The 69848-nt window shown below is 39.9% G+C and overlaps 7 protein-coding genes across 9 annotated transcripts in view; 5 read left to right on the top strand and 2 right to left on the bottom strand.

Moving 5' to 3' along the window:
• Window positions 1-7403, top strand: part of tmtc1 (transmembrane O-mannosyltransferase targeting cadherins 1) — a 43026-nt gene extending 35623 nt beyond the window's left edge. Inside the window, exons 16-20 of one of the 2 annotated variants that reach the window (XM_060889106.1) lie at window positions 1-128; window positions 419-556; window positions 4443-4565; window positions 6112-6189; window positions 6364-7403. The exon at window positions 1-128 is cut by the window's left edge and continues 17 nt beyond it. In XM_060889106.1, coding sequence (XP_060745089.1) covers window positions 1-128; window positions 419-556; window positions 4443-4565; window positions 6112-6189; window positions 6364-6486 — 590 coding nt within the window. In that variant the 3' untranslated portion in view covers window positions 6487-7403. The remainder of the gene's footprint in view (window positions 129-418; window positions 557-4442; window positions 4566-6111; window positions 6190-6363) is intronic. The other variant, XM_060889107.1, reaches the window with a different exon arrangement.
• A 2280-nt stretch (window positions 7404-9683) lies between these two features.
• ovch1 (ovochymase 1) lies at window positions 9684-16351 on the top strand. Of its 2 annotated transcripts, XM_060889111.1 has the most exons (14): window positions 9684-9810; window positions 11179-11259; window positions 11371-11554; window positions 12046-12121; window positions 12744-12933; window positions 13323-13462; window positions 13621-13774; window positions 13854-13892; window positions 13983-14015; window positions 14692-14917; window positions 15030-15184; window positions 15633-15731; window positions 15818-15954; window positions 16116-16346. In XM_060889111.1, exons 1-14 carry the CDS (start codon window positions 9762-9764, stop codon window positions 16281-16283), a joined length of 1731 nt encoding a protein of 576 aa, XP_060745094.1. In that variant the 5' UTR covers window positions 9684-9761; the 3' UTR covers window positions 16284-16346. The 2 variants fall into 2 exon arrangements, with proteins under 2 accessions (XP_060745094.1, XP_060745095.1); XM_060889112.1 differs by lacking the exons at window positions 9684-9810; window positions 11179-11259 and having other exon boundaries at window positions 11522-11656; window positions 16116-16351.
• Window positions 16352-17576: 1225 nt separating this feature from the next.
• Window positions 17577-29243, top strand: lmf2b (lipase maturation factor 2b). Its single transcript, XM_060889110.1, has 14 exons — window positions 17577-17775; window positions 19983-20230; window positions 20854-20882; window positions 21344-21531; window positions 21614-21795; window positions 21980-22118; window positions 22289-22423; window positions 22962-23067; window positions 23154-23250; window positions 24491-24670; window positions 25851-26010; window positions 27917-28028; window positions 28209-28317; window positions 28457-29243. The coding sequence occupies exons 1-14, from the start codon at window positions 17682-17684 to the stop codon at window positions 28790-28792; spliced, it is 2115 nt and encodes a 704-aa protein (XP_060745093.1). The 5' UTR covers window positions 17577-17681; the 3' UTR covers window positions 28793-29243.
• Window positions 29244-33675: 4432 nt separating this feature from the next.
• On the top strand, window positions 33676-40355 carry kitlgb (kit ligand b). Its single transcript, XM_060889228.1, has 7 exons — window positions 33676-33835; window positions 33983-34090; window positions 35044-35100; window positions 37879-38037; window positions 38461-38629; window positions 38838-38931; window positions 40259-40355. The coding sequence occupies exons 1-7, from the start codon at window positions 33752-33754 to the stop codon at window positions 40353-40355; spliced, it is 768 nt and encodes a 255-aa protein (XP_060745211.1). The 5' UTR covers window positions 33676-33751.
• Window positions 39650-48927, bottom strand: si:ch73-139j3.4 (tetraspanin-19). Its single transcript, XM_060889123.1, has 8 exons — window positions 48579-48927; window positions 48323-48401; window positions 48007-48122; window positions 46329-46403; window positions 45273-45374; window positions 44935-45102; window positions 44679-44762; window positions 39650-44578 (listed from the first exon to the last, which is right to left on the bottom strand). The coding sequence occupies exons 1-8, from the start codon at window positions 48642-48644 to the stop codon at window positions 44066-44068; spliced, it is 1203 nt and encodes a 400-aa protein (XP_060745106.1). The 5' UTR covers window positions 48645-48927; the 3' UTR covers window positions 39650-44065.
• Window positions 48928-52025: 3098 nt separating this feature from the next.
• Window positions 52026-56085, top strand: lsm8 (LSM8 homolog, U6 small nuclear RNA associated). Its single transcript, XM_060889129.1, has 4 exons — window positions 52026-52187; window positions 54189-54229; window positions 54929-55056; window positions 55845-56085. The coding sequence occupies exons 1-4, from the start codon at window positions 52157-52159 to the stop codon at window positions 55933-55935; spliced, it is 291 nt and encodes a 96-aa protein (XP_060745112.1). The 5' UTR covers window positions 52026-52156; the 3' UTR covers window positions 55936-56085.
• Window positions 56086-57674: 1589 nt separating this feature from the next.
• On the bottom strand, window positions 57675-66031 carry tymp (thymidine phosphorylase). The gene is made up of 11 exons (XM_060889122.1): window positions 65859-66031; window positions 65295-65466; window positions 64101-64297; window positions 63927-64025; window positions 63521-63650; window positions 63303-63421; window positions 63032-63194; window positions 61881-62108; window positions 61538-61678; window positions 61271-61447; window positions 57675-60181 (listed from the first exon to the last, which is right to left on the bottom strand). Exons 2-10 carry the CDS (start codon window positions 65428-65430, stop codon window positions 61305-61307), a joined length of 1356 nt encoding a protein of 451 aa, XP_060745105.1. The 5' UTR covers window positions 65431-65466; window positions 65859-66031; the 3' UTR covers window positions 57675-60181; window positions 61271-61304.
• Window positions 66032-69848: the final 3817 nt, after the last annotated feature.

Genomic DNA, 69848 nt, shown 5'->3' with positions numbered 1-69848 from the left:
GTAAGGTGGATATCCTGACTCCTCTGGGAGCGCTGTACTATAACACGGGCCGCTATGAGGAGGCTCTTCAGGTGTACCGTGAGGCCTCGTCTCTGCAGCCGAACAACCAGGACATCTGGCTCGCTCTGGTGAGAGCTCCATTTTAATCCTGTCTGTATTGTAGAACAGCAACAAACTGTACTTAGTCTGCTGTAAGCTGCTAGAGGATGTGCAGTGAAAGCCGAGTGGTTGGTGTTCAGGAAGAGGAAAGGCATTACGTGATGCCACTGCGCTGTTTGTGGTTCTGAGAGAGACGAGGCGCTCTGGCACGTAACGAAGTCTCTACAGAGCCTGTGATGTGATTTACATCAGCATCTGAGCCACACTGTGGCGTCTCGTATGCACTAGTGACATTTTCTTTCTTTTCTTGTGTCTTCAGGCTCAGGTGTTAGCGATGGCAGGCCGTGCAAAAGAAGCCGAGAAAATGACTTTGGGCATCATTTCGAAAAGTAACAGCTGTATAGAGTGTTACCGCCTGCTGTCTGCTATATACAGCAAGCAGGGAAACCACACTGAGGTAGGGCTGTGTGTGTGTATAAGTGTATGTCTGTATGTGTATAAGTCTGTGTGTCTGTGTCAGTGGGTGTGTGGATATGTCTGTGTGTCTGTGTCAGTGGGTGTGTGTATATGTCTGTGTGTATATGTCTGTGTGTATATGTCTGTGTGTCTGTGTCAGTGGGTGTGTGTATATGTCTGTGTGTATATGTCTGTGTGTATATGTCTGTGTGTATATGTCTGTGTCAGTGGGTGTGTGTATATGTCTGTGTCAGTGGGTGTGTGTATATGTCTGTGTGTATATGTCTGTGTGTATATGTCTGTGTCAGTGGGTGTGTGTATATGTCTGTGTGTATATGTCTGTGTGTCTGTGTCAGTGGGTGTGTGTATATGTCTGTGTGTGTATGTCTGTGTCAGTGGGTGTGTGTATGTGTGTATATGTCTGTGTGTCTGTGTCAGTGGGTGGGTGTCTATGTCTGTGTGTATATGTCTTTGCATATATGTCTGTGTGTGTCTGTGTGTGTGTATGTCTGTGTGTGTATATGTCTTTGTGTATGTGTCTGTGTGTATGTGTCTGTGTGTATGTGTATGTGTCTGTGTGTATGTGTCTGTGTGTATATGTCTGTGTGTATATGTCTTTGTATATATGTCTGTGTGTCTGTGTGTATATGTCTGTGTGTATATGTCTGTGTGTATATGTCTGTGTGTATATGTCTGTGTGTATATGTCTGTGTGTATATGTCTGTGTGTATATGTCTGTGTGTATATGTCTTTGTGTATATGTCTGTGTGTATATGTCTTTGTATATATGTCTGTGTGTATATGTCTGTGTGTATATGTCTGTGTGTATATGTCTGTGTGTATATGTCTTTGTGTATATGTCTGTGTGTATATGTCTGTGTGTCTGTGTGTATATGTCTGTGTGTATATGTCTGTGTGTATATGTCTGTGTGTCTGTGTCAGTGGGTGTGTGTATATGTCTGTGTGTATATGTCTGTGTGTCTGTGTCAGTGGGTGTGTGTATATGTCTGTGTGTATATGTCTGTGTGTGTATGTCTGTGTCAGTGGGTGTGTGTATACGTCTGTGTGTGTATGTCTGTGTGTCTGTGTCAGTGGGTGGGTGTCTATGTCTGTGTGTATATGTCTTTGTATATATGTCTGTGTGTGTGTCTGTGTGTGTGTCTGTGTGTGTGTATGTCTGTGTGTGTGTATGTCTGTGTGTATGTGTCTGTGTGTATGTGTCTGTGTGTATGTGTCTGTGTGTATGTGTCTGTGTGTATATGTCTTTGTGTATATGTCTGTGTGTGTGTGTGTCTGTGTGTATATGTCTGTGTGTATATGTCTGTGTGTCTGTGTCAGTGGGTGTGTGTATATGTCTGTGTGTATATGTCTGTGTGTATATGTCTGTGTCAGTGGGTGTGTGTATATGTCTGTGTCAGTGGGTGTGTGTATATGTCTGTGTGTATATGTCTGTGTGTATATGTCTGTGACAGTGGGTGTGTGTATATGTCTGTGTGTATATGTCTGTGTGTCTGTGTCAGTGGGTGGGTGTCTATGTCTGTGTGTATATGTCTTTGTATATATGTCTGTGTGTGTGTCTGTGTGTGTGTCTGTCTGTGTGTATATGTCTTTGTGTATGTGTCTGTGTGTATGTGTCTGTGTGTGTGTGTCTGTGTGTGTATGTCTGTGTGTATGTGTCTGTGTGTATGTGTCTGTGTGTATGTGTCTGTGTGTATGTGTCTGTGTGTATGTGTCTGTGTGTATATGTCTGTGTGTGTGTGTATATGTCTGTGTGTATATGTCTGTGTGTATATGTCTGTGTGTCTGTGTCAGTGGGTGTGTGTATATGTCTGTGTGTATATGTCTGTGTGTCTGTGTCAGTGGGTGTGTGTATATGTCTGTGTGTATATGTCTGTGTGTCTGTGTCAGTGGGTGTGTGTATATGTCTGTGTGTGTATGTCTGTGTGTCTGTGACAGTGGGTGTGTGTATGTGTGTATATGTCTGTGTGTCTGTGTCAGTGGGTGGGTGTCTATGTCTGTGTGTATATGTCTTTGTATATATGTCTGTGTGTGTGTCTGTCTGTGTGTATATGTCTTTGTGTATGTGTCTGTGTGTATGTGTCTGTGTGTATGTGTCTGTGTGTATGTGTCTGTGTGTATGTGTCTGTGTGTATGTGTCTGTGTGTATGTGTCTGTGTCTGTGTGTATATGTCTGTGTGTATATGTCTGTGTGTATATGTCTGTGTGTATATGTCTTTGTGTATATGTCTTTGTATATATGTCTGTGTGTATGTGTGTGTGTGTCTGTGTGTATATGTCTGTGTGTATATGTCTGTGTGTATATGTCTGTGTGTATATGTCTGTGTGTATGTGTCTGTGTGTATGTGTCTGTGTGTATGTGTCTGTGTGTATGTGTCTGTGTGTATGTGTCTGTGTGTATGTGTCTGTGTGTATATGTCTGTGTGTATATGTCTGTGTGTATATGTCTGTGTGTATATGTCTTTGTGTATGTGTCTGTGTGTGTGTCTGTGTGTATGTGTCTGTGTGTATGTGTCTTTGTGTACATGTCTGTGTGTATGTGTCTGTGTGTATGTGTCTGTGTGAATATGTCTGTGTATATGTCTGTGTGTATATGTCTGTGTGTATATGTCTTTGTGTGTGTCTGTGTGTATGTGTCAGTGGGTGTGTGTCTGTGTCAGTGGGTGTGTGTATGTGTCTGCGGGTGTGTGTATGTGACTGCGGGTGTGTGTATGTGTCTGCGGGTGTGTGTATGTGTCTGCGGGTGTGTGTGTGGCTGTGTTTGTGGTTGTTTGTGGGTGTTTGTGTGTGTGTGCATCTATTTCTGGGTTTGTGTGAGTTCATTACTGTAATATAAAATATTTACAGCAGCAAAGTTTGAGCTTCCATTTCGGAAATTATCCTCTTTTCCCTGAAGTGGAAATAAAATCTCTCTCTGTCTCTCTCTCTCTCTCTCTCTCTCTCTCTCTCTCTCTCTCTCTCGATGAGTGGAATTTAATATGACAACTCTTCATCACATTTTATCCTCCTTAACCCCAGAGATCAGGCTCTGAGTAGTTTGGGTTCATTCTGTTTTCATTTTAAAGCAGTTATTTCAGCCATCTATTAATCATCAAAAACATATCGACCTCAGTTTCTTCATCACAAGAAAACAAAAGAGAAGAATGTCTGAATGTATTTCTGCATTATGCAGGTAACAGCGAGAGATGAAATGTGCACTGTAGCTCTGTTACACAGGCACTGTGTAGACCTGTTTAAATCACTTATTTTACATCAAAAAAGTCTGTCATCATTAATGTCAGTGTAGCTAGAATGCAGGGAAACAGTAGGTTTTTTTGCTCCAACCCTCCCCTCCCTCCCTCTCTCTCTCTAACCCCCTGCCTCCCTCCCTCTCTCTCTCTCTAACCCCCTGCCTCCCTCCCTCTCTCTCTCTAACCCCCTGCCTCCCTCCCTCTCTCTCTCTAACCCCCTGCCTCCCTCCATCTCTCTCTACCCCCCCGGCCCCCCCCCCCCTCTCTAACCCCCGCCCTCTCTCTCACTAACCCCCTGCCACCTCTCTCTAACTCTATGCCCCCTCTCTCTAACCCCCGCCCTCTCTCTCACTAACCCCCTGCCACCTCTCTCTAACTCTATGCCCCCTCTCTCTAACCCCCTGCCCTCTCTCCCACTAACCCCCTGCCCCCTCCCTCTCTCTCTAACCACATGCCCCCCTTCTCTAACCCCCCCAACCCCTATTCACAGCGAGACTCCAGCCAGCTTCACATCTCAAAAGTCAAGTTTTGTGTATTGTTACACCTGGATGAAGGTTTACAGATGTTTTACAGCTGTGGTTAATTAATTACTGTGTGTGTGCCTGTGTGTGCCTGCGTGTGTATCTGTGTGTGTTACAGGCATTGGATGCTTTAGACCGAGCGCTTCAGCAGGAGCCGATGGACATGGCAGTGAAAGCGGAGCTGCATTTCTCCATTGGCAACCAGCTCAGAGAGATGAATGAGTTAGACAGAGCCTTTGAGGTACTTTGACCTCTTTCTCTGTCCCTCCCTATCTCTCTATTTTACTCTCTCTCTGTGTGTCTGTCTGTCTGTCTGTCTGTCTGTCTCTCTCTCTCTCTCTCTCTCTCTCTCTCTCTCTCTCTCTCTCTTTCTCTCTCTCAGTCAGTTCCCCTTCATCTTCCTTCTCAGATGTTCCTTTCTTTTATCTTTTTTTAACTCCTCTTTCACTTTATTGAACCATCCGTGTCTCCATGAATAACAAGAAGTTCAGTGAGGGATAGTTAGTTAGTAAGTTGGTTAGTTAGTTTGTTAGTTAGTGTGCTCTCTCTCTCTCTCTCTCTCTCTCTCTCTCTCTCTAACCTTCTCATCCTTCAGAAATAACTGCTCTCTTATCTGGAGCCACACAGAGCTCTCTTTAATAGAATTCCCATTGTCTGGGTTTTAATGGAGCTTGATGTTTACTTCCTCAGCTCTGTTCTCCTTTAGCTGGCCTGATGGGGTAATCCCACTGGTTTCCTGTAAATACAGCTCTTTTGGCTGTTCTGCTCGTGCTTGGACAGAATCCAGCACTCCTGGCCCTCTTCTGGGTCTTATTTTGGCCACAGAAGGCTGCTATCAAGTTTAGAGGTTGACAATAAAGATGTATTAAATTCAGTTAGACAGTTTTGGGTCAAGAGGAGAACAATTCTACAGTATAGAGTTACTTTGTGCTGCGATACAAGCGTTAGAGGACTGTCTCTGTTCCTGCATCTCTGTTCCTGCATCTCTGTGCGTGTGTCTCTGTGCGTGTGTCTCTGTGCGTGTGTCTCTGTGCGTGTGTCTCTGTGCGTGTGTCTCTGTGCGTGTGTCTCTGTGCGTGTGTCTCTGTGCGTGTGTCTCTGTGCGTGTGTCTCTGTGCGTGTGTCTCTGTGCGTGTGTCTCTGTGCGTGTGTCTCTGTGCGTGTGTCTCTGTGCGTGTGTCTCCGTGCGTGTGTCTCCGTGCGTGTGTCTCTGTGCGTGTGTCTCTGTTCCTGCATCTCTGTGCGTGTGTCTCTGTGCGTGTGTCTCTGTGCGTGTGTCTCTGTGCGTGTGTCTCCGTGTGTGTGTCTCCGTGTGTGTGTCTCCGTGCGTGTCTCCGTGCGTGTCTCCGTGCGTGTGTCTCCGTGCGTGTGTCTGCGTGCGTGTGTCTGCGTGCGTGTGTCTGCGTGCGTGTGTCTGCGTGCCTGTGTCTGCGTGCCTGTGTCTGCGTGCCTGTGTCTGCGTGCGTGTCTGCGTGCGTGTCTGCGTGCGTGTCTGCGTGCGTGTCTGCGTGCGTGTCTGCGTGCCTGTGTCTGATTGTGAGTGTCTGATTGTGAGTACATGTCTGTGTGTGTGTGTCTGTGTGCTCACTTATGTCTGTGTGCGAATGTCTGCTTGTGAGCATCTGGATGTGTGTTTGTGTCTGTGTCAGCACGCGTGTCTGTGTCTTCACACGTGTCTGTGTCAGCACGCCTGTCTGTGTCTGCATGTGTGAATGTGCATGCATGTCTGCATGTGTGTGCATATGTGTGTATTGTTACTGAGGGTGATGAGTATTTTTCTTCTACAGAGCTACAAGCTCGCTGTTGCACTCAAGCCTGACCAGTCCCAAGCCTGGATGAACATGGGTGGCATACAGCATATAAAGGTATTTATAAAGCATGCATTTTATTTCCTCTGACACTGGAGGCTTTCTCAGGAACAAAATAACGAGCATAGTGTGTGTAAAGCATAAATTCTGCTTTAACTCACGAGCGGAATCTGTGTTTATTCCCAATTAAAAATGAAATCATTTTTGGTTCAGATTTACCTCTTCTTGCAGGGAGACTATAAAGCAGCAAGAACATACTACCAAAGAGCTCTCCTGCTCTCTCCTGGCTCCAAGCTGCTTAAGGAGAACCTGGCCAAGCTGGACAGACTGGAGAAGAAACTACAAGGAGGATAAGAAGAGCCTTTAAAACACAGTCATGAGATTACTTTACTGAGGGATTGCAGAGTCAATCCACACACACACATACACACATATACACACACACACACACACAGATCCTGAGCTGACTTTTAAAAGCGTCTGCACTAATCAATGGTGCTGGAAAAGAAACAGGAGGTGTACCGTGTAAAAGGAGATCCAGGGTTAACGTTAAGGATCCATGCTGCAGTAGTGCGACAGAGCTCAGCATATAGTACATCAACTCGTCTTATGTTTAGCTTTATCTGATCTCTTTTCAGAAGCGAGAACATCTTAAAGATCCCCTGCAAAAACATGTATTTCATTCACCCCGGTTCAGCAACTTCAGATGGAACAGGACCGGACCGGACAGGACAGGACAGGACAGGAACGGACAGGACAGGATTGCTCTTGAAATGTGTTCTGTGAACATGACGCCGTTCTCCGTTTGACGCAGAAAGATCAGGAAGCTTTTGTTTTCCCATGTTTTGCTTTGTGTACAATTTTTATCCATGATTGTATGAGTGACATTTACGCAATTACGTGTGTAAAGTTGCAGGAATGTCACCCAAGTCAACTAGTCATTTTTTTTTTTTCTTATTCCAAAAGTTTTTGTGAATATAGAAAAGTCCAAAACGACAAACATCGCAGAACTCTGTATGATTTACGTATCAGGCTCTTTTCATTTTGCCTTTTTAAACGAAGACAAATGTTTAAGTGCTTTTTGATGCTCATGTTTTCTCCATGTTGACTTGTGATCAGAATTTCATGAACATTTCCTTCATATTCTTCAGCTGTCATGAAAAAGCTTCAGCACTTCAGTGTGTTTCATGTCATTACCAAATCCCATGTGAAATTATATTCCTTTATTTAATAAAGAAAATCCAAACCGGATCATTTCTGAAGGCTTGTAATACGACTCACTGGGATTTCACTCTCTTGCCTACGTGACCTGACACCAGAGAAAAATGTAACGTGTGCACATTTCCACAGGAAACTGCAAGAAGGTGGATTTAAACGACACTGATGAATTTGATTCATTATAAATTGTTAGAAGTAAAATGATGCCAAGGTTGTTCATTTTACATAATAATTTTCATTCCTACTTTCTCATAAAGGAGTTTACTGAAGAAATGAAGTATGAAATTAGAATTTAGAACGCACCAGGGAAATCAAGTTGAAGTTAACTCATGCAAGAAAATGCTCTAACGTACAAAAAAGTGCTCACTGAGGAAGAAAAATTGATAAGCACTAAGGTTGAGTTATTCTTAGCTTTAAAAGGAAGGAGACCTGGAGCAGGTAAGCGTATAGCTTCTTATGCTGGACAAAGTGGACGAAGGGACAAGACGTCTGTACTGTATGTCAGCTGTGTTTAAAGCAAAAGCTGCGTCATGCGTCACTGTGTGGCTGCTGGAAGGTTTCTCTGCCCCTGGCATTTATTTGTAACTGAAGTTGTTTTTCAGTTCTTAGCATTTCCTGATGTGTTATTGTTGTCAATCCATGCTTTGTTGCACTCGTTCTAGCATGGCACAATTCCTGTAAATCATTTCATGGTCAATAAAGTTAAACAATTACTATCAAATATTAACCTGTGTTTACCGAGATCAATGAGCAGCCTAAGGAGAAGTTGCTTTCCATGTAGACTGATAATCTTCCAGTATAATATAGATAAGATTAACTTTGACACTGGAGGTATGTGTACTGTAGACGTATGTGTCAGGAGCACAGAGTATCAAACCTAATGGCATTTGCAGAATATTTGATTTGTTTTTTTGTGCAATGTGAATGATCACTATATGACCTTCGTGCCCTGGCTACAGAGTTGCACTGTACTCAAAGCTCAAAACACATACAAATGACAACGGTGGTGGACTGAGCTAGATATATTAGGTCAAATCAACTGGGGTTTTCCTCTGTTTCTTTAAATAACGAACAGGAACGAGATGTAGGACATATGCGTACGTGTAACGCAAATAACTGCGTGAGATGAGTTCAATGTATTCATTCATTCATTCATCTTCTACCGCTTATCCGAACTACCTCGGGTCACGGGGAGCCTGTGCCTATCTCAGGCGTCATCGGGCATCAAGGCAGGATACACCCTGGACGGAGTGCCAACCCATCGCAGGGCACACACACACACACTCTCATTCACTCACACAATCACACACTACGGACAATTTTCCAGAGATGCCAATCAACCTACCATGCATGTCTTTGGACCGGGGGAGGAAACCGGAGTACCCGGAGGAAACCCCCGAGGCACGGGGAGAACATGCAAACTCTACACACACAAGGCGGAGGTGGGAATCGAACCCCGACCCTGGAGGCGTGAGGCGAACGTGCTAACCACTAAGCCACCGTGCCCCCTCAATGTATTTAATCAATATTAAATTCTTGACAATGAACAGAATTATTAATAAAAGGAAGAAAACAGTGAAAACTGTTTTCTGTAATGTATAGGATCTAGAATACAAAGTGTGTGTGTTGTGTGTGATTGTGGGTGTCGGGAAGTGTTTGATTAGGTCAGATGGGGTTTGGAGACTGATGGTGGTGTGTGTGACAGCTTCAGGAAAGACGTGTGTATGAAGCCTGGTGGTGGTGGTGGTGGTGTTGGTGGTGGTGGTGGTATGGTTGGTTGCTCTGTGTCTATGTGATGTAAATCTGTAAGAAGTTCACAGAAGTAAACAACCTTATCGAGATAAGATATGCCGTCAGAGTTCGGCAGGCTTTTATACAAGGTTTAATTAATGACATTTAGTCTGATAACTTTCTGACCTCCATTTGTCTCCATTTGTTTCCAGGGTCATCCATCATGACCCTGACCAGGATACAGCAGATACTGAAACTTATCAAGAAAGATTATTTAATTGATTAAAATGATTTAAAGAAATAAAACTATGAATGACAAAATTGCATACTATAGTAATTATTACAGATTTTTTTTTTTTGTCATCAGTCTTAAAAAAATTCATGTAGCTCAGTAGATACATGTTGTCCAACAAGCCCTGTTTTCTGACTGGTGAATCAAAGGAATCGAACTTATATACGATTCCTTGGAGCCAAAAGAATCGAATCTCTCTAAAGTGAGTCATATTGCCTGTACATAAGAGCTCCTGCTGCCATCGTGTGGCTAAATGATGCACTTGTTTTAATATTGCTTGCAGGTTGGGGTTTAATTAGCTGAGAACTGGGTGCAGGTGTTAAAGCTGGATGTTTCTCTGACTCACTCACCGTGTTTTTGTGGTCGTGTTGTGATGTCATTATAAGACATGTTTGCTGTTACATGCCTCATCTTCACGTTATTTAACAGTGGACTTGGTGAGTTATAGCTTACTGTTAACCTTTATAGTTAAAAGGTTTAGGGATGTTAAATTCTAAATATAAACAAATGTACAAAAACTCTCTCATACACACTCACTTCACACACACACACACACACTCGCTTCATACACTCATTCACTTCATACACGCACACACTCCATACACACTCATACACACTCACTTCACACACACACATACACACTCACTTCACACACACACACACACATACACACTCACTTCACACACACATACACACTCACTTCATATACACACACACATACACACTCACTTCATACACACACATACACACTCACTTCATACACACACACACACACTCACTTCATACACACTCACTTCACACACACACACACACACACACACACACACACACACACACACACATACACACTCACTTCACACACACACACACATACATACTCACTTCACACACACACATACACACTCACTTCATACACACTCACTTCACACACACACACACACATACACACACACATACACACTCACTTCACACACAAACACACATACATACTCACTTCACACACACACATACATACTCACTTCACACACACACATACATACTCACTTCACACACACACATACATACTCACTTCACACACACACACATACATACTCACTTCACACACACACATACACACTCACTTCACACACACACATACACACTCACTTCACACACACACATACACACTCACTTCACACACACACATACACACTCACTTCACACTCACTTCACACACACACACATACACACTCACTTCACACACACACATACACACTCACTTCACACACACACATACACACTCACTTCACACACACACACTCACTTCATACACACACACTCACTTCATACATACACACACACACTCACTTCATACATACACACACACTCACTTCATACACACACACACACACACACACTCACTTCATACACACACACACACACTCACTTCACACACACACACTCACTTCACACACACACACACACACACACACTCACTTCATACATACACACACACACACTCACTTCATACATACACACACACATACACACTCACTTCATACACACACACGCACACATACACACTCACTTCATATACACGCACACATACACACTCACTTCATATACACACTCACTTCATACATACACACACACTCACTTCATACACACACACATACACACACATACACACTCACTTCATACACACACACATACACACACACACACACACTCACTTCATACACATACATTTTATATATATATAATACATACATACATACATACATACATACATACATACATACGCACGCATACACAAACTTTTGCAGCCGGCAAGATTTCCACTCTGGATGGACCCACATCACATCAGGTTTATGAAGGAAACAGTACCAATGAGAACAGTTTAGAAGGTATGATGAATACAGACTGAACTGTAAATATGTGAATAATCACATTAACACATGCAAATGATTTTTTATGGTAAATGTGCTGTTTAGTCTAATTTTGACTTTGTGGTAAAGCAATAGCCGGTGTGAGGGCGTTCACAAAGGAGGAGGGGGCGGAGCCACGGATTGTGGGCGGTAAAGAGGCGTGGCCTCACTCCTGGCCCTGGCAGGTGGCGCTGACTTTTGCCGACATGCCAGCGTGCGGTGGTGCCATCATCAGTGAGCACTGGATCATCACAGCCTGCCACTGTTTCAGACGGTAAATATCTCAATGCAAGCCGATAAGAACTTTATTTAGCCAAAAAGCATATTGTGATGTGGATGTCCTCAAGGATCTCTGGTTTTCTCCCACCTCTAACAGGTAAATCACCTGTAGGTGTGAATGAGTGTGTGAACCTATGTGTAACTGGTATTAACACCTTGGTATTCACCCAGTGTTTGTGGGATAGACTGCAGATCCACTTTGTCTCAGGAGGGATGTGAAGATGATCTGATCAGATTCTGTAATCAGGGTCAGCGACAGATCCGCAATCCTAAGCTCTATATTAAAACTATTAGTGTTGAGCAATGAATTCTATCCCAAAATAGATGACCCAAGTGACTACATCTCTGATTCACGTGTCCTGTTAAACTTTTACCCATCGTTAAGTCAATGAGTCTGTACTTTTTGGGTATGTGTTGTATTGTGTTCAGATATCTGACTACCTAGTTGTCTGTGAGAAACTCTTGATGGTCTTCTTCCATGACCAGATATTCTAAAGAATCGTTGTGGACCGTGATGGCTGGGAAACATGATCTGGAAAATCAAACTGAGTCCTGCCAACAGGTGTGTATCTTAATCACCTTGTGTTTAGTTTTATTACAGCTTCAAAACCATTTTGTCAGAGCTGCTGTTCTGGTCTATAATGGACCAGAATCGATTAAATGACTTGGCATTTTGGACTTCAACAAATGTCCCAGTGCATCAAATGAGCTCTACTGATGTTCTCTAGAAAAGGCCTCTGTAGACCAAGACAAGAAGACATTTTTTTTGCTCTGCTTCATAAGTGTGGAATTTTATACCACTTTCCATTAAGCATTCACACGGTTTTAAAGCTTTTTTTTTTTTTTTTTAAATGTTTTTTGGTTTGTTTAAACCATACCTTAATTTGAGAGGACTTCCTCTTTTTTGTGCTTTATTTTTAGTCTGTCTGAAATGATGAAATGATGTTTAACTTGATTCAGACAAGACCAGTGTGCTTTTGCAATGAGTATTGGCTGTTTACGAAGTACATGCATAACAAGGGGGTCAAAACCTGTTGGTTCAAAGGCATCGTGGTTGATTTGGTTGTACTTTTCTACTTATATCTTCTGTTTAATCGAGCACTGCATGCGATTTAGCTACCACGTGTATAAAAAGTGTTCCATGAATGACGTTTAAGATTAATCTCTACTCGTCCTGTGTTCAGACTTCCAAAGTGGCTAAAATCATCAACCACGAGGACTACAATAGCATAACCAAACACCACGACATCGCTCTGCTGAAGCTGCAGACTCCTCTGGTGTTTAACGAGTGTGTAAGGCCCATTCCTGTCTGGAGCGGAGAGCTACCGTCACTGAAACGATGCACCGTCACAGGCTGGGGTTCCACTACTGAGAGTAGGTATCTCTGTTCCTGAAGGTCACTGCAGCAGGCAGACACAGGCCTGACGGGAACGTACAGTCATTTCGAGTGAAGGTTTATAGTCCATATATTTATGTATTGCTATTAATTCAAGTTCTTTAGCTTTAGTTTGTACTAATGGTTTGCATGGTTTGAGCTGTCATTACTGAGAAACCATGAATGTCTACAAAATCTCACCATATCAAAATTATACACGTTTTTCCCGCTAGTTTGACATGTTAACTTTTCTTTAGAAATAATAAAGTATTAGAAATCTAAACCTGTTTATTCTTTTCCTGTGGTCTAATACTCTGGATTGATACTGCGTTGCATCTGAATCTTTTGGGGGGGAACTACAGCTGCTAAACAGCTGTCCTGTGCCCAGGTGGACCGCGTGCAACCAAGCTTCAAGAGGTCAACATTACCATAGTGGAGCCTGATGCCTGTGTGCAATTTTATGGAGGGGTTATCCGTTCCTCCATGATGTGTGCTGGAGAGGCGACGGGAGGTTTGGATGCGTGTCAGGTACAGTACAGGATATTGTACATGACGTGTAGGTTTTGTTGCTGCATGCTGATGTTTATTTGACTGATTTGTTTCGATTTCTGTCCAAAGAAGGGTGTTTAGTGTGGTTTTATTTAGTTTTTTTTACCCCTTCCCTCAGTCACTGTCTTTCTGAACAGGGGGATTCTGGGAGTCCTCTGTCCTGCTTCACAGGAGAGCGGTATGAAATAGCTGGAATCGTTAGCTGGGGAGTGGGTTGTGGCCGTGCTAAGAGACCCGGGGTCTACACCAAAGTTGCGTTTTACGTCCAGTGGATTAGTTCCATCATCAATGGTACAACTTTGAAAAATGAAATCAAAAGTACAGTCACGTTCTTGGTGGAATGAACCAATGCTCTTTCTTCCATTTAAAGGTCAACTTGGTGCTGCTGGCACATGGAAGATGTTACCAGGTAATTTTTTTTTTGTGTGTGTTTTGCATCTCAATAAAGAGAATTGCATCCACTGCTTTCATGCCTTTTTCCTTTCTTTCCCGTTTATGGTGGAGGGAGACGCAGCAAGCAAAAAATTATCAGGTAAGCCCTTTATTTCTTCTGCAGAATTCTGAGTACGCATCATAGACAGTAGATTTGATGAATAAAAATGAGAACCTTTGTGTACAGCAAAAATGTTTTGATGAAAAAATTAGTAAATTTAATCACTAGTGAAGGCAAAACATTTCTCGGTCAGATGTTTCTTCAGTTCCCTGCTTAAGTTTAGTTTGTACCTTTTAAGTTACTGGGAACGAACTGCTTTTTGAGAAGAGTAAAGGATGGACGATAGTAGCATAGTAGCATTGGAGGTCAATGCTGCTTCTGGTGAATGTACATGGCTAGAACAATTAGCTTCTGCTGCCAATAAACTTCATGCACACCATGCAAATCGTAATAAAAAAAATTATTGTTTTGAACTAGTTAGATGTAGGCTATACTTGTCATTAAAAAAACATGACCACGAACTCCAACAAACAAGTAGTACAGTATAGAAATGCCACATCAAATACAAGCATCTTGTTGAGTTGCTGAATGTGGGGTAAAAGTGTAATAAACTTGTCAAGAAGGCTGAACACCTTTTGGAAAAATTGCAATATCTTTTACAAAAGCCTACCATTAATGTTCTACCACCACACAACTAGATAAACTCTGCTTTAGGTATTTTGTGAGCTCGATTCAAGGAGGAATAAGTTTCTTCCGGCTGTGTTTTCCATGCAAGTGAAAAAGTGTGGCCAGGCCGAAGTGAAAGCCTGCAAGCTCGATCAAGACTGTGTAGGCTTCGAGACCTCAGAACCCAACGGAGAGCTGAGGGTGGTAAACCTGACTGAGGCATGTCCTCACTCCTGGCCCTGGCAGGTCAGCTTGCAGAGTGAAGAAAACCACTACTGCAGCGGTACCCTCATAGACGAGCGCTGGGTGCTGACTGCGCGCCACTGTCGTGCTGAGTAAGCCAAACAAGCAGCATACATGAATTTACATGAACAAGCTATTTATCTCCATTTTACTTGTCTAAGTAACTCACTGGTTCTTTTTGGATTTTTATTTTTTAATCTGCAGAGCTGGAGATATGGCTGTGCTTGGCGCTCACGATCTCAACTCCATAGGAAGTCAGAGTGCAACGGTCAAGGCAGTCTACAGCCAGCCGTATGATGGCAGCTACCCTCCACTGCATGACCTCGCTCTCATCTACCTCAGTGTTCCAGCTCGACTAGGTACAAGACCACATCCCAGCCCACAGGTTCCCAACCCTGGAAATAGAGAGCACACGCCTGTAAATTGTGCTGCTTTCCTTGAATAAACAATTTTGTTTATTTTGTCAATTTTGATCCAGAAAGAGCTGTTAATTAGCCAATTAGATGAATCTGGTGTGTTGGGGCAGGGAAACTACCAAAATGTGCAGAACCGGAAAGTATCCTTTGCTGCAGAACTAAAAGACCAGGTGGTGGAGTTGGACATGAAATTGTTCCTTCTACCTGGGCAAAATCAAAAGTGAAATCATAAGTGTTTTAAGTGCAGTCTTTTAGGCCTGATAAAAAGCCCCCTGGAACTTTGGTTCCAAGGACTATCTTGGAACAGGATGTACTCCTGGACCATGCTGTTTGGAGCAGTTTCTCTAGTGCATATTGGTTTTTAATGATCTGATGTCTGGGTTTCCCCCAGGATCTTCAGTATTCCCAGTTTGTATATCAGATGAAAACTGGAGGTTTGATCAAGGGGAATTTTGTGTGACGACAGGATGGGGATATAGAAGGTCAACACGTAAGCATCACTATTTGTTCCAAATGTGCATACCCTCTTTATTTCTTTTCTCTTGTTGTAAAACCTCTTTCTTCTGCCCGTGTTAGCAAAAGTGAGTCCTGACGTGCTCCATCAGGCCCGAGTGATCCCACTATCTGAGCAAGCCTGTTGGACCGGTTGGGGGCAGGTTTTCAGCTCTAATGCCCTCCTGTGCACACAGTCTGCTGCCTCATCATCTTGCCTGGTACTGTAGTTCAACTGAGCTAAGAATGAATGGAAGTCAGGAGGGGCCACTTCACACTTGTATACTGTTATTAATAAATATTCATGAATTAATGACTGCATGAACAATGTAAACTCTAACATGAACATCTGCATTTTTGTTTGGGTCTTTTTTTTTCTTAGGGCGATGCAGGGGCACCACTTTTGTGCCAAAAGGATGAACGGTACTATCTGGCTGGCATGATGGCACTGGGGCTCAAGCGCTGTGATCAACAGAAACCAGCCATTTTTACTAATCTTTCCAGGTTCTGGTCCTGGATTGAGAGAACTATGACCAAAGAAGAAATCTAATTAAAAGAATGCAACTTCTGTTTTGTACGTCTTGGAGCACTACATCTGCATGAGAAAACCTGAAGGAAAATTCCAACCTGAAATGCATTAAATATTTATTCTGAAATATTTTTATGCTAGTTTGTTGATTTTATGTATTTTCAAAATTTCCCAGAGAAGTTGGTGGTTGTGCACGGCTCTGTCTCAGAGCAAGCACTTACAGACTGAACAACTAAAGCACTACACCCTTTAAAGTAGAGCAAAAGAAAGGTAAAACCCCACTGCACCATTATCTACATCTAATAAAATGGCAGTGGGGGTTATGTTGGAAAATGCTAACCAGAGTAAAGATGAAACAATCTATTGCATGCCAGTGAAGATCTCAGTAATTTAATATGCAAGCTATTCCGGGTGGATTTTGATTAATTTATCTGAATATAACACAATGAAAATAGGTTTAACCTGGCATCCTATGGTTTAATGCAGAAAACTCTAGAGTTTCTCTATCAGAAGAAGCTTCCAAGAAGGAACTCTTCAGGAAACCTTTTCAAAGTCAATATTATAGATTTTGCTCAGAGATGTTAGATTGTTGGTGGCTGATTCAAACTTGCTTTCTTTTCTTTTCTTTTTTTTTTTGTACATGGAACCATCACTGAAAGGGAAATGTGTATGGATTACTGCTGTAGGGCAAGGCATGCCCCTTTGGGTTGGAGATGTATTTTCTAGGGGGCATTTACCTTAATATAAACTAGTAGAGATTGAGTAATCAAAACCGTGTCTTCCTGAACTGACAAACTATAAAATAAATTATCCCTCAAAACTATTTTTTACTGTCAAGGCCATAGCCAGACCTTTTACAGCATGACGACTTCATGGGGTGGCAGTGCAGGCTGGGGCACAGAATTTGCCTCCACAGAAAATACAGTACAGTATCTTACCATAACTGTATACAGCCTGAGTGAGTTTACCTGTAGATATAAAAGGCAATATTACTGTCATGTACAGTAGCAAGCTCCAGAATAGTCCCATTAAGGCTCAACTTAAACTAGGTTAGTGGTATGAATTCAACATTGTTAGCTAACAGTACATACAATTTGAATGCAAGAGTGTTTGGTCACCTGTTGGTTTGTTGTGATTAGTGGGACTTGGGAATTTGAGTGCGTTTGCTCTCTGAACTCTGCTTGATGTGACACTTGATAAGACAATTCCCATTGATTCACACAAGGTGGTTAACAACGTGGTGTTTTAACTCAACGTGGCGCTCGCGCATGTGCTCTATAAGCCCCGCCCATACGCATCCACGCCACTCCAGGCGCTACTTCCCGCTCACGCGCTGAAAAAATATCCCCTTCTCTCTCTTTTGCTGTCTGTCTCCGGCTCGGAAAACTCGTCCACGTCTGTCGGAATTACATCTGGAAAATGGGGGGAGTGCGAGTCCCAAGGCAAATGTTTCTGTGGAGCATGGCGAGCATATATTTGTTTGCTTTTGCATCTCTCTATATCCAGATACCAGGTAGGACGTTAACACGCACGCGCGCGCGCACGAGGAGATTTTTTTGTTTGGGCGCGGCGCTTATGATGTTTCTGTGCGTGCGAGTTTTAACGTGGGCGCTCGTGCATTCAGCAGAGTCTCTTAGGGTTAAACATTAAAGTGAACTTTATGTGCTTTTCTACAGAGTGCGAGTGCGCGTCTGAAATTGGACGTGCTTTGGAGCACACGAAGAAAAAAACGTGCTCTTCGCGTACGCTGAAACCTCCGCTAGTGTTAAAAAGTGAACATAAACGGACTACAACACGCAGCGCGTGCGCGGTTTTAATTTTTTTGGGGAAATTGGGGGGCTTCTGTGTGGAAAATCAGCGCGCGCGCGCAGCATATTGACCCGTCATCATTCCATCTGCACGTCATCATCGAGAAGAAGTGTTTCCGCGTGGAAATAACACGTGATCAGTGTGAACCAATAGGTGTAGGGTTAATGCTCTATATTGTCTAATCGTTTAAAAAACATGTAAATATTGCTTTCGAATGAAACCGTGTAAAGAAGTGGTGTGTGTGTGTGTGTATATTGTGTGTGTGTATATTGTGTGTGTGTGTGTGTGTATATAGCTAGCTAGCCAGCCTTGCCTGAAAGATAACTCTAATATCTTTGTATCTCAATATTTGTGAGATTTGTATGTGCTTTTTGAATCTCAAAGATACAATCTGTCTCTACTAAGTGGCCCAGACCTGTTCCAGCATGGCAATGCCCCCGTGCATTAAGGCCGTTGCCCCCTGTGCATTAAGGCAGTTGCCCCCTGTGCATTAAGGCAGTTGCCCCCTGTGCATTAAGGCAGTTGCCCCCTGTGCATTAAGGCAGTTGCCCCCTGTGCATTAAGGCAGTTGGCCCACGTGCATTAAGGCAGTTGGCCCACGTGCATTAAGGCAGTTGGCCCACGTGCATTAAGCAACCTCCATGAAGACATGCTATGCCAAGGTAGTATCCTTCAGAGCCCTGATCTCAACCCCACTGAACACCTTTGTTTATTGTTAACATGAGTACGGTGGTAATTCCTGCTTAACCTGTGCACACTTCTCATCTGCAGTTTAATTATTAATAAAGAGAAAGTCCTCATATGCAAAGTAGAAGTAAGAGTAATGGGTTTGTGTGCTAAACTGGTCCTCAGTGAAACACCAGTGTTTTTGCTCTGTCCTGTGTCACAGCTCTCAGATGACTTTGCAGTCAAGAACACTAGATGGTTTTAGGGAGAGTAAAAACAGAAAGAAGCTTCTACAAAGCATGTCTGTAAGTTGGTGTGGATACGACAGTCTCACATGCTGTATATGTTAAATGTTTTTGATGGGTTTGAATACACTATTTAAGCAGACCGTGAATAATTCAGAATGTTTTCACAGTTTGAAAATCGGTCCCTAGAATTGTTTCATCTGTGTGGGTGGAGTTGCTCGAGGCCTGATCGTCAGATAAAGTGCAGGCTGAACTGAAAAATAAATAAATAAATAAAGACATTATGTATTTACTCTCTTTGTTACCAACCTTCCAAAATACACACGGAAGTACACGTCCTGCATGTTTACCGGATCGTTCATTGAGGTGCATCTTTGTGTGTAAAGCGCTGAAAGAGATGAACTTTATACAGGAAAACAATGAAAAAAAGAAAAACAGCCTTCAGTTCACTTTTGGTTGTTTTTATTCAAACAACATTTTACACTTGATGCACAAAAATTTTAAATCCAGGAGGCCTTTCGGAATACATCATTTTATTTATACTTAATTGTTTGTTTGTTTGTTTGTTTGTTTGTTTATTTATTTATTTATTTATTTATTTATTTATTTATTAACAGAACCAACAAAATGTATTTTAAAAAATCGTGGTCAAAAATAAATGTTCCGTGGACGTGACTAATGCCGCACACAGCTCTAGTGGAGCTTGCAGTTAGTGATGCGTACATGGGACACGTACATGGGATTCTACTAAGAATAGTAGAAAGTCTGTAAAGTTTAAAAAAAAACCTGGAAACGAGGAAAGGTCAAGAACTAATTTATCATAAATGTGTTTATGGAACATCTGATTTAATGCTGAACCAACAGGAACAAATCATTCTCCATTTATATGCTGTTTAAAGCTTGAGCGTTATATACCTCGTGCTGTACAAACAGTCTGATGAATCCTGTGTGTTTGTGTGTGTGTGTGTGTATGTGTGTGTGTGCGCGTGTGCGTGCGCAGGTCTGTATGGGAAAGATGGTGTAAGGCCGGTGCATATGCCCAGAGATAAGTCGCCTCTGCTGGAGAAGCTGCAGGACATCCCGTCCCTCCTGTGGCTGACTCCGTCCCTGGGCATCGGACCTCAGCAGGGTCTGGAGCTCATCTGCCTCCTGGGGGCGCTGCTGAGCCTGGGAGCCATGCTGCTGAGTGGCCTGAGAGACAGCCTGGTTTATCTCTGCCTCTGGGTGCTTTACCTTTCCGTGTATACTGTGAGTTTCTCTCTCCCCACTTTCTCTGTTTTAAGCACAAACGCTTCTGATCACCAGTCACTCAGCAGAATTTGGTATCCGTTGGTATGCAAGTGTATTTAAAAAGAACAAAAGGGGAAAATGTTCCGATCTGGTAACCTTTTTCTGCATAGCCGTGATGTCTCGGTACAGATGATAATTGCAGTACTCCTGTATTAATGCCTTGCCTTACAGTGCTTTAGAATTCTCAATTCTGATTGGTCGATTCATTTTCTGTAACAGCAGCTCTGACTTTAGTATCGTCTGCGATTTAATTCCCAGGGTTTTTAATAAAGGTTGTTCTAAAATGTTATCGTTTCAGAGGGAAAGCTGTAAGTATAAAAGTATACGAACGCAGGCGAAAGGCTGAAAGACTTTAAAAGAATAAAAAAACACAAGTGGTGATAAAAATACTGAGGCATGCCAGGTAACTGTGTGTACAGCTGCATGACCTGATACTGGTTTCTCCTGGGTTTGGTGCAGAAAAGTGTAAAGTGGCAGTGAATCATGTTTAAAACAGGACTCTGGTGCTTGGATATGGTTTTAGCTGCATGTGTTAGTGATGTCACATTGACGTTGCACTGCTTGTCTATTTTCTTTGGCAGGTTGGAGGAGATTTTCTTCACTCTGAGTGGTGAGTCCTTTACATCACCTGACTATTGCGGCGGTGGTGGTAAGGCTAGAAACATGTATCATGTGTGTTCTTGACCTTCAGTTTCACAAGGACATTTTGTCTGTTTGTTTTTGGTATATGGGTGTACGGGTGGACACACACACACACAGGTTTGTCCAGTGCGACCATGTGACAGTTTCCTGATCCAGCCATAACATTCATTTCAGTACATTCCTTTTTAGTCAACTTAAATGCTGTCTGGGGGCAACAAAGGAAACACACACGCACGCACGCACACACACACACACACACACATACACACACACAGGAAGTATGGAAAAACTGGAAGACCTTTTGAAAAGAAGTGTTAATATCCTGTATGTATAGAGACTGTGTTTGCATGCAGGTCTCTCTATAGGATACATATTTTTAGACCCTGCATGTGTGTGTGTAATTTTCTGTAATTTGTTTTCCATATTTAGGGACAATCTTCTGTTGGAGGCAGGGTTTCTGGCCTTCCTGGTTGCTCCATGTGCTTTACTGCGAAGCTCTTCTGCTCCACATGACAGCGTGACGTTCTGGTTGCCCCGCTGGCTGCTCTTCAGGGTTGTACTTTGCACTGGGGTGAGCAAGCTGGCCAGCGGTGACCCGTGCTGGTGGGACCTCACAGGTGTGTATTTGCTTTCTGGACAAATTTAGACACAACCTGCATGCTGGGATTTTTCACACAATCATCTGATTCGCTTTTGCAGCTCTGAGTCGGCATTATAGCACCCAAGAAAGCCCCACCCCCTTGGCCTGGTACGCCTATCAGCTCCCTGATTGGCTGTCGAGGCTCGGTGCAGTTTGCATATTAGCAGTTGAGATCGCTGTTCCGCTGCTGATGTTCTTCATTCCTGTTCGTGGATTAAGAATCAACGCCTTTTCCATCCTGGTAGGTTCTACATGGTAGATGTTACAGACATGTTAAAGATAAAATCTTTTTATTTAAAAGCAACTCTTACTTCTTTGTAACCGAATGCATCTTGTGATGTTTAGAAAGTCTAAAGGTCTTTTAAAGAAATCTTCATTTATCATCAATGTCATCAAATGATTTTCTTTTCCCTTTTGTATTCCAGGAGGTTCTGCAGCTCTTCAAAGTCCTCTTGGGTGGCTTCAGCCTGAATAACCTGCTGACCATCGCACTGAGCTTCTCTCTGCTGGACGATGAGGTGTTCGAATGCACGCCGGTCCCCAAGAAAAAAGCCAAGACTAAGAGTACGAGTTAACTTTCATTAGAACTTGTACTTTACTGCATTAGCTAACTGGTGAAAACATGTGGTGGATAAAATGTGTGTATTTAGTGTTAATAATTAAACAGAAATTTCAAGAATTCTAATCAGTTTTATAATCGATTTTTTTTTTTTTTTTTTTTTTTTTTCTTTCAGCTTGGGGCCAGATTTTGGTCTCCGTTCTGACATTTCTTTTTCGGCTGGCTGTCCATCTGCTAATTATTTTCAGCACTGTAAAGTTCTTCAAACTGGAAATCAATTGGGAAAAGAAGAGTGTGACGTCCAAACCGAGTGAGTCTGCGTTTAACCCCAGGTTCTGTGTATCAGTTCTCACTCTCACTCACTTCTACCGCTTATCTGAACTACCTCGGGTCACGGGGAGCCTGTGCCTATCTCAGGCGTCATCGGGCATCAAGGCAGGATACACCCTGGACGGAGTGCCAACCCATCGCAGGGCACACACACACACTCTCTCATTCACTCACGCAATCACACACTAGGGACAATTTTCCAGAGATGCCAATCAACCTACCATGCATGTGTTTGGGCCGGGGGAGGAAACCGGAGTACCCGGAGGAAACCACCGAGGCACGGGGAGAACATGCAAACTCCACACACACAAGGTGGAGGCGGGAATCGAACCCCCAACCCTGGAGGTGTGAGGCGAACGTGCTAACCACTAAGACACCGTGTCCCCTGTGTTACACCGTGTTTTATTCCTCTTACACCATAGCAATTCTCCACACATTTTTTTTATTAACACATTTATGTGATGTTGAATTCTGATTGGTTGATTTATTTTTTTTTATGCTGTATTTCTTCCTCACAGCCTTTTCCCATGAAAGCTTTAATGACTTTGTGAACCAGATCCAGGTTCCTAGCATTTGGATAGGAGTGCTCTCTCTGACTTGGGAAGTTGTCGCTGCTCTGCTTAAGTAAGACCTTTTTTCTTTTACGTAGAGAGTGATTATCAGGTTGTAAGAATTGTCCAGTCATCTGTGATGTCGTCTGATGATTCCAGGTGCCTGTATGTACGAGGCGTCCTGGGCAAGCTGTGGGCGTTCATCCAGTGCGTCGTGTTCACGGCTGCCACTGTGGGGGTTTTCACTCTCAGCCTGGTAAGCAACTATTCAGAAATATTTGTTCTACTTTGAGCTCTGTTAAGCGGTGTGCAGTCTTATCTGGAAAGAGCTGGTGTGAGTAGAGTTTCATTCCAACCAAGCAGAAGCCACACCAGAGTCTACTGAAAGCCAAGATAAACTGGTTAAACAGGTGGGACTCCTGCTGGATTGGGATGAGACCCTACTCGCAGTAGAAGATGGAACTCCGCTGCTCTACTCAGAAAGAGCAACACAAAAAGGGGTGCTCTTTGTTTTTGACCGATGGTGGGATTCTTCAATAAATGGATTGCTGGATAAATGGACAAATTGAAGTATGGATGGATAAATGGATGGATTTGAAGGGTTGATGGATGGATGGATTTGAAGGGTTAATGGATGGGTTCAGGGATGGATGGATGGATTCAGTGATGTATGGATGATGTCAGTGATCCATCGATCCGTGGGGCCATCCTTAAAAATATTTTGGTTTGCAGTAACAGTAAAAAAGAAAAAAAAAAAAAAAGGGTCGGTAGGTAGGTCTATTTTTTTATTTTTTTCCAAGTTTCAGTGTAAAAAAAAAAAAGTACAATTTTGGTGATGGTGATTACGTTGGTATGACTTTAAACAAATTTAAGCATATCGTGACGTCACTGACTGGGTCTTCAGCCCGTGCCTTCAGTCGAACACACCGTTCACATTTCTGTTGTAAAAAGAGAAACATTGTGCAGAAGTGTTATTTGCTGTGTGACGCGTTCCCAAAAAAAAAAAAAACCTGGACGTGCTCCGAGAGAAAGCCGTTAAAATCGTTTTAACGATCCGTAATTATTTTGTTTTCGAAACTTGTGTTGGTTGTCCAATCGATTCGTGCAATAGATTTTCGAACAATAGAATTTGTATTAGTTGTTTGAAGAGTTAAAAAAAAAAAAAAAAGGTCGGTCTTAACACAAATTTACAACCGGCAAGTCGGTCGGACTTAAAGCAAAAAAAAAACATTTTGAGTCTGTCCTAAATTGACAGGGTGAAGAATATTTTTAAGGATGGCCTGGGGAAATAGTTTTACATTAAACTTGACATAAAAGACAAAATACTAACATGACACATTTGTCTGTAAGAAATGAGGTAATAAATATAATAAAGACAGAACAGTACAGACGAGTGGAGACATTTTTACCAATTGAGTTTTGAGTCCATGAACATGTAATAAAACCTACTACTGTATGTTTGACGTGGCTAACTTGGACATCCTTCGTGATGTAAGGTGCCGTACACCGCTCTGGCTGGAATGTCCAGCAAAATTTTACCTGAGGTTCGAGAAGCCTACGAAGCGCTGGAGAAGTTTCAGCTCGTCAGCTCATACGGCATTCAGCACAGAATGATTCCTCCTGCAGGACGACCAGAGATCGTCATCGAAGGCAGCGTGGATAAGAAAGATTGGACGGTAAGATCCTCTTTAGATCACATGTGCTGTACGACGTCCTTTTATAGTTTCTAATTATTTGAAATCCGTAACATGGTTGTAACTGATTATGACGGTAGAAACGCCTCAGGCGAATTAAGGCATGTAAACAGACTTGACTTAAGTCTTGTTGGATCCTTCGCACGGAGAGAGCTGGACTTGCTTGTACATGTAAAGTGAAGCTTTAATGATACCTTTAAAATGTCAGCTTTACGCCTTTCTGTCAATAAGAATGACGTGAGGTTCATAAACCCACTTCCTATGAAATCAAGCTTGGAATTCTTGTTAATCTTCAATCAGTATAAACAAATGAATAATTTTATCTCCACAAGTCTAATAGAAAATGAGTCAGGACTCTGTTGGGTTTCAGTATGAGATTTTTTTTTCCCCCTCTGTTGATAACCTTACACAGAATTCTAGTGGTTGAATATAACGCCTTCAGACGAGAGACGTGGGTTTAATATCACCGTTTACTTTGACGATTGAAACATTTGTGAGTAAAATAACCCTTTGCACCTCCGCCTTGTGTGTGTGGAGTTTGCATGTTCTCCCCGTGCCTCGGGGGTTTCCTCCGGGTACTCCGGTTTCCTCCCCCGGTCCAAAGACATGCATGGTAGGTTGATTGGCATCTCTGGAAAATTGTCCGTAGTGTGTGATTGCGTGAGTGAATGAGAGTGTGTGTGTGTGTGTGTGCCCTGCGATGGGTTGGCACTCCGTCCAGTGTGTATCCTGCCTCGATGCCCAATGACGCCTGAGATAGGCACAGGCTCCCCGTGACCCGAGGTAGTTCGGATAAGCGGTAGAAGATGAGTGAGTGAGTGAATGAATAATCTTTTGCGTCTATCTGCTACTTTTCTATGACTATATTGCCCCCTAGCATGCTAGATAAAAACAAGTGCTTATGAAATACTCCAAATTCTTTACAGTCCTGAGTGTCTACTTTCATATGAGCTTTATATTAAGCACCTCTGTAGAGTGAGACATGACAAAGACATTCAGTGATCATCACAGACACAAACACACCATTTGTTGACCTCTAGTAATGCTAATAATGCTGCTTTTTCGCGCTAGAGTTCATTCTTAGCATTTGGTTTATTCCCAGGATTCGGCTCGGTCTGTTTCCCGGTGCAGACGCTTTAATCTGTCTGTGTGTATCTTACAGGAGCTGAGCTTCATGTACAAGCCCAGCAGTGTTCCTGCAGTTCTGGGGCCTCATGAGCCGCGGTTAGACCGACTGCTGTGGGAAGCAGCTCGAGGAAATCATGAGCAGAATCCCTGGTTTACGGGCCTGATGAAGCGCCTGCTGGAGGGCAAACAGGACGGTGAGTTTACACAGACTACATGCTATAACATGCTCCAGAAGACCGAGGTCATGAACAGTGATCAAAAGACAGTGATATTTCCTCAAGAGGATTAAAGCAGTACTATATAACAGGCTACACGCTACATTTCTCTATGTTTATACACGTTATACGTACAGATGATGCATTCACACGTTCAGAAGGCACAAAGGAGCTCGACACACACGTGATCTAATGATTGTAAACGGGGGAGAAACAGAATCCTGGGTTATCTTGTTTGACATTTCAACCTGTTCATACTTAATCCAGGTTCTTCATAGTCTGACGTTTCACACTGTACATTAGTAAACCCCGGTTTAACACGTGACCGCTGTAAATAACGTCTCGTCTCAGTCAGGAGAAAAATGTCGCCATGCAAATGTTTCTTCATCCTTAAATCCTCTGAGACGCACAGTTCCCATCCGGTTTGTCCTGAACAGACTTTTCTGATCCTAGCCTTAAAAGTAAAACTCTTCACTCCAATGGCGTTTTGTCACCATTTATTATTTATTTATTTATTTAAAGACAGCAGCTACTTCATGTGTTGAGTCTGAAGCACTGTTCTGCCCTTCCTTTATGTTTTACATGTCAAGTCCCTTTGACTGTTAAACATGTTCTGTTTGACTGTATGTAACCTTTGATACGTCCAGAAAACACTTTTATTCAGAACTATGTTCAGGAGGAGTGTTTTAGAACGTCCTAATTTAAGACTTTTGGACTTTTATGTCAATTCAAAATGATCTTTATAATAGTTCAAATTCTATGGAGTGAAATGTTGACTGTAAATCAATCTCTCTTTCTTTCTCTCTCTCTCTCTCTGTGTGTCCCTCTCTCTCTCTCTCTGTGTCCCTCTCTCTCTCTCTCTCTCTCTCTCTCTCTCTCTCTGTCTCTCTCTCTCTCTCTCTCTGTGTCCCTCTCTCTCTCTCTCTGTGTCCCTCTCTCTCTCTCTCTCTCTCTCTCTCTGTGTCCCTCTCTCTCTCTCTCTCTGTGTCCCTCTCTCTCTCTCTCTGTGTCCCTCTCTCTCTCTCTCTCTCTGTGTCCCTCTCTCTCTCTCTCTCTCTCTCTGTGTCCCTCTCTCTCTCTCTCTCTCTCTGTGTCCCTCTCTCTCTCTCTCTCTCTGTGTCCCTCTCTCTCTCTCTCTCTCTCTCTCTCTCTCTGTGTTCCTCTCTCTCTCTCTCTCTCTGTGTCCCTCTCTCTCTCTCTCTGTGTCCCTCTCTCTCTCTCTCTGTGTCCCCCTCTCTCTCTCTCTCTGTGTCCCCCTCTCTCTCTCTGTGTCCCTCTCTCTCTCTCTCTCTGTGTCCCTCTCTCTCTCTCTCTCTGTGTGTCCCTCTCTCTCTCTGTGTCTCTCTCTCTCTCTCTCTCTCTCTCTCTCTCTCTCTCTCTCTCTCTCTCTCTCTCTCTCTCTCTCTCTCACTCTGTGTCCCTCTCACTCTCTGTGACCCTCTCACTCTCTGTGCCCCCCACCTCTCTCTCTCTCTCTCTCTCTCTCTCTCTCTCTGTGCCACCCCCCCAACCCCACCACTCTGTGTCTGTCTCTCTCTCTCTCTCTCTGTGTCTGTCTGTCTCTCTCTCTCTCTCTCTCTCTTGGTGTCTCACTCTCTCTGTGCCCCACCACCCCCACCACTCTGTGTGTGTGTCTCTCTCTGTGTCTCACTCTCTCTGTGCCCCCACCACCACCTCTGTGTGTGTCTCTCTTTCTCTCTGTGTCTCTCTGTGTCTTTCTCTGTCTTTCTCTCTGTCTCTCTCTCTCTGTGTGTCTCTATCACTCTCTCTCTCTCTCTCTCTCTCTCTCTCTCTCTCTCTCTCTGTGTCTTTCCCCCCCACCCGGTGTGCGCTCTCTCTCCCTCTCTCTCTCTGTGTCTTTCCCTCTCCCCCTCCCCTGCTGTAGTGATAAGTCTGCTACAGGTGGATGAAGCTCTGTATCCATTCAGCTCCAAACCTCCAGCGTTCATCAGAGCTAAAGTCTATCATTACCATTTCACTCGCTCTCCTGAAGACGGGTGAGTCCAGCACAGTGTTCACGTCCTCACATTCAGGCTTCAGCATATTTATGTCCACACTGGTTACTTTTTCATGGTATGATCACAGTGTAGCACTGCTGCCTCCCAGCTGCAGGGTGTTGTGTTGTTGTGTTACATGTTGTGTTGTACTGAGACACACGTTACTGAATCATGTGGCAGGACGGAAGGTCAGACGTGGTGGAAACGGCATCTTGTGAGGGACTTCTTTCCCACAGTGCACTTGGGTGAACCTTTATTTGAGGAGCTGCTGAGCGAAGCTGGACTTAAGGTAATCCCATCTTGTGTTTCCTTAAAGTGAGAGAAAATTCACACCAACTGAACTGAGAATTGTGGTATATTTTAATAAAGTTACTGCATTATCAGTTGATTTACTATGTGTGTGTGTGTGTGTGTGTGTTTTCTTTCAGGAGGAGTTCCCAGTCCAGCCTATTTCACACACACCTCTTTCCCAGGCTCTGAATGTGCTCCAAAGCCAGTCACATGGTCTTTCTGGACACCTTCTGATGTTGAGTCTGTTCGCCACCGTGGCTTCTATTTTCCTCCTCAAAGCCCTGTTCTTTCGTACCAGGAGCACCAAAGCCACTAAAGCCAGACCCGCTGCGTCCGAACAAAGGAATAAAAAATCCAGAGACCACACCGAACCCTCTGAGAAAAGCCGTGCGGCGTCCAGCCGAGGAGGCAGGAAGGAGAACTCGGAAGAGAGGAAGCTGGACTCTGATAAAAGCCCACGCAAGAGGAAGTAATATCCAGAAGCCATGTTGGGCAAAGATGGAGGATTTATTCTCAGGTGTATGCTGACTACGCAGTTACCATCCAATTCTATACATTAAATTATTTTTCTAAACTCCCCTCTCTGATTAGCAAAGTGTTATGTGGTAATAATCATTTTCTAGCATGCGCTCTGTTACAGAACCACTCAGCAGTCAATAGTCACACATCTTCTTTGGATAAAGTGTGATTTTTTTTTTTTTTCTGTAAAAGATCAAAACTCTCGTACTTTCCCTGGTATCACTATTTGTCATAAATACACAATTAGTTTGAAATCATTGGAGTTGTTAATATTTTTATAGGATCTTTTCAAGCGCTGCCTGCACATCGGCTTGTTTAATCACGTTCATTTAAGAACTTGCGAGATGTGTATTTTTGTCCCATGGTCTAAAAGTCTAACAGTTATTAAACATGTGATGTTTTGTAGTTCAGTGTCGAGTATTTATTTTTATAAAAAAAAAATTTCTAGGTGACTTCACCTATTTAATATTTTCAGCTTTTTTGAATTTCACAACATTTCTTACTTCCGATTGGTTACATGATGGTGAGTAATTTTCCATAACAGGAGATCGGACAGTAGTTCTGGCTGTCAATCAAGTCGCAGGTTTATATTAATTGATTCGTGTTTTGATTTTAACAACGGAAATTGTTTAGAATCATCTTTACAGAAATAAAGATTACAAGGTTTGAAATTAATTCATATTTATCCCTAATGAGCAAACCTGAGGTGATGGTGGTGAGGAAGAACTGTCTGTGATGATGATGATTATGAGGAGGAAACCTTGAGAGGAGACGGACGCAAAACGGAACCCATCCTCATCTGAGTGACGCAGAGAGTGGGATTATAAATCTTCCTTTTTACAGCTGTTTTACAATGTTCTTGCTAACAATAAACTGATTTTAAGTAATTTAATTAAGAAAAATGCTGTTTTCCACCACAGGAAAGTCTTCAGCACTTTTTGTTTTTCTCTGTAACATGAACTCTCTCTCTCTCTCTCTCTCTCTCTCTCTCCCACTCTCTCTCTCCCTCTCTCTCTCTCTCTCTCTCTCTCTCTCTCCCACTCTCTCTCTCTCTCTCCCTCTCTCTCTCTCTCTCTCTCTCTCGAAAACACTTCTATACTGTTACTGGAATATAATCTGCTTCAGGCTTGCTTCTGTAACCTTATAAATCATACAGATACATAACAGTACAACCTTTTTTTCCCCCCTTAAATATTCACATGATTTATAGCTCAGTCTCAAATATTTCATTTTACAAACGTCTCACCATGGAAAAAAATGAAACCTTACTCCTAATCACCATATGATGGCGCTGTAACATTACTGGACTAGAGGTCTATGGCAGGATTTATTTATTTATTTATTTATTTCAAGAGTCTAAAATAGGCATATAAAAATATTTTTATTCACATTGTTTTTTTTGTTTGTTTTTTGTTTTAATGTCAGATCACAGATTTTATCCCACTTTACTATAGAATAGAAAAGAAACTTTTATTTTGTCACATTTACATTACAGCACAGTGCAATAAAGTCTTTCTTTGCAGATCCCAACATTGGAAGTTGGGGTCAGAACACTTATTTATGATACATTTATGATACAGTGCCCCTGGAGCAGAGAGTGTTAAGGGCCTTGATCAAGGGCCCAATAGGGGAACGGCCCAATAGTGGCATCTTGAACCCTGATTCTCCAATTAACCACCTAGAGTCTTATCCACTTGACCAACACTGCCATGAAAAGACTTTCCACTCGATTCAGCTATAAGAGCATCAGTGAGATCAGACCGATGTTGGGATGTTGAGGAGGTCTGGGGTTCAGTCAGGGTTCCAGTTCATCCCAAAGGAGTTCAATGGGGGTTGAGACAGAGTCAGGGCTCTGTGAAGGACAACACATCATGCCCTTTTATTGATGCTGTGGAACATCTGTGAGATTACACTAAAACATGTTCAGCCCTAATAAGTTATGTGAACTTCTCTTTTCTCTCCAGTTGATAAAATGAAACTTAAAGTAATCCATTGTCTTGACTACTAGTGAGTTCAAGTTTGAGTTGAGTTTACTCAGTTTATAAGGCAGAGGGTGAACTTTTCTTTCTAAGATTAACCATCATGAAATGTCTTAATGTACTTACTTCCTCTTATCACTAACTTTGTCAGCTGTCTCACCTGCCTCTCTTTTCTCTCTCTCTGAAGGTTAGACAAATAATAAACAGCTTGACGTGTTACTTACAACTCAAAAAGCACAAAATTCTGTTAGTCACTGCCATCCATAAATATTTAATGTCACCTTACAGAAAACTTTACCCTGTCAATGATTATTCATTATTAACATTATACACACACACACACACACACACACACACACACACACACACACACACACACACACACACACACACACAGACCACTCATACCTATAGACTATAGGCTTTTTTCCCCCTCACTGTTTATTTTATAATTTGTTCTCTGTTCAGATTTTATTCCTTGCCCTTTTAAATGGCATTTGAATTGAATTGAAAAAGAGAGGGAGCGAGAGAGAGAGAGAGAGAGAGAGAGCGATATGGAGGAGCTGCTGAGGGAAAGATTGTTTATCTTTGTGATAAAAGTCATGAAAGGAAACTAATCTTGTGGAGATTTCACAGTTTATTGTAGCTACTGTATTTAAAGTAACTATGGAACGTAACTCTAAATGGTTCAAATATTTATTATTTTATTAATACAAACTAAAACTTTTAGAGTGGTAAATTGATGTGTTTTAAGGAATAAAAGAGTTTCAGGTGAAAATACTTCTTTGTGGTAACACTGCAGGCTGCATTACAGCACCAGGGAACGAAGTAGATTTTCCACAAATGTTTAATTACTTACCCAGTGACAGGAGTGCTCTGACTGGTTCGGCTGTGTAGTCTGTAATTTTAGGTTCGACTCCAAATAGATAAAATGGTCAAGACAAGTCAGGTCATGCAGTAGCGTAAAAGTATACTGCAGAAGCTTGATTGGTTTCAGTGAGCTGCTTTATTTTAGTTGTCATCATTCATTCATCCTGAATAAGCACGTTATCCTGGTCGGGTGGCAACATGCAGAGTTTATCAAGGGGATACTGGGAGTCAGGTGGCAGTGGATCCAAAGTTTATCACAGGATCTCTTGGAAAGAAGTAGCAATAGATACATAATTTTTCCTGGGACAACTAAGAGTGAGGTAGAAGTAGAACCAGAGTTTATCCCAGGAACACTGAGGGATAAAGAGTTTATCATAAAAATGCTTGGAGTGAATCCAGAGTTTATACCAGGAACTCTGGAAATGAGGTGGCTATGGATAGAGATTTTATCCTGGGAACACTGGGATCGAAGTGGCAGCGGATCCAGAGTTTATCTGTGGAAAGTCTGTGGGAGTGGGGTGGATGTGGATCCAAAGTTTTTTCCCAGAAACACTTGGAGTGATGTGAAAGTAAACCCAAAGTTTATCACAGGAACACTGTGGGTGAGATGGCAGTGGATCAAGAGTGTATCACAGGAACTCTGGGAATGAAGTAGCAATGGATACAGAATTTATCCTGGGACAACTAAGAGTAATGTGTAAGTGGAACCAGAGTTTTTCCTGGGAATGCTTTGAGTGAATCCAGAGTTTATCCCAGGAACTCTGGGAACGAGGTAGCAATGGATCCTGGGAACACTGGGACTGAAGTGGCAGTGGATCCAGAGTTTATCCCAGGAACATTGCAAGTAAAGTGGATGTGGATCCAAAGTTTTTTCCCAGAAACACTTGGAGTGATGTGAAAGTAAACCCAAAGTTTATCACAGGAACGCTGGGATTGAAGTGGCAGTGGATCCAGAGTTTATCCAAGGAACGTTGGGAGTGGTGTGGATGTGGATCCAAAGTTTCTACCCCAGAAACACTTGGAGTGACATGAAAGTAAACCCAAAGTTTATCACAGGAACACTGCGGGTGAGGTGGCAGTGGATCAGGAGTGTATCACAGGAACTCTGGGAATGAAGTAGCAATGGACACCGAATTTATCCTGGGACAACTAAGAGTAATGTGTAAGTGGAACAGGAACAGAATGCGTCGAGTGAATCCAGAGTTTGTCCCAAGAACTCTGGGAACGAGGTAGCAATGGATCCTGGGAACACTGGGATCGAAGTGGCAGTGGATCCAGAGTTTATCCCAGGAACATTGCAAGTGAAGTGGATGTGGATCTAATGTTTTTTTCCCCAGAAACACTTGGAGTGACATGAAAGTAAACCCAAAGTTTATCACAGGAACGCTTGGGGAGAGATGGTAATGGATCCAGAGTTTATCCTGTAAATACTGGGAGGAATACAGCCAGGATGGGACACTAACCCCAGGGCATGTTGTCATCATTACTGGAAGATTAGGAAAGTGTCCTATTATGACCAGTTTCATGCGGAAATTTCAGCTTAGTCATTTCCATCACCTGCAGACTGACATTTCAGTGAGTCACTCAAACTTTCATTTGAAGGTTTGTTCACAGGTAAGCATCTGATCTCAGTGTTCCGAGGCTCCGCCCAAACCGTCTATTACCCACACCTATATGTCGTATTTATCATATTTCTTATGTTATCATCTGAACATTGTAAAGTCCCAGTGGGCGGACGCGATGACGCACGCGCTCGAACCTGTGCTCATCCTGTAAAGTGTGAAGAAGTGCCGTGTTTATTAACATGTAGTGTGCGGAATGTGGTTTTGGATACAGCCCAAAAACCCTCGGGGTTTCTAAGTGCGTGCATGTGTGTTAGGGGGGGAGAAATCTCTGAAGCTTCAGGACGCACGCTTCTCAATCTGCACACACACACACACACACACACACGAACGGAACGCACGCGCGCACGCACACATACACGCACGCACGGGCGCTTACGCTTCTTTTCCGGCCCGATTTCGGGTCACTGATGTTTACACGTGCAAGTGGAATCATGTCTGCATGCCGCTCTCGGAGGAAACGGAGAAAATAGAAGATCCACCGAGTTTTGTTGGAAGTCTCATGGTCCACATGAAGGAGGTTAAGGTAAGAGACGCGGACACACGCGCGTACTTTCACTTTTTGCTTAATGATCTGTGCGCGTATGAAGCCTCCTCCATGCACTGGGCTGTTCTTTTCCCTTAATGTGTTAGCAATCAGACAGTTAAACACTTACTTTTCACTTTGTCACAGATCGGAGGGTTCGCATGTGTGTTGGTGTTGTTATTTTCTGGGCTTGTCACCTGCTCTGGTGCGTTTGGAAGCCCTTTGACTGACGATGTGGCCACATTGGACACTCTGGTGAGACTCATTACATCTTTCTGGAATTGTTTTTCCTGTGTATGTAGGGCGCACTGTCAGAAAATAGGTATTAAACTGTACCCCTCTTTATTATTGCTGGTGTAATACAGTACCTCTGTGTTTAGTATAGCTTTTACCTAGAAAGCTTTTTTAACCTAGAAGAATTTTTGATACTCTAATTTTTTTTTAAAAAGAAAACCATTTGAAACAGAAAACTAGTATAAGTGAAAAAAAACCTGAAGATGTTGGATGAAAATCCCAGAAACTATATTAATACTAATATATATAGATAAATATAGATATAAACAATAATAACATTAAAAGCTATTTTATAGAAATAAACTTACAGGAGTAGCATAATGCACTTTTATACATAATAAACATCAATAACTAAAATGATATAAATACAACACATTACATCAGTCTTTATCTTTTCTCTCTCCATTCTACTTAGCAATAAGACTAAATAAGTAAATTATATTAATTTTTTTTTTTGACGTCTGTCCCAATTAACAAAATACACAGACGACTGATGATTGTAAGTTGATTTCCTGCTCATGTTGTAGCAGCTGTAAATTTTATTTTTATTCGCATCATAAAAATATATAATAAATTATTCAAGATCATTTTATAGCCTTATAAAAATCGTCATAAATCATATGGCATTTTTTCTTACATCAGATGTTTTGGGATAAACTTCCTGTTTGATGATGACGACACCCCCTTATATGATGTTACATGAATCAGATGAAGTCTTGTTGTTATATTGAGCAGTAACACAATGCAAGGGCAGTAACTAAGGTTTTGACTTTCACTGACTTACCTGGTGTCCCGTTACATATGTATTCACTTTTTTTTTAAGTCATTCATACCTTTATATTAGTCTTTCCAAATTTATATGAGCTTTTGAATTCCTAAAATGGTATTTTTTTAATAAATGCTTTGTTTTATAGAGAGAAAACATTCCCAAGGATTACAAAATTCGCGTTCGATACATTACCAAAGACGTGGTAAGTCTGAGCAACACATAGACATCTGCTCCATTGACTCAGCATCCAATTATTCAGCATGAATGAAATTCAATTATTATATGATTTTTACAATTTCTAGTCAATTTTCTAGTCAACTCCAAACTGAATTCCTTCATAAAATTTGAGCGTAAACATCTAAGGACATGACAGAGAATGGTTTTCTCAGAACAAAAGGTTTTCTTACACGTGGCAACATGTGGCTTCCACAATAAATATAGTCTTCTTTTTCACCAAACATGATTTTAGCCTTATTTCACTGTAGCACTTGATCCTGAGTGTGGTTTGTATAGGGCTTTGTGAAGTGCAGGTGGGTTTCTTTCACAAGGAGTTTCTTTTTTACAATCCTTACAAAAAGCTTCTTTTATGGAGGTCGTGCTTAATAATTTTAAGGCAAGATACCACAGGTAGAAGTTATTTTGGTCACATCAATCATTTTCCTTATTTTTGAATATCTTTAACATGCCTTTTCATGCACAGAAAAAAAAAATCATTAAAATGTTATTTATTTCAAGGTTTTTATTCAGTAATGATAAGTAAATTATCTGAAATGGAGCAACATTGTAGAGCACTGCACAATGACATCATAAATCATGATGTCATAAATCACTAAAAAGCTTCTCCCCTTCTATTTACAGTGATGTGTCTAATTATTATGTACATGTCTTTTTTTTTTAACTACACCGGTTTCTAGAGAGACTTCATTTATATTTGTGCCTATTTCCTAATTCTTTATTTACAGTATATAACGCTCTGAAAAATAATTCGAGTAATAATGTTTGTCCACATGAAGCCATCTATCCTCAGCATCTCTCTCTCTATCTATCTATCTATCTATCTATCTATCTATCTATCTATCTATCTATCTATCTATCTATCTATCTTTCTCGATCTGGTTACTTATTTATATATTTATTTTTTCCTTCCTCTCTCTCTATCTGGTTATTTATTTATTTATCCCCTCCTCTCTCTTATCGATCAGGTTACTTATTTATTTATTTATGTAATTATTTATTTATTTTTATTTTTTCCTTCCTTCCTTCCTCTCTCTCTCTCTCTCTCTCTCTCTCTCTCTCTCTCTCTCTCTCTCTCTCTCTCTCTGGTTACTTATTTATTAATTATTTTTTTCCTTCCTGTCTTACGATTTGGTTATTTGTTTATTTATTCTCTCTCTCTCTCTCTCTCTCTCTCTCTCTCGATCTGGTTATTTATTTATTTATTTATTTTTATTTATTATCTATCTATCTATCTATCTATCTATCTATCTATCTATCTATCTATCTATCTATCTATCTATCTATCTATCTATCTATCTATCTATCTATCTATCTGAATTTCCTGTAGTGTCTTGACAAGCAATTCTAAACTGATTCAACCTCCTGAAATAGCTCTAAACTACAGAGACATTTTGTTCTGGTTTTAATCAAGAAAACACTTTTTCATGGCTCTGTTTGAACTTAGTCTTTTTCAACCAGTTATCTATTTCCTGTGCACATTATTAGACCCATGGAGGTGTCAGTAGTCATCTGTTTTGGGTTTAAAGTGCTCTGGATTTTCCCATGCTGGTTTATGCCAAAGTGATTACAGTGAATTTTACATCTGCTCTGATTCATGAATGTGTCATTTCTGTGTCCTTACACACATCTATTCCTCTTTACTTCTTTTATTAGTTTATAGACAGAAGGCACAACTACCACTTATTGTGTGGTCAACACTGGAGAAGATATAGCTTATGAACACGTGTAAGGATGAATCCTGACGTGACATTGCGTCTTTTAGCTTTTAGAAATTGCTGAACAGAATTGATAATAATTACGCTGGTTATGTCAGAAGCTCATAATTACCATCATTTTGGCATGAATGTGATTTGAATGCAGTGTCATACCCCAAGGGAACAGGAAGTGAATAAATGCAATGAGTTATTTTTTCATGGCATGTGTTTATATACTGTAGATCAGTTTGCATTTATATTAAAAGTTATGTGAGGGGATGAAGTTCAAGGTTCACATGCATGGTACGTGATATAATGTAGTGAACAGGTTTTCTTAGTTTCTTGTTGCGATAATGAACAAAACCAGCAACAAGCTAACTACAGAAATACACAATAAATATAGAATATAATGAAATATAATAGACATGTAATAAAATATATTATATAATAGAGAAATAACTAGAATAAATAGAGTATTTCCAGGTTAATCTATACCATGTGCAAAAAAGAGCTTTGAAAGAAATGATGATATTATTATTATTATTATTATTATTATTATTATTATTAATGTTATTATTATTATTATTATTATTATTATAATAGTTGTAATTATTTTTAATAATTGTATTATATTTTGTATTAAGTAATAGTTAAATAATTCATTTATTTATTTAAAAAAGTATGATGATGAAGAGATGATTATTATTATTATTATTATTATTATTATTATTATTATTATTATTATCATCATCATCATTATTATTATTATTATTACAGTCTTAATTAATTAATTAATTTGTTTAAAAAGTAGGCCAATGATGATGGTTATTATTCTTATATTAATTCATTAATTACATTATTTTAAGTTCTTATAAGAATGTGTTTAGTCAGAGGAAATGTAAGTACTTTTTTTTAATTTTGCAAAAAAACACAATTTGTTTTATGCTTTGTTTTATATATTTTATATATTTCTATTATTTTATGCTCATTTTATTGAATTTTATTGAATGCCTGTTAACTGTAAATGCTCTTCTTTGCTGCTGTTTCAGGGAGGGACGTGCTGGGTTCACCTGAACCTGTATCCAGTTGAGAGCAGTTTGAAAAACTTAGCCCTGAAGTTTGGTAACCTTTCAGCCAACAGAGAAAATATTACAATCTTCATCACAATGCTGCAGGGACTTCGCTTCACCATCGATAATGAGGAGCTGGTAAATGACATTATAGCAATGCTTATGAATAATACACAAAGTCTTCGCTTATTTATATAACATTTATTTAAGCTGGCTTCATACAGTAGGATAGTTTTTACTATAGGATGAAATTTGCATATCGTAATACAGGCATAATTTTTGTACCATTATGACTAGAGACAGCTGCATGGTTCAGGCAATGTTTGCCTTTTTTGTATTAAAATGTCATCTAATAGCTGATAGTCTAATAATATTATTCCAAACCCACAGGACATGTTAATGGAAATAAAAACCTCATTAAGCAGTAACTCAAGCAGAACATTTTCTGTCATTCTTTTAAACACACAGGTCTATCGTTAGAGGATCTTTATAGTTATCACACAGTCACATGGTGTATATAACTGACTTTAGACAAAACAAATGATGTTGTGTCTGATCCAGGAGTCAACAATGCAGGCCTTCAGGTGTCATTATCGAAGTGCACGATGGTCCACCAGACGTTATTTTGACCACATCAAAGAGGTTCTTGTAACGTTTGCCTCAACACCCCGCCAGTTTCACTGTACTCCTCCTCCATGTCCCACCCCTACTGCACCTCCACTTACCGCAGGTGAGGAACACACACTTACATTTTATTGTTATGGTTAAGGGCCTTGCTCGCAACCTTCTGATCAGTCCAACACCTTAGCCACTAGCTTACCACATTCCCCAACACACACACACAATCAGCGGTTAGTGATATGATGTCACTGATAGTAGACACTAAACTTCATGCTCCTACATGACTGCAGTGTGTCTGTACTGATGTGTCTTCACAGATCGGCGTGCGATTGACAGAGCGATCCCGGGTGTTCTAGCGCTGATTATCATTCCCTGTCTTGCTGCACTTGCACTCGTTCTCAGAACAGTTAAGTCTCTCTTTTATTTTGTTTCATTAAACACAGTAGCTTTCAGAATAGACGCTGGTGTTATAAAAAATTCATTCTTGCTGTAGCTCGTAAGCAGAAAACATATTAACTAACCAAAAAAGGAACAGAAATCATTAAACGCAACAAAACAGCAAATATAGAAACACTCTTTTTTCAATGCCACCCGCTGATTGGACAAGCAACAAGAAAAAGAAATGTGTTTTTTTGTGGCAAAAATAATTAACTCCAGATTGATCTTGTATTGAGAAATAATTCGTTCTGAATGGTCTGTCATCCTTTAGGCGGCTTTTCAGAATTTACATGCTCGTATTAATGTGTGCGAATTTTTGTTCTTTTTGTTTTGTTGATTTGTGGTTTTCGGTTTCGTTATTGCGTTCCTTTTATTATTATCGTGTTTAGGTTTTTTGTTTTACTTGTGTGTTCGGTTTGATAACATGAAACATGCACGCCATGTTTCTAGAAATAATGTCATTTCTAAAAATATTATTTGTGCAAATAAACAGTACTTCTCTCACGTTACTGTTGGTTAACAGCAATCACTGGTTGCTAAGCAACGAAACAGACAAAGATTGTGGTTCTGTGGTTGTGTAAAGAACAATGGCTCTAGTGTACCAATTTGTATTGTTGTGTATCCTGGTGTATTAGTACAGAATTCACTCATGATGAGAATTCACTCATGAAATGTGGCTCAGCCAATCAGGTTTCAGTATGGAATAGATTTATTTTAGAGACATATTTTTAAAATTTGTACCACTTTGGAGGATGTTTTTTCCCCCTATTTTTCCCAGAGGCCAAAAAAAATTAATTTCATTCAGAATGTTTTGTTGTGTCCATGTTTATCATTGAGTGTCTTTGTCATGTCTCACTCCACAGTGGTGTTAGTATGGAGCGCATATAAAAGAATTTTATAGAATTTGTAGTGTTTCTGATGGATTTCTGTTTTTATCTAGCCTACTAAGAGAACTATCTCCGTAGAGAAGCTTTTTTTTTTTCAAATAAATGTTTTCGTCTGTATAATAAATGTTGATATTAAACCCATTTCTGCTCTCTGAGATGCTCCAAGTCCTTGTTCATAACCTTCAAGGTTATCAACAGAGGGAAAAAGTTCTGACTCCTTTTAGATCACACTTATGGAGATAAAATCATTCATTTCTTTATACTGAATGAAAACGTCCTACTGTATAAGTCATTCCGCTGGTAGAATGAAATTCCAGTGTACAGTTTTCACCTGGACATGACTTTGGATATTGTTTACATTAACAGTACCTGTATACATGTGCAATAGAGCTTTATATTTCTTGATCTTGTAGGTTCTTCGTCGAAGAATGTGCTGTGCACAACGGGGACAACGGGGATGTGAAGAGACGAGTGACACGGAGCCACAAAGTGACCCTGAAGCCAGTGTAGAAGTGTCACCCAACAACAGTGACTCATGTGCCTTAAATAACCAATACAGGTACGAAGGCTTCTTCTTAGACCACCACAGTATAACACTACATATGTCGCTGCTTTAAGTAACAACAAACCAAGCGTTTGTTTTTGTTTTGTAAACAAGAGATGACACAAAAAAAAAAAACGCCTCACTTTGTTCGTGTTACCTTCCCTTCAGGGCGCAGCTGGCGCTTGAGGACACGGGAGTTTAACCCGCCGCACCTAAAGTATTCGATGGCATTCTTCGGATATATGAAGTACATAAAGAAGGGCGTTGAACACAGTCCCAGGAGCGACTGCTCTTACCCAGCCTCTTTTTTGGCTGTAAAGTTGTACACTAAACAGTTAGCCATGTGTTTGATGAGTATCCAACAATGACCTCACTCGCAAGAATCCTAAACTCTTCCGCCCCCAGCGTCGGACTCTCCAGCTGCAAAATAGATAGTAAATCAATGTGCCTCTGCTGGATTGCACAAACAAGAAGGCATGCTTGAAAACAGTCGGGTGGAACGCTTTGGTGATTTAGTGGTTTGGCCGGAACAGGAAGCACAGCTCTTTTGAAGAAGTGGTCACGGCAGAGGCGCAACCGCTGCGATGCCTGCGGCAGGTCCGTTTCTTTGAGGCTGACTGCTGGTGCTGCAGGCCTTATTTTGGAGGACAAATGGCTTTTTTGTGTTGCAGTGCAGAGGCTTCATCCATGTTGCGGCACGGCACTGCAGCAGAACAGTGGGCGTACTTGTCCTGGCGGTATGCATGGTCCGGAGCACTGGATGGCGGATGAAAGATCCGTCGCAGATTACAACTCATTCATGAGCATTTTAGGATTTCTTTGCGGACAGGGCAGAGTGTCACCAAACGTGGGTGTGAGAGGTACAGTGGTGGTAACGGTTGCATTGTTTATTACAGGCATGTGTTTGTTTGTGTGGGAAGCGTGGTAAGAGGCAACACACTCTTGTTAGTAAAGTCAAGGTCATCTTGCATGCGGGTTGTAATTGTTTCTGGTGGTCATACTGAAATGCAACAATTGTATGAGCTGGCCCACTCCAAAAGTACGTCCTTTACAAAGCAAAAAAAAGCCAGCCCACTCTTACCACTTCATCTGCCGCTAAAATTCCTGAGGTATGGCGGTGATCCAAACACGTCCAAATCTCATGGCCAGAATACAGCGATACCTCCACTGTGATTATACTGTATGCTTACAGCTGGACCACTTTAAGCCCATTACATTTAAAGCATTAGCCAAATTTGAGGCATTTTGCCATTTTCCATGAACACATTTTGGCTGCTTACCATTGGTCAGGTTTTCGTCCACAATCCATTCACTCCTTAATATAAATGTGCTTAAAAATGAGCAATTCTAACACAAATAGACAAAGTGAAGTGTTAACAAAACACTTGGTTTGGTACTGTAGCTCCACAATTTGGCTTTACACTGTATGATATTTGCCTTTTTTTTTCTTTTTTTTCGTCACTGGTCATGAATTGATGATCAATGCTCACTGAATTCTGAGGCATATTTAATGCCGTCATGACATTATCCCAAATATTTTTATAAGTGCTGCTACGATACTTATAAAAAAGCCAGCAATGGGAGAACGGCACAGAATTACACTAAACTGACAAGACAAAATGTAAAGAAACCACGCTAACAGACTGAAAAAATGAATCTCCGTATTACCTCAAGCTCCTGTTGAAGAATGTTTCTGTACCTGTTTTCTGCACAAGCCCAGATCGACGATGTAAGCATCGACGTGAGCTCGTGTAGTAATTTCCTTTAGAAGGGAACTTCATTTTCGTATTTGTACGAATTTGCATTGGGATCATTTAATACCGTGTGACAAGTAATCATTTTAAAAGACGGAAAAACAATTCCCGACTCTGCTACTAATAAACACACTTATCTCTAAAGCAGGAGGAGAAAGAGCTGACTGTTTTCCTGACAATAAGCAGAGAGTCAAAGTGCATGAGAATCGGGGCCACATGATGGATCTGAGTCACATCCCATAATTCGATTCTTACTTTGTGTGTCTGTTTCGCTCGGCTTCTGAAGATGGGTTTATCCGTACAGCAGCTGTCCCGGATTACAGCGTACAGTAGGCGATGTAGCGGATAACAGAATTTTCTACTGAAAATGTATCGTAGCAAAGATTGATAAAGTGTACACAGTTGACAAAGCCATATTAAACATCCAGCATCTTTATAAATATTGTGCTGAGCAATTTTCTTCCTGACTCACAGTTTGAGTGCCAGTATTAGACAAGGCAATTTGCTGCCCATTCAGGTTTAGGTGGAGGAAGTCTGAAGCTCTTTTGTCCCCCAGAACTCATCAACTCTCTCTCGCTTAAATTAACAATGCCACTGCTGTCCAGTATTGTCATAAAGCGTGACCTCCGGCTCGCGATATATGAGGTCAGTAATGGCAGACTGGCTATCATCAACCGCGGAGGGGCTTTAACAAAGACGTCTCTCATGAGCACACAGACACACCGCTTTTTATGGTGTTATTAGTCATACTCCGGTCTAAGCCCACTCTCTGCACACCAACTCAGATCTGAACAGCACAGATACACAACAGACACACATATAGCCTGGGCACTCACAATCCAGACACCGCTGATCAACACCATATGATTCCAGCATCACTTCCTGAGTCAGACTGGAGCACCGAGTGGGGGAATATAACTCTGTGACTCACAAAAGTGTCTGTTTGATGTCACAACAAGATCCAAATATCATGCCAAAGTTGCCATTGAGCCAAAGGGTACGTGGCATGTGATGTTTTTTGGTTTTTTTTGTATAAATTATTTATTGGTTACTATGACAGAAGTGGATCGTATGAGTCATGTGTATCATTTTCCAACGTTAACTCTATAAACAGTATTTATTTTCTTTCCAACTTACTTGATCAGTAAAACTTGCCAGTGTTTATCCTGCTGATATATATAAATATATATATATATATATTTTCATTATACATCACACTCATAGCTGTCTAGTCTATAGAGCTGGATTCAATCATCAGTAAGCAGTAGGCTAACCATCGAGCTAACGGAAAATGGACTCGAAATTTTTTCTATCCCACTAATTCATCTTCATATCCTTAACAATATCCTGTCAATAAGCAAATGCTGTTATAATGTTATGTTACAAATGTTTATCAAATCGTTATACAGTATTATAAATAAAATATCCTGTTTAAAAAAAAAAAAAGCATGCTTTCTAATCTTCTGAAAAATATCAGGCTTATCTGACGGCTTATGAGACGTACAGTCAACCATTAAAAGTATTGGCACCCCTCTAGAAAATGCACAGACTTTGACCTATAATATGAATTTATAGGTCGCATGAGCATATTTATTGGATGTTATCAGATGGACTCTATAGTCTAGGAGTAGCGTGAGCTACATCGCAGTTAATGTGAGAGATTCTACAGCAAAGAACATTGCACATGTTTTTCAAACATATAAAAACAGCAATAGTGTTTGGTCAATGGAGAAAGAAAAAATATATATATTGTAAATGTTTTTAAAATTTTGGAATATTTTGTAATAGTGTAAATAATGTTTATGTCTCTGTTTCGGAAAAAAAAAATTAAACAAATGTTATTTTGTTCCTATTTTCTTTAGTTTCGTTGTTGGAATATTTTTAATTATTGTGTCAATTTTTGCCAATAATGTTGGAGTTGACTAGTAAGTTATGTCGTCATCATGAACATAACGGCGATTGTAATTGCCGTTATAGTTCTGTCTGTGCTGCAGGTCACGCTCATGAAACTGGTCATAACTCACATCGTTATACTGCTGTTTAGAACCGTCTTCTAGATTCTGGTTATAGATGTAACGGTTGTGCTCAGAGCCACGATGCTGCTGATAAATTTGGCTTTCGTACGGATCGTAACTCTGTCTGACGTCTGGGTACTCATCGTTCTGTCTCTGGTCGTATGCATGAACGTTGTGTCGATGTTGAAGCTGAGGATCAGGATCCTGGTAAAAACTCTGTCCAGGAAGTCCTTGATTATAAGCATCGTGAGTCGGCTTGTGTGTGTAATCCAGATGCTGATAGTCCAGATCACTGTGTTGTGGGTCAGAATTTGATGTTGGGTTTTCTTCCATTTCATCGAGGAGATTTTCAGGCTGCTTATCTTTAATCTTAAGAACAATGTTCCGGAAGATATGTATTCCCAGAACAAACTGCAGGATCTGAACAAAGCAGCAACAGCAAGAGGTTTGTACAGTATCATGTGCATAAGGTTCAGAAACATTAGCTTCCTACATTAATTTCCTACATTAGCATAGATACCTGAATGATTAGGAGAGCAAGGGCCATGCCTATGATCACAAATACATTCTGTTCAAACCAGTCCTTTAGTTTCTTCTCACAGCCCTGTACCGGAGACAATCACAACATTTCCAGGATCAATAATTCATTGTCATATATTTTTGGAAAAAAACGCTTTTATAGGACAACGATCCACAACAGGTTATGTAAACATAAGGTTATGTAAACATAAATATTTATGTAAACATAAAACATATAACATAACATAACATAATACCGTTGTGTAGATATGAGTACCATTTCCAAACTGGAATATCTCCCCAGCCATGAATACAGGGCAGCTCCCGTTAAAGCAAGAACAGGGATAAATATTAGACGTGTTCTGGAGCTGAATAAATTTGTTTGTCTCCCAGTCGCTGGCATTCTGTCTGCCACAGCATTTTGCCTAGAGAAAAGCACACGCATTACAGAGCAAGACCATAAAGATGATGGAAACCAGCCATGCTTTTAATTAACTTTAAACTTATTTGCAGACATTTACAAACAGACTAAAATCATTACGGTTAATCATTAGGCTTCATCCAATAACGCATACAAAGTATAATCAGTACGTACAGACTGCTGCACCCTGTCCAGAAGACTCCAGGTGGATTGTGTATCGTTAACCCCGTACTTGCCGATGATGGCATCTACACTTTCAGCCAAAAACTTTTCAATCTGTTAAACCGAAGCAGACGTTTTTTTGTCTCAGTGTGTTAAAATGATTTCCTAACATGTTCAGCATTAGGTCTGAGTGTATAAGTGGTTTTGTAGTGTGTAATTAGGGATCAGAGAAATGTAATTCAGTTCAAATTATTTGTATAGCACTTTTAACAATTCGCATCGTCTCGAAGCAACTTTACAGAAGAACAGTATATTAACAGAATCAAAAATGTAAAGTTTTCCCTAATGATCAAGCCGGAGGTGACCGTGGCAAGGAAAAACTCCCTGAGAGGATATGAGGAAGAAACCTACAGAGGAACCAGGCTCAGAAGGGAACCTCATCCTCATTTGGGTGACACTGGACGGAAAATAATGTCAATGTAAATAATGTCCTTTCTACAACAGTTTGTAGTTTTAGAAATGATCATGTGATTACACACAGACAGCACTGTGTTAAATCCGTCATAAGCCAAAAGGGTCTAATAAACAGGTCACTAGCTCTGGTTTTCCCCCTGGCTTAGTCAATACACTGCTATTCTCTGACTGTACGCTATTAGATTTTAGACATTCAAAGAGATGATGCCAACTACATGTGTTCTTTGAGGATCAATACATTGTTGTCGGACTGTATATGACCGTAGAAAGGACAGTATTCATAATAATACTCTCCAGTGTTTATAACAGTTTATAATCACACACTCCAGTGTCACCCAGATGAGGATGAGGTTCACTTTTGAGTCTGGTTCCTCTCTTTCTTCCTCTTCCATCTAAGGGAGTTTTTCCTCACCACAGTCACCTCAGGCTTGTTCATTGGGGATAAATACAAACACATTTAAATATAAGTCTAATATTAATCTAGAACTTTTTCTACTATATTTCTTAAGTTCTTTTAAGCTGCTTTGAGACAATGTCCATTGTTACACAAATAAAATTGAATTGAATGAAATTGAATTTAATTGAAAAACTTACTTGACTCTTTTTAAGCAATAGCAAGAAAGTGATGAAAAGTTCACCAAAAATGATGGCAATTAAAAAGCCCATGTACTGAAAAAGATGGAGAAAAAACAAACAAACAGTAGAATAATATGTAAAGGTTCACCATCCACTTCATTATCATTCATACAATTATCCAATCAGACAATCATGTATTACATATAATCAACAAAACTAAGGTTGCTAATACCAAAGGTAAAAATATGGAATTTTGTGTTTATGTTCAGCATTGAATGTCTTTGTCATGTCTCACTCCACCGTAGTGGATAAAATGAAGCTGATATGAAAGTAGACACTCAGGGCTTTAGGAATGTGTAGTGATTCAGTATGGATAAGTATTTCTGTTTCCCCCTAGCCTTCTTGGGGAAATATATTCATAGAAAAGTTCCAAAAAAATTATTTTTTCTAAACGGGGTCACTAGAGGAAGTTGTGGCCTAATGGTTAGAGAGTTTGACTCCTAACCCTAAGGTTGTGGGTTCGAGTCTCGGGCCAGCAATACCATGACTGAGGTGCCATTGAGCAAGGCACCGAACCCCCCAACTGCTTCAGGGGTGCCGGAGCATAAATGGCTGCCCACTGCTCTGGGTGTGTGTTCACGGTGTGTGTGTGTTCACTGCTGTTTGTGTGCACTTTGGATGGGTTAAATGCAGAGAACAATTCTATGTATGGGTCACCATACTTAGCCCTATGTCACGTCACTTTCACTTTCACTATCTTTAAAGTAAATGTTGATATCAAACCCATTTCTTCTCCCCAAGTGCTTGTTCAGAAACATCTAAAATGTGAAGGTGTTTATCTTTAACCAGTAAAATTCAGTGTAAGGTTATCAACAGAGGAGGAAACACACGTCTCATACTGAAAGACAACAGAGTCCTGACTCATTTTAGATCAGACAAAATTATTAATTTGTTTACACTGATTAATAACGTCCCTTAATTTGATTTCCATTCCACTGGCAGAATGGAGGAAATGGTCATGAAATGCAGAAATGTGATCACTGTGGCATGGATGTTGGTGCCAGTGTGAGTTTTTCAGATCTCCTGGGGTTTTCACACACAGCCATCTCTAGGGGTTATACAGTAGGGGATGGAAAGTCCTTGGTAATGAGAGAAGTCCGAGCAGGACATCCAGACTGATATAGTAACTCAAATTATCACTCAAATAATCCCAACTGTGCTGAGAAGAAAAGCATCTCAGAGCATAGAATATGTCAAAGATTGACGTGGATGAGATACAAGAGCAGAAAATTACATCAGATTCTACTCTGTTCAGCCAAGAGCAGAAATCTGAGGCTACAGTGGGCACAGAAGATGGGAAAAAGATGACAAAAGCAGTCTTTCCTTCATTAACAAACTTATTACGGTCAAAAAAAAAACAACAGTGCAATCACATTTTTCTCCATTCTAGTGTTTGATGTGAACACTAAGTGAAGCTTTATGCCTTGCACTGCTGATTTGGTGATGATTTGGTGTTTGGATAATTTAATGGAAAGCTTAAAAATCTGAATCTTTTTTTTTTTGGTCAGAGTGTACACAGTATGCATTTTGACCTGACCAATGACTTGCTTATAACTTATTCGTGTTGTTTTTTTTGTTTTGTTTTTTTTAACAAAAAAATGTAACGTATATTGTTTTATTATGTAGCAACACTTACAATTGCAATGAAACATCTGTTTTCTATATGGACTCCGATGCAGCCCAACACGGAGACACCGACAACCAACAGACCGATAACAAACAGCCCTCCGGCTGCCACCTTGACGTCCGACTCTATGAAGATCAGAGACCACATGCAGCTATCATTATGCTTCCTCATACAATCAGCACCCTGCTCACTCATGCTTACACACAAACAACTTACTCAGTCCATAATGATCAAATTACACTTCCTAGACCTCTTTCTCACGCATACCTGATGCTTCGAACCACCGTGTTACTTGATTAAGAAGAAGAAAAAAATAAACGCTTACCATTGCTTAAAACAGTTATGACACTGCTTGTGTCGAATAAGATCCATAGAGATGATCCGAACAGGCTGATACCAAGGACCTGTAAAAGTGTTAGCCATGTTAACATATGTAAGATAGATATAAGGTACAAAAAGGTAATGTAAAAAAAAACATAGCAACCAAACATTCACATAGAAACACACATCTCACTTTAAATATATTTACTTCAGATTAACATGTTTGGTTCGCTAATTGTACAGAGAACTAGAAATCTTACCACAAAAAAGGAGTTGATCAGCATAAAAAGGAATTTTCCTATCTGCAGTTTGTCTTCAGTCTTCATGTTGTTGGAGACAAGCTAATAGCAGCTGGTAACCAAGTTTAAAACCAAACCACCACAAAAGTAACAACAATATTCAGAGTCGTGCTGTGTGTAGAGAGACGTTTACCTTTGGGATTTTTTTTTTTTTTTTTACCTGAGCTGATAAATTGCTTTGTAAAAAACAAATCTTCTTGAGTGAAAAACTTACTTTTTCCTACCTTTTATCATTCTCCTTCTTATTATAAAGACCTTACCTGTCTGTTTGGATTGTTTTACCAGAAGCGATCCTACACAGCCTTATGACTGAAGTTCACTTCCTTATAACACAACATAATCATTAACCTTGACATTCATTGTGTGTGTGAGAGTGTGTGTGTGTGTGTGTGTGTGTGGGTGACAACCAAAAACAAACAAACTAATAAAATGTGTAATAATAATTATTAAAATATTATATGTACTACTACTACTACTACTACTAATAATAATAATAATAATAATAATGTGTGTGTACAGTATATGTTTATTTAATTGTAAAGGCAAAACTTATATACATTTTGTAGTTTGTTGCGAACAAAATGGTGTGACAATGGTCAGTGGAAACCAAAATCATCAACCTATTGATCTGGATTAAATATCACACCAGAAATCAAAGTAATATATTTAAAATTCAGGCTGATCCAGCTTGAATAAATTTCATTATGGCAACTCATAGAGTAAGTCAGTAGAGTATATGGCTCCCATGTGTCTGTATGCACTCCCCACAATGTCTGGACACACTCATATTTATAAATTATATTTATAGCACCCGTATCCAGAGTGACATACATTTTTATCTCATTTTTCATATAACTGAGTATTAAGGGCCTTGCTCAGGGCCCCAAGCAGTGGCAGTTTGGTGGACCTGGGGAGTGAACTCACAACCTTCCAATTTGGAGTCCAACACCTTACCCACATCCCATACCACATCCCATTTCACACCCCATACCACATCCCATACCACATCCCATACCACATTCCATACCACATCCCATATCACATCCCATACCACATCCCATACCACATTCCATACCACATCCCATATCACACCCTATACCACATTCCATACCACATCCCATATCACACCCCATACCACATCCCACCCCACATCCCACCCCAGGTTCCTGATGAGATGGTGTCTTGGGGATCTCCTCCCAGGTTTGGATCTGGGCATCGGTGAGCTCCTGGACAGTCCCAAATGTCCCTAATGTCCCAAAGGTTCTCAAATGGATTCAGTTCTGGGAAATGTGAGGGCCAGTCAATAGCATCAATGCCTTCGTCATCTAGAAACACACTGCACTCTCTGGCCACATGAGGCTGGTCATTGTCATTCAATTAGAGGAACCCAGGTTCCACAACAAAAGAGTAAGGTCTGGCAATAGCTCTGAGGAGTTCATCCTGGTACCTCACAGCAGTACGGGTACCGTTGGCTAGCACGTGGAGGTCTGTGCTCACAACAGGAAGGGAATATAGAAAGAAATTAACTGCAAAAAACTAGTCTATTTCTTTTCTTCAGACAGCATCTAGGATGATGCTTGACAATTATTTGTACAGTTCCTGTCTTAACTCATCTGTGTTATAATTTGTGTACATGGTTTCAAATAATTGCTAATAACTGTCTTATTTATTGGTTCTTTTATTTATGCATTTTAGTTAGAAATTGTCTTTTTTGTTATAAACTAGACAGCTAGAGAAATTGAAGGATAAAACCTCATAAATTGGCATGACACAGTAGTCTATGTCTATTGTCCATGGCGCTGACTTCCACCACCCAGTGGATCAATCTTTGCCTAGATAAGGGAGTCCCCAGAGTGTTTCCCCTGTGACAGATGATCAGTTCTTAGGATTGAATAACTGCTGTCTGGTCTGAACATGTACTGATCGATTTATAAATTTGTGTGATATGATCTTGGGTAGAAACCAGTACGTCACTACAGGGTCAAATTGCAGTCTGGAAGTCTCTGAGGAAAAGCTGCTTCACATTTCTGGGTGCCCATCATCCACAAAATGGATTCTACTTGCAAGAATTGTCTACGTATGGTTCTTCAATTCAAGGATGTTTCCTGGATTGGATTCCTGGATTCATACAACAGGTAGATCCACAGACACAGATGATCAGGCAAATACTTTTTTTCAGGATTGAAAGCACCTGGGATTTACAACAACCCACAGCAAAATCAGTAATTTATATAAGGACATGCAGGTCATCTTTGGACTATAGCAGACCTTTGTGGTGTATGGTAGTTGATAGGAGGAGGAAACACATGTAGTGCAAGATGAGGAAGATCACTGCTGCATGTCTCAGTGGGCTAGGGCTCTAGAGTCCTGACTGAGCTGTTGTCTCATTGTGAATATACTCACCTGAGGAGTTTTTATACAAGTCAAAGCGAGCCAATCTAATGTTCCCTAATGTTTCCGATAGATACAACACAAAACAATGTTCAGATGGATGATGCTAAAATTGATCTGTTCTCAAATTACACCCTTATCCTATGCTCTTGTGGCACCACAGAGTTCCTCAGGATTGTACAATTCTTTTATATTTACGGATGTAAAACTGACCTTACAAAAAAATAAAAAATACAAACATTAGGATTATCATTAATAAAGCTTAAGTCTAAATTCTAGTGCCACATATATCATTCCATCCAAATCTGCCAAATCTTCCTAAGGATGCTTTTACATTTACATTTACAAGTGCTTTTAAGTCTCTATCACTGAATACATTAACTCTGGTTCACTAGGTTACAGACTTAAGATACCATGAGCCAAAAAGTACTGTTCAAATAAATAAAAAAACCAAAAACATACAACTAACAGGGCAGAAATATGCAGTGTTAAGCGTACATATGCAGTGTTACGTTCATTTTGGTTTGGTGTGTTTTCCCCATCTGTGTGGTTCTTTAAACATGGTGAGACTAGGACGGTCTCAGGCTGCTTCTTAGTGAACTGATATTGTTTGAATTCAACGTGATTCAACTCTGAATCTGTTAAACATTCATCAGTAATGGCATGTACTTTGGTTTGGAGATATTTTTTTTGCATTTGTAGGCTGTTAGACTGTGCAAACTGAGGTAAATGACAGCATTTTGGTGCTGCTGTGTTGTGGATAATTGCATAATGATGCAATTATTTATTTAATGGAGGTTATTTAGTATTCTTCATGCTCGGTAATCATTAAATGATGATAAACCACTGCTAGGTTACTAAAGCTGCTTTTCATAACATCATTCATTGTATGAAACAGTTTGTACAGGCACATGAGATGACATCGATTCATTTCATGCAGTGGAAGACTGAATGCTCTAATCAAGAGTGTGAACAGTGCGACTGCTCATCGCTCGATTAACCATGCCTGTGTTTGGATTAGATCGGTAATGAAATAGTCACGTCTATTGCTACTTCATTACCGGCTACTTCAGCAGCACAATTTAGCTTATGTTCAGTGCAAGAGTGATAAATAAGTAAATTCTGGGCGGGATATAACACCAGTGGAGATGTCGACCGCTCTTGAGAGTTACATTAACCGTATCCTTTTGTCCCTGTGCTGTTATAATGTGGTTAAAACCACGCATTTAGCTCGTTAGCTCTGAACGTTTGCTAAGCTAGCGAGCTAAGCTAACAGCTAACACGATTAGCTACTGACTTGCTTGTCTTTCAGGTCTGGCTTTCGTGGTCATGTTTGGTATTTAGTCAGGTTTCTAATTAAATATCTCTGCTTAAGGTTTTAATATAGGATGTTGGTCTGTTTCCTGTTCATTGTGTCTAGTAAATGTGAGGAATTATCTACATTGCTAGCGCTTTGATTAGCAACGCTAATGTTTGTGTTGGATGGTTTGATGCGGTAATTAAACGTAGGTCAATGTGTGAGGTTTAGAAAGATTATTTAAAGAGAATTTTAAATAAATAAGTCGAATATCCGAGTACAAATATTTGCATTTCTATTTCCTGAGTACGCCATTAAAGTAACACTCCTTTCGATAAAATGTTGACTTTTTTTGCTACTAATTTGTTCTTGTGGCTAAAAACTAAAGCATAGAATCGTCTTTTTAGTCGTTCACCGTTTTTCAGAGATGTTTAGAATCGTGGTTTAGTGGACACTAGAATGCATGCAGTTATTTGAGTCGTTTGAGTCCGTTCCAAGACTTGTGATTTACATGATGATGATGATGATGATGGAGGAATTAAGCTTGATATTGGTGTGTTTGAGTGTATGGATGAGGAAGTGAGAGCCAGACAAAAACTAAAGCACCGCTGCATCTCTCTCTCTAGGAAGAGATGCAGCAAGAGCACTTTAGGAAATAAGATATACATTTATTCGTCCCACAATGGGGAAATTTCAATGTTACAGCAGCAAAAGTAAGAAAATGCAAATATATAAAAAGAATAGAGACATAATATAATATACAGTATATAACAAAACAAAAATGTATAAAAAGAGACCACGAGTAAGTAGTTACACTAACAGACATATTGCACATAGGTAATATTGCTCGTGTTGTTTAAATAATTTGTTATTGTTTATTATTGCAGTTAAAAACTAATAACAGTGTATATTATGGTGACTGGTTCACTGGGAGCAGCTTTGATTGTAAAGTCTAATAGCAGCAGGGAGAAAAGACCGTCTGTATCGCTCCTTCAGACACTTAGGGTATAACAGTCTGTCACTGAAGGAGCTGCTCAGAGCTGAAACCGTTTCATACAGGGGGTGAGAGTCGTTCTGCAGCAATGATGATAGTTTTGCTACCATCCTCCTTTCTTCCACCTCTTGTACAGTGTCCAGATGAATCCCCAGGACTGAGCTGGCCTTCCTGATCAGCTTGTCCAGTCTCTTCCTTTCTGCAGTAGAGATGCGCTGCACCAGCAGACCACACCATAGAATATGGCTGAGGCCACCACAGAGTCCAAAAAGGTCTTCAGTAGCTCTCCCTGCACTCCAAAAGACCTTAGTCTCCTCAGCAGAAAGTCTGCTCTGCCCTTTCTTATAGATTGCCTCAGTATTGTCTGTCCAGTCCAGTTTGCTGTTTAGATGAACACCCAGGTGTTTGTAAGTCATATGTCATTTGTAAAATGTGAAACAATTAATCCAGAATTATGTTGAGTGCCACCCAAGAAAGAGTACATTGCCAATTAAATTAATCAGCAAGTTATTCAGTGTAAATTTTTCCTTTAAGGTCTCTAATAACTTCAAATGCTTTTACCTTAATGCTTCTTGTGAGCTGGTAAGATTTGAGAGTCTGTGGATTAATAAAATTGAGATCAGATGCAAAATATTGACGAGGTGGTAACAGACAAAGGGGAAAATAGCTTTTCGGAAAAAATTCTGGAGATTCCCAAAGATTCAAATTTTATCTATAAATTTTTTTTTTTTTTTTTTTTACGGTACTTAAATATTTCATAGGTTTCAGACGTGCACTTTTTAACCTACACTCAGCATGTTGTCTATAAAGTCGAGAATTGATGAGGGTGATTATTATTGCATTAATTTGTACACAAAGCTGTTTAACTGTCCTTGACTGAACTGTGAAGGGACTTGTGCTATTATTACATCAGATGGACGAATGATTGTGGTGAGTATTTATTTATTTTACAATATAGACTTTATTTGATATACCAGAATGACTTTCCTGGTCATGCAGGTGCTTTTATGACTATATAGAGTGCAGTTATAAAAGGGAATTGATTTATAATCCCACTCTGGTGTCAACCACAAAAGCATGGCTTCCCTTTTAAGTTTGTTTCCTCTCAGGGCTTTTTTCACATTTCATCTCAGAGATTTTTCTCACCACAATATACACCAGCGTTATACAAATAAAATAAAATTCTATTCACAATAGATTTTAAAATAAAACTCTAGGCCAGCAATGTAGTTCACTGCAGACGTGTGTGTGTTGCATTAATTAGGAGGTTGGTTTGGTCCAGTTCATGTAAATCCAGAACCGTTACATGACCCCTGAAATAATCTGGAGATTCCAAGATTGACTGAATAAAAGACGCTGAAACCTTTTATTGCAGAAATGGTTTAACGCTTGGTTTAACTGCCCAAGATTGTTAAATAATTTCTAGTACATTCTATTAAATGCTGTATCTAAAATATTTTTTGTGGCATCAAGGGAATAGGTATCACATAACATGTAAAATCTATGATTATTAGACTGTGTCCCTATTATTGAAGATTTGAGTGCATTATTGTACCAGTCATTCCATCCCACCCCTGGTTAATTGTGACAGCCAAAGAATGACATTTTAATCTCTTGTATTTTTCTCAGGGAACGCTGAAGGGCTTTGACCAGACAATTAACCTCATCTTAGATGAAAGCCACGAGCGTGTGTTCAGCTCCTCCCAGGGAGTGGAGCAGGTTGTACTGGGACTGTACATCGTTAGAGGAGATAATGTGTAAGTCATGCACATAAGTCTTCTCCAGCTTTAGCTTACAGCAATAACATTGAGGAATTAGATGTGTGTGGTTTAATAGCTGAAAAATGTTGGATGTGGGGAAAGAAAACACAAAATAAACTTTGTCATTCCTTCACTAGCCTAAGTGTGAAATTCCACACACACACACACACACACACACACCCATGCCATGTCCATGGCAACCACTCACAACCAGCAGACGTCAGGTCTCTCACTCTCTCTCTCTCTCTCTCTCTCTCTCTCTCTCTCTCTCTCTCTCTCTCTCTCTCTCTCACTCTCTCTAACACCCTTTTAAATTTCTCTCTTCTCAAGACTTTCCTGTGTTAATAAACTTTACTAAAGCACAGTAATTATTACAGTGTGCCTACAACCGAGGAATCTTTCAGAAATATTTTTAAAAAAAGTCACCACCAAGCTGTCACAATAGAAGCATCATTCTTCACACCTTCTGACCAATGTGATGTTTGATGTGGACAGTAACTGATGCTTATCACATGCATCTGCATGATTTTATGCATCATGCTGCAGCTATGTGATTGGCTAATTTGATAATTACATGAAGGTATTCCTAATAAACTGGCCTGTGAGTGTAAAGAGCAGGCATTGATCTCTTCTAATGCGCTTTTTCTTTCATTTCACTTTTGAACTTATACATTGGGGTGTGAACTGAAGCAGATGCAGCTTTGCTTCATGTTTTTCTGTGAATAGCCACGTGTAGCGCCTTCTAACGTTCAGTTGATGAAGCTGCACCTCTATTTGTGTTACAGGGCTGTTATCGGTGAAATCGATGAGGAAACAGACTCTGCGTTGGATCTCGGAAATATAAGGGCGGAACCACTTAACTCTGTAGTGCACTAATTTTCCCCCAGAGTAGGGTAAATGTAGAGACTCGTTCAAACCACATCCACAGTATTTTTCACTGTACCAACCAACCCTTGCCCCACCCCCACTCTTTCTGCTTGGTGTGTCTGCAGAAATGGAATAGAAATTTCTGATTTTTTTTTTTTTTTTTTTTTTTTTTTAAACCTGACTTTTTTACATGTGAAAATTAAAACAAAATACATTGTTAAAAAAATTGGTCTAAACATGTTTATTTCTAGGGAACAAAGACACTGTAGTTGTAGTTTCAGCTCATGTCTAACGTATAGAAAGCTGTAGTGTGGAATGGCAAGAACTATATTCTATGTAAATATTGTCGAGTTCATCACATAATGCCGATTAAAATAGACTTGTTCCTGGAAGCCCTAGAACATGGAGTACATACCTAAACAAACAGCATCATGAAGATAGAGAAGCTGTTAAAACAAGTCCGGGGCAAAGTTCAGTAAGAGTTTGGCTAAAGAAAATCCCAAGGTTTGCACATTATTATAACAGAATTAAACATGTTACCAAAGAATGGAAAGAATATGGCCCAGCTGTGGCTTTGCCTAGAAGAATTCTTCCACCCAAAATCTTCTTATTAAGGTGATTAGTCAAAGAATATTCAAGACTAACTCTGAAAGATCTGAAGAAATCTACAGCTCAGATTGGAGACGTTGCTTAGAGGAAGGCTGTAGCCCCGGACACTCCTCAAACCTGGTTTTCATTGGATCTTGTTTGGAGACTCTTGCTGCAAATGTGTGGGAAGAGACCAGAATGATGATATGCTTGATATACAGAAACCCAATACTAGAGAATGTTCTGATAAAGATGCATGGTGGTGGTAGTACCATGTGAAGTGTTACTCTTTTTCTCGTGATTGTTTTTCCTGACTAATCGTTTTGTTCTGGAAAGAGGTAATTGGAGGCACGCTTGCAAACACAAAATACGCTTCATTTTTTCTCTCTTGGCTCTACCCCTTTTTATCTCTCGCTGTTCACTACAACAGGGAAAAAGTCATTAGTAGAATTAAGCACAGGTATGTGATGATTACTACTTACCTCATCTTTTTTACTTAGACACTGGGTTGAGTTAAATCATATTAAATATCTAGATTTTATAGTTCATTAAATATATAGTACAGAATTTTTCTTTTCTCTATCTCTGGGGCTGTGATGAGAAACACTGATGTTAAAGATAATCAGCTTATAAGAAAGATCCTCTGCTGCCATCTCAAGGAAGAATAGACAACAAAAGATATAAATGTTACTGACAGCATAAAGAAATTGGAGGAGGAGAGAAATGTTATAACGTCCTTCACAACCTATGAGCTTGTTTCAGAGAAAAACAGTATAGTAGTTTTGTCTGCACTGTTCTTGTAAAACACTTTACCGTCAAATATTACCATAAAATATGTGAGAAATGTTGCTTTTGCAATAATGTGTGAGCCCATTTGACATGTTCTTTAAACATCTCTTCCATCGCAGTCATTATAAACTATGAAAAATGTATTATTTAGTCTTACAAACAACCTTCACCCAATCCTGTTACCCCATGAACTATTCTGAATATTTTACACATCATACTGTCGGAACTCAGAGCCCGCCTCCAAGTGGATGTATCGCAGGGTGAACCACACTTTTAGACTTTTAGCCGAATATTGAATATTTAAACTAAACTTTACTGATAACACTGTAATTGATACAAATAAATCAATGAGAAGACTCTCCAGACCTGGATGAGAATGAGCAAACTTCTTTATTGCAGCCAATCAGCCAACAATTCCATTGAGCTCAAGGAAAAATTTCTAAGTCAAAAGCAATCAAATGAAAAAACCCAAGCGAGCATCCCCCTGCAACCCAAAAAGTTCGAACACAAAAAAGCAAGAAAGCAAGCTCTCTCCCCAGGAAATCTCCTCAATATATACATTCAGGTAATTCCTCCTTTCTAAATTCCCCTTACTTTGCAGAATCACTAAGTGACTTCCCTTTATTTCCCAGAAAAACAAGTCAGCCCTTTTAATTTTCCTGTTGTTTTTCCCGACGGACTTCTGCATTGTTATTAAAAAACATGCTTCGTTGTTAAAAATGTGCTCTAGAGATCTTCTTGTCACTCCTTATTCTTGAGTTATTTGCCACTCAATGTAACACAGACGTCTTTTGTATTAATCCTCTTTTACAGCTACAATGAGTAAGTTCCCTCATTTCATTTCTTGCTATTCTATACTGTATATGATTTCTACTGATTATATAATTGATTGATTATATGTTGGGGGGCACGGTGGCTTAGTGGTTAGCACGTTCGCCTCACACCAGGGTTTGATTCCCGCCTCCACCTTGTGTGTGTGGAGTTTGCATGTTCTCCTCGTGCTTCGGGGTTTCCTCCGGGTACTCTGGTTTCCTCCCCCGGTCCAAAGACATGCAGGGTAGGTTGATTGGCATCTCTGAAAAATTGTCCCTAGTGTGTGATTGCGTGAGTGAATGAGAGTGTGTGTGTGTGTGTGTGTGCCCTGCAATGGGTTGGCACTCCGTCCAGGGTGTATCCTGCCTTGATGCCCAATGACACCTGAGATCCCCGTGACCCGAGGTAGTTCGGATAAGCGGTAGAAGATGAATGAATGAATGATTGATTATATGTTATCTTTATGAGTTTGAATTATGATAAAAGTTCTTGATTATATTGGTTATGTTGTATTGCTGTTTTTGCTAAGCCCTTGCTGTTATAATGTTGCTTTGTATATAAGTGGAGTTCTATGTTGACTCCTTAAGATTACTAAACCTATGAACTGAACATTGTTATAATCTCAGTCTGTCACTTTCCAGACTGGATTTGCACATGCATATTTTAAGCCTTAGTTTCTCTATTTCTACTAAAGGTCAGTTTCCCCTTTTCCCTTAGAATGAGCAGGTCCGTCCAGCTTGTCGCCTGATTCAGCTGTCTCGCCCTACTCCCTACATGAGGCCTGTTTCAGCTGAACTTTTGACTTTCACTTCCTCACACATTGATCAGAGAGCTCAGACTGACTAGGACTGATAGCACTGAGTCTGGTTACTTTTACTAAGTTTATGATTACAACAAACTTATTTTCTTTAGTTTACACTTTGACTCAGGTGTGGTCATTTATATGTTAGTCATATATTACCTTAAAACTATTACAACATCTGGGGCCTACAACCTCGCCTACATATGTCTTATGACACCAATTGTAATATTTTGCGAGGCTTAATACTTTACTTTGGTTATAGTATTGTAAGGAATAATACTTTAATTATTTTTACTGTGATTTTTCACAACAATACGTACAAATGGAAGTTTGCTTCAGGAATTTCCTGAAGCTCACAAAAAAAAATCTATTTTTAATGGTGAGAATGAATGCAAAAGTCACTTTGAACAGACTGAATGTAAAGAAAGCCCTTAACGTTAGAAGATAAGATTAGAAAGCCTTTAATGTTAGCATTTAGTAGACACCCTTATTCAGAAATGTATCTCATTTATGAGGGTTAAGGTTCTTGCTTAAGAGCCCATCAGCAGTGGCAGCTTGGTGATTCTATGTCAGTAATTCGACACCTTAAAGACTTTCCCTAACTAGCATGGATGCTAGTTAACCACATTTTGTATATTTGCTAATTCTATGCTAAAATAAACACAACCCTATTAGTGCTGTTATTGTTTGAAATGCAAAGCAAAATTAGAAAGGCATTTCTTTCTTTAGAGACCAAAGCTGAGTTAACACTTTGCTTTAAATATTTACAGTCAGAAACAGTTTTGAAAATTCTTAAGTTTAATTTTAGAGGTACAAAAGCTAAATGGGACCATAAATATAAAATTGTAAAATTTGTCTTTTATATACTTTCATATACAATATTTTTTAGACTGTCCAGGACGATTCGTGTAAAATAAATTTAACAGAAAATAATATCTGAAGAATGCATATATATACTTAAATAAATCCTAATCACTATTCATTCTTAAAATCCCTCCCATAACCCTGCTTACAATAATATATAGTGGCCTTTGTGAGAATCAAACCCATCTCCTTAAACATTTGTAGTGTTACAATTGGGAACTAATAAGAATAATCCCTAAAGTGAAGCATGGTGGTGGTGAGTTGAAGTCAGCCTTGGCTTGGTGATCTTGGTGATCTTGGTGATCTTGGTGATCTTGGTGATCTGGTGATCTTGGTGATCTGGTGATCTTGGTGATCTTGGTGATCTGGTGATCTTGGTGATCTGGTAGACAACCTCTTCTACATAGAATTTTGGTTGTTTGATATTTGTTGCATGTTTAAATAGTTAAATCAATGCTTTACTTTGCCAGATATTTAAGATTTAAAGGCAGGGTCTACGATTTTTGAGAAATGCTTCAGAAAACTGAGTCGGGCCGAATAATGAAAAAATCAAAAACAAAAATCAAAACAAACGTGTAGCTAATGAGCAGAAAGGGGCGGGGCTTTTCAATATGGGCGGAGAGAGTGTTCAGTGCGCATGTGTGACATTAGCAGAAAGCGGTTTTAACAGTGAAATGGAGGATAAAAACAAAGAAAGCGAAGAAAGACTTACGATAAGGCAAGAAGTAGGACGTGTTAATATAGGATCAGCTTTCCAGCGCTGAAGGAGCAGGAAGTATATTTCTGTGAATCACATATTCACAGATTGGAGTTTCCTGAGTCAATAACTCCTGAGCTAAACACTGTTACTACACAAATAACACCTCTTTTCTATCGTAGTAATGTAGAGACGCAGTTACAACCGCGTTTTGTGTAGTAACAGTGTTTAGCTCAGGAGTTATTGACTCGGGAAACTCAACTTTTTTCCAAGCCGCTTTTTTCCTTCTCGATAGGTGAGTAATGTTGGTTTTTCTTTGTTACACAGAACTAATATATGCCTTTGTCCTTTGCATGATTATGCTTGAGTGTCATTTTTGCTTGTTTGTTTATCTGCAATCGTATTGTTCTTCCCTTCAGCTATGATAAAGACACATTTCTTTCAATTAGTTGCCTGGGTTACGTATGTATGTGTGGGCGGAGCTATCAATACAGGGGTGGGACCCATTTGGGTTAGGGGCGTGTTTGTTTTGGTGATTTTATGTCAATATTGGCTTTCAAAAATCGGAGACCCTGTCTTTAAGGCTTTTTTTTTTAAATAAACAAACTGTTCTTCTGATCTATTAGTCTAACACCATAACCAGATACCACATCCCCAGCATGTATGAGATCATGTGATGTCTCATGTAATATCACTTTTATTTCACACAGGTAAGTTCCATTTGACAGATTATGTGACTTGTACTGGTAACTGGCTGCACCAAAACTCAAGGGGTTAAGTGAAATGAGCACCTGATGGTGAATACTTGTGAAAACCTTTCACAGATCAGTGTGGTAGGATGAACTCTGCCACTCGAGGACTGTCCTTGTAATCATCTGCACTGCCAATGTCCAAAGCCTCTTGCAGGTCCTGCTGCTGCTTTGAGCTTAATTTTTCACAATCATGATGGATTCTAATCCAGCGTTGACCTGCCAGATAAGTTAGGATAAGATACGTTTGGTCCTTTATAAAATTTTGTCCTTTAGTAATTGTGCTCGCACACAAAGTTTACTACTCACCTTTCTTTATTGGATGTCCCAGATCTACCAGAAGCTCTGCTCCTACACTGTGGTTGATCTGGTCCTCAGATTTGGAGCGGCCTGCTCCTAACTTGTGCAAGACGTCGGCTATGGCTTTGCCATCTATCCCCAAAACGGTACCTGAAAAATCATATAGTGGCATGCTGACCATCTACTGTACTTTAAATGCTGGCCATCATAAGACATGCTTTCATTAAACAGTGACACAATTCTGTCCATAATAACAATATCATGCATTTTTTATTCCACAGTAGAGTTGTTTACTGTCAGCCACCAATTAACTAATTAACATCAAATACCAATAGTATTTTATACAAATTACCGTCATCCAGTGCCTTAATCTCTGTCTGGTACCGTGCAGGCTGTAGGTACTGAAAGTATTCAGCATTTTCTGAGCAGAGAGAACGGCTTATTTCCGCGTTCACGCCTTGGACCACAAGCATTTCTTGGAACTTTTCCAAGGCCTTCTTATTCTTCAGGACCTCACTGATTGCGTTCTGCCCATCCTCAGGAGTAGCTGATCGGCCACTCATGTGCAGCAGGCAGCCACCTACACATAACACATTGTGAGAGCTTAGCAGTGATTTACCCACCAGATGGAACCACTGAGTCAAGGAGTTTTTGAAAAAGCCTTGTTAAAAGTGGATGGGAAACCATTCTAGGGCCAAATACACTTGGGGATTGATGGATGGATGGATAGATGGATGTTTATCTGTTCAATATTTCTTTGTTACATGATGTACAAAAATCTCTCAGGGCAGGTTGTAAAAATATCTAATCTTAAAGGAACACTATAAAGTTTTTCAACATCGTCTCTATCTCTCTACCTTCTGTAGTGTCTGTATGATTAGCAAAAAGTGAAAAGGTTTACTCAAAATACATTTGTAATGAAAGTGTAAAGGCAGATGTTGGGGCATGAATGCAGATTCTTGTAAATAGCCTTCACCGTCTTAGTTTAGTTAATCTGTAGTTTGGACCTTTTTTTTACCAGGAACAATTTAAGTTTTTGTGAAAGCATGTACATTTTTTCTGTTTTCTCACCAATTTGGTAATCTGCCTAGTCCTGTCCGCTTAGCCAGCCCCAATAATAAAACTAACTGCCACTATAAAATAACAGCTACCAGCTACTAAATGTACTCTCTTCCCTCTTCTGCATACATAAGCACATTGAGGTTCCTGTGTCCTTGACAGAGCTCAGATAATGTTTCTAATTGCTGCGGCAGGCATCCCTTATTTTTCTGTATTGAATGTGGGAACCCTAACTAGAACCCAAACTATGTAAGACCAACTTTGGTAACAAATTTTCTCATTTATATTGTTATGACGTCTTTTAGAAGTAAGTTTGGAGAAAACAGCTTGTCCTTATTTATGCAATCTTGACAAAATGGGGAAGTAAAAGATTATGCAGAAAAACGCTGGTAAAAGACTTCCCTCTTTAAATCAGTCTGAGCTCGCTTTACAAACCCTCCTTACCAAGTGTTGTAACCAGGTTGTTCAGGTCATCAGGGCCATGACCTTTAAGGCATTCCAAACTTTCATAAACCTCTAGAGTATGTCCAACACATCGGCCAATAGGCGCGTCCATCCGGCTCAACACCGCTCCTGTTTTTATACCCAGTTTGTTTCCTACTGTAACCTACAGATAGAGAACCAAGGTTATTGAGAGCAAAGTCTCTCTCTCTCTCTCTCTCTCTCTCTCTCTCTTTCTCTCAGGCTTTCCACGTCACACTCAGACATGTCTCACCAGTGACTGGGCAAGGCAACGAGCGCTCTCCAGGTCTTTATAGAGAGCAGCTTTACCAAACTTCACGTCTAACACAAGTGCACTTAAACCTTCAGCTGCCTTCTTTGACATTATTGATGCTGTAACAAAAAAGAACAAAAAAAAAAAAACACATATCAGAGACACAAGACACAAACCATCAATACAGTGTGCTGATTCAGTTTTTTATCCGCTCTCACCTGTGATAAGTGGGACACTGTCCACAGTACCAGTGATGTCCCTGATAGAGTAGATGATACGATCAGCAGGTACCAGAGTCTCTGTCTGACCTATAATACAACAGCCTACATCCTGCAGTGTCTGCTTCACCTGCACACCCACACAAACATATGCTACTTCTGAAAGGGTTCCTGGCACAGCACCCTCCAAGGTCATTTCATGTCTATTTTAGCAAGTATTTGGTAGACTGATAACCTAATGTAATCTGACTGCAAATGCTAAACAATCTACTTTGATTCATTTAAAATTAGTTTTGATTGTTTGCTTTAAATCTGTTTTTGTTTGCACTCTCTGACCAATCAGATTTAAGAATTTAACATCACTGTGGTTTAAGTAATATTAACAGGAAGATGTCGTGTCCTGTACCACGTCTACTGTCAGGTTGATTTTGAAACCTGGGATGGACTCTAGTTTGTCCAATGTGCCTCCAGTGTGTCCCAGTCCACGTCCACTTATCATAGGGACCTGCATGGATCAGAACCTAATTAGATAACAGTTCTGAATTCATCACTGGTCCATAAATACTGCATGTCTATTCACCTTGCACCCACAAGCAGCCAAAGCAGGGGCCAGTATAAGGCTGATTTTGTCCCCGACCCCACCAGTCGAGTGTTTATCCACCACAAGCCATTCGCCGGACCAATGCAAAACTTGACCTGACTTCATCATCTTCTCTGTCAGTTTCAAAGTTTCATCAGAATTCATGCCTTTCTGCCATATGGCCATAAGCATTGCACCTAGAAAACACATTATTATGTTTAAAACATATCGCTCTACTATAATTAATATTTTTTTCATGTCTTACTCTCCTTCTATTTAAATCTCTGCCTAACGTTGCATCATGTAACCGTGGAAAGTTTTCTTTCATTTAAATGATCTTAACTAGTTCAGCCTTAAGCAGTTCAGGCTTAACCAGTTCAGCCTTAACCAGTTCAGCCATAAGCAGTTCAGGCTTAACCAGTTCAGGCTTAACCAGTTCAGCCTTAACCAGTTCAGCCATAAGCAGTTCAGGCTTAACCAGTTCAGCCTTAACCAGTTCAGCCATAAGCAGTTCAGGCTTAACCAGTTCAGGCTTAACCAGTTCAGCCTTAAGCAGTTCAGGCTTAACCAGTTCAGCCTTAACCAGTTCAGCCTTAACCAGTTCAGCCTTAACCAGTTCAGCCTTAAGCAGTTCAAAAATAAATCACAGTCGTTAATGAACACGAGCATTAATGAACCTTCTTCCTTTCAAAAGAATGCACAAGAATTTACGCTTTATATTTATTCTCAAGTTCAATTTGGATTGGCTTTCAGAAGTGTAGCCCCGTTCCAGCCCCATCAAGCATATCATAATAAAACAAAAAATATATTAAAAATAGATTTTGTATGACTGATAATGTTATATTCGATACATAGAACGTTATATTCTATATATAAGAAGTCAAGTCACAAAGTCAAGAGGCTTTTATAGTCTTATATTGACCATATAAAGCCGATGTAGTACACAGTTAAACGAAACAACGTTCCTCTACAAACAATAAATTCAGTTCCTCTAGTCTTCTAAACAGAAATAGTCTTGTCTTCCTTAGCAGGTCTTCTCTCACACTTTATCACATCATGTACATTTATGTTAATAATTTAGCTGAATTATCTGGCTCAAGCTAGAGGGCTAGAGACAATGTGGCTCTATATGCTGTTCAAGTGCCTCTAGAGAAATACTGAGCTCTCTAACAGGATGTTTTTATAGAGTCTCACCTATTTGACTTTGTTGCATGGAATTAGATGTGACTCCTTCGATAAAGTCATGGATCTCCTCTGCGCTCAGCTGACCGCCGTCCCTTTTCTTGATGATCATCTCTGGGAAGCTACTGAGGCTCATTGTTTGTGGCATCCTTGTGCTCGTGTGATGTGCTTGTGAATCTGTCAGCTGCGTGTGACAGAGAGTGAGATAAAGGAAACCTAAACATTGCATCAGCTGTACCGACGGTAGGACCGTTCTTATTTTAGCAACACCGACTCTGTGTTCAAACAGCGCATTGCAAATACTGCTGAATCAGCAACTGAATATTATGTCTGTCTGGAGCATTTAGCATTTATACGATTTCATCAGATTATCACATTAAGTGATTTATGGCATTTCTTCTTAGCAAATCATCTTTGGAAATAATAATTGCAATATAAGTTATAAAAAATGTCATCTGTGTCACAGAGTTTACTAAATTAGGCAGTTTTCTGTTGAGGGAAAAAAACAGCTTTAGAAACAGCAGATTATTTTACTGATTATTAAACAGACCAGAAAAGTATTTCAGATAAACTTACCTGTTTACAGTTAGACAGATTTGCAAGCTGACTGCAGTGGTGTTAAAAACTCCCAAGTCCAGAAGTGTGTATAATGCTTCGCCTCTAATCCAATAGCCTGGTGCTCTCACTCCCACCTGCCTGTCACACATTAACTATGATAACTACTGCTCCTGTTCAGTAGCAGAATCAGAAGGAGCTTTATACAAGGAATTTGTTTCAGTGACACACGCCTCCAGTACACACAGTCAACAACACACAGACAATAAACATATGAGAATGAAAAAATCTATAAAAATACACATATGTAAACAAAAAAAAAACAAAAAAATGAATTGAAAAATCCAGAACTCGTATGTACGGTTGTGCTATAGATGATAGAACGGAAGCAAAAAACAGGAAAAGCTAACAAAAACACTAAAACAACTGGAGAGCGAAGCACCGTGGCTGTGGCCTTGCTTTTAACTGTATTACGCAAAGGCTTATGATTACATCACCACCCTTTCTGGTATGATGTAAATGAACATCTAGCCTACTGTACTGACCACACGAGAAGTGGGAAAGCTAGTTTGTTTTTATTTTTTTATAAATTAGAGGTTTTTTTTTTTTGTCAGTATAAAAATAAAAGATCTATTGAGAAATCTCAGGGAATTCCAGAAATTCCAGAAATCCAGAATTTAGAATTAGGTGCCTATTGAACAAACCAAAGCCAAAATCTGCCCATTTCTGTCAACAGGCTGCAAATTAAATAATAAATCAGTGAATCATATTAAACTATTAAAGGATAGGGATAGATATACAGTGATATTTCAATTTTTCTTTTTTAATAAATTTTCAAAAATTTCTACATGTCTGTTTTTTTTCTATCAAGATGGGGTGCTGAGTGTACGTTTAATAAGAAATAAAATGAACTTTTTTGATTTTAGAAAATGGCTGCAATGAAACAAAGAGTGAAAAATTTAAAGGGGTCTGAATACTTTCCGTACCCACTGTATAAGTATTTTAAGTTAATCTTTTTTAAATTAATTTGAAACTTTAATTGTATATATTCACTTATTTTTATTTTTTCTTATTATTATATATTTATTTCTTTTTCTCTCTCTTCTGTTTCCATACTTGAGACAATGGGAAATTGTTAAAAGTGCTATACAAATAAATTGAATTAAAAATTGAATTGAATATTTAAATACTGATTCTTAAAATGCACTCATTTAGATGAGCCGGTGGATAAAAAAAAAAGGATGTAGAAATGGTGTAGAAATTCCTTGTAGCTTTTTGATGAATGTGTTCCAGTGTTGGAAAAGTTTCCCGGCGTGTTCAGCCTCAAGAGCATCCGAAAACAGGTCCGGACCGACGTCATTGAGCCGACATGCCCTGACGCTCTGACTCTGACTAGCTATGTAGGATTGGATGGTGATGTTCAACCCGTGGCTCCGAGAGCGCTCTTTCACACAGTGCTGGTTATAAACGAATTCACTCTGCCACATTGCAAAGGGTTTTATTTATCTTTAAAGGGCAATAAAAATAACTGCAGGAGGAATTCCTTCAGGACTGGGTAGGAGTGGGATTAAAAACAGCCTTGGCAAATCTTCACCCAAAGTGAAACAAAGTGTTAAAGGTTCATTAAAGCAAAAGAAATTACAATAAAAATATCAGACTTTTCCCAGGGTAGTCTTTGTTCAGCTGACTCTAAGTGAGAATTGGAATAATCTATTATTATTTTCAGACTAACATAGCACATTTAGCTGCTTTCTGTATCATCTGACTCACTGTTTTTTTCCCCACCAGCATGACTAGCCAACATCCTGACAGTAGCATCTGGTGAATGTATTAGTTCATTAGATTATGCAACCTCTGATGCCTAGGATATGGGTGTACAGTCTTATACAGAAAGAACGGAAGCCACACCTGAATATTAGAAGCCTCAACTCAAAGCCATAACTGAAACAAGATCAACTAAATAAACGGGCAGAATTTAGGTGTGGTTCATAAAGCATACTTCACTGGAATGAAAACCTGGAATTGTGCTGACCCTTTTTATAGATAAATTTAGACACCCTTAGTTTAGATTTCAGGTTTTGAAATTTGAAAGGGTACTCACCCTTTCAGTGAGTACGATGAATTTACTCAATCGCTGCTTAGTCATTTATCTTTGTATGCAAATCTTCACACACAGATGTAATGATGACCAGGAAACTATGCTGAGGCTGGATGCAATAACCTTTTACGGTTGGGCCACATATTGCGAAAGCTAGAATGAAGTCAAAAAGGAGTTTTGCTACTAAGGAAATACCATAAGCCCAGTCAAAAACTGATTTCGACTCTAAGGCCGAACTGCCACCTCTGTATTTCTGATTATTCAGCTTGCTTTTGCATTTGGCAGCTAGTTACCTGTGGTATCCTGAGGTGAATATTACATATACGAACTAACTAACTAGATTGGGTTGACTGATAGGACACTTTAAAAGGAAGTGTGAAAGTACATTAGATGTAGAGTTGGCATTGTTTTTTTTTTTTTTATTATTTTTTTTTTTTTATGAGGAACACATTCACATGATTCATTCCTTAATTCGTCTTCAGTAAGCACTTTATCCTGGCTGGAAGGTCAATGGATCAAAGAATCTTTGAGTCAGCAACTCTTACCACTGTACTACCATGTTGTTGTTCAGTATTTTAAAACTTTAAGGTGTAATTAAATATGGGTTGGGAATGACACAGTCCAATAATCAGTGTTTCAGTAATAAAACCACTGTATTCCTCTTGGCTGACCCGGATAGTGTTGCTGAATCACATCTCTGGGGTCCTTGTTTGAACCTGAGCTCGGGTTTGTGTCTGTGCAGATAGTTTGGCTGGTTCTCCTCCTGCCCATGTGGGGTTTCCTCCAGGTTCTTCTAAATAAAAAACCATGCTGGTAGGTGGATTGTCTACACTAAAATTGCCCCAGGTATGAACGAGTGTGTGACTGAAACATTTCTGGCATGTTATTCATTACAAAATTAAACTATTAAATTGCTCTATATTAAAAAAAACAAGAGGAATAAAATTCTGTTACTGAAAAATCAACTTTAGGCTGCTTCACATTTCTTCTGTTGAGCATCTTACATTTATCTAATTTAAAGGGGCTTGTTCAAGGGTACAGTACAAAACATACACACTGACACATCAAACTGTTTACATGCTGCTTACATCCATCAAACTGTTTACATGCTGTTTTGCGTACTTTTTTGCTCTTTTGCACAAACTGTCCCAACATTTCAGCCGTTTTGCACATACTATACAATATTTGTCGTTTGCTGTTTTTACTTACAAGTCCTTAGCCCTGTCTTTGTTTTATGTAGCACCTTGATCCTGGAGAAACTTGTCTTATTTCGCTATGTACTGCAACAGCTATATATGGTTGAAATGACAATAAAAGCTTCTTGACTTGACTTGACTCTTGAGTAGTGGCAGTTTGGTGAACCTGAGGTTCAAACTCACAATCTTTATAGATAATCAGTGAGTTGGTGTCTTTTAGTGGAATATATATGGAATATATATATCCCACTTTTTTTGAGGGTAAAATTCTAGCTGTTTCCTACGGTGGCCGAGAAGTGCAAAACAAATTAACAAACATTAACAAATCTGTTTTCAGATTTGTTAATGTGTTTTTGGATTTGTTAATGTGTTTTCGGATTTGTTAATGTTTTCGGATTTGTTCATTTGTTTTCAGATTTGTTAATTTGTTTTCGGATTTGTTCATTTGTATTCGGATTTGTTCATTTGTTTTCAGATTTGTTAATGTGTTTTTGGATTTGTTAGTTTGTATTCGGATTTGTTAATGTGTTTTCGGATTTGTTCATTTGTTTTCAGATTTGTTAATTTGTTTTCGGATTTGTTCATTTGTATTCGGATTTGTTCATTTGTTTTCAGATTTGTTAATGTGTTTTTGGATTTGTTAATGTGTTTTCGGATTTGTTAGTTTGTATTCGGATTTGTTAATGTGTTTTCGGATTTGTTAATGTTTTCGGATTT

The sequence above is a fragment of the Tachysurus vachellii genome, chromosome 16, assembly GCF_030014155.1.
Source record: "Tachysurus vachellii isolate PV-2020 chromosome 16, HZAU_Pvac_v1, whole genome shotgun sequence".
Classification (NCBI taxonomy): domain Eukaryota; kingdom Metazoa; phylum Chordata; class Actinopteri; order Siluriformes; family Bagridae; genus Tachysurus; species Tachysurus vachellii.
The sequence above is the reverse complement of the archived record's forward strand: the minus strand, read 5'-3'. Positions and strand labels throughout refer to the sequence as shown.

Coding starts and splice junctions, on each gene's coding strand:
- lmf2b (XM_060889110.1), top strand. CDS start 17,682: ATGGGGGGAGTGCGAGTCCCAAGGCAAATGTTTCTGTGGAGCATGGCG. Junction 20,883..21,343: donor GATTTTCTTCACTCTGAGTG/GTGAGTCCTTTA, acceptor TTCCATATTTAG/GGACAATCTTCTGTTGGAGG. Junction 28,318..28,456: donor TGAGCGAAGCTGGACTTAAG/GTAATCCCATCT, acceptor GTTTTCTTTCAG/GAGGAGTTCCCAGTCCAGCC.
- kitlgb (XM_060889228.1), top strand. CDS start 33,752: ATGCCGCTCTCGGAGGAAACGGAGAAAATAGAAGATCCACCGAGTTTT. Junction 34,091..35,043: donor TGGCCACATTGGACACTCTG/GTGAGACTCATT, acceptor TTTGTTTTATAG/AGAGAAAACATTCCCAAGGA. Junction 38,038..38,460: donor CCATCGATAATGAGGAGCTG/GTAAATGACATT, acceptor TGTCTGATCCAG/GAGTCAACAATGCAGGCCTT.
- tymp (XM_060889122.1), bottom strand. CDS start 65,430: ATGCCACAAACAATGAGCCTCAGTAGCTTCCCAGAGATGATCATCAAG. Junction 64,026..64,100: donor TGGCTGCTTGTGGGTGCAAG/GTGAATAGACAT, acceptor TGATCCATGCAG/GTCCCTATGATAAGTGGACG. Junction 63,651..63,926: donor TCAACCTGACAGTAGACGTG/GTACAGGACACG, acceptor GTGGGTGTGCAG/GTGAAGCAGACACTGCAGGA.
- lsm8 (XM_060889129.1), top strand. CDS start 52,157: ATGTCGACCGCTCTTGAGAGTTACATTAACC. Junction 52,188..54,188: donor TCTTGAGAGTTACATTAACC/GTATCCTTTTGT, acceptor TGAACTGTGAAG/GGACTTGTGCTATTATTACA. Junction 55,057..55,844: donor ATCGTTAGAGGAGATAATGT/GTAAGTCATGCA, acceptor TTTGTGTTACAG/GGCTGTTATCGGTGAAATCG.
- si:ch73-139j3.4 (XM_060889123.1), bottom strand. CDS start 48,644: ATGAAGACTGAAGACAAACTGCAGATAGGAAAATTCCTTTTTATGCTG. Junction 48,123..48,322: donor CATAACTGTTTTAAGCAATG/GTAAGCGTTTAT, acceptor TGATCTTCATAG/AGTCGGACGTCAAGGTGGCA. Junction 44,763..44,934: donor GTACTCATATCTACACAACG/GTATTATGTTAT, acceptor TCTCCGGTACAG/GGCTGTGAGAAGAAACTAAA.
- ovch1 (XM_060889111.1), top strand. CDS start 9,762: ATGTTTGCTGTTACATGCCTCATCTTCACGTTATTTAACAGTGGACTT. Junction 13,893..13,982: donor CACATGGAAGATGTTACCAG/GTAATTTTTTTT, acceptor TCCCGTTTATGG/TGGAGGGAGACGCAGCAAGC. Junction 15,732..15,817: donor GGGATATAGAAGGTCAACAC/GTAAGCATCACT, acceptor TGCCCGTGTTAG/CAAAAGTGAGTCCTGACGTG.